Raw genomic sequence first — 62156 nt, 5'->3', positions numbered from 1 at the left:
ATTCGAATAATAAATAAATAAATAATAAATGGTGGATTTCACCCGTTCAATAAACCCCCTTGCTAGGTTTTTGTTCACGTATCGCTGCATCTCCTCCATTTCGAGGGGGGACATAGCATACATTCTCGGTCGTGGGAGTTTGGCTCCTGGCACCAGTTCGATGGAGCAGTCATTGGGTCTGTGAGGGGGTATGGCATCACATTCTTTTTCACTAAAAGCCTCCACCAGGTCCCGATATTCATTGGGGATGACTGGTTCGCGTGGAGGCGGTGAGGCGGCCATGTGCGCTCGCTCATTGGGTGGCCTAAGGTGTCCTGCAACATCCGTTGACTCAAGAGGGGGATTAGGCCCTATAAGTAGTCTCATGGTTCTCATTCCTTTCTCCCACCAGATGAATGGTTTCCATTTGTCTAACCAGGCTAACCCTAGGATCACTGTCTCAGTCATTTTTGGAGCCACCAGGAAATGAATAAATTCCCAGTGTGCACCTATTTGTAGGCGTAAGGGCTCAGTTAATTGTGTGACAAGAGTCCCTCCCATCAGGGAGCCATCAGCTTGCTCAAACCTCACCGGTTCGGAAAGCTGTTTTGCCCGTATGCCCATTCTCATTGTAAACTGCCGACTAATAATGCAGCGGGTGCATCCAGTATCAATTAGCACATTTAAGTCCATTTGTGCCCCAGACTTAGGGATGATAAGCTTGGTGGCCAGTGAAAAAGGCGGGATTTGTTGACTCACCATCGTGTCATTCTCTCCTTCATCGTCACTGTCAAAGGAGGATAGAGCAGGGGCGGGTCCAATCGGAGTCCCAGTGTCCTCCTGTGTGTGGGGTGTAATCTGGGTGACAGGTTCCTGCGTGAGCCGGTTAGATTTTTCTCTCGTTAGTCGCTGAGCAGGTTTCTTTCGCATTGCTGGTTCTGGTCTGCTCTGCCGTCGGGGGTAGGGGATTGGACAGGTGGCCGCTCGATGTCCTTCTTGTCCACACCAGAAACACTTAAAGGAAGGGCGTGTAGGTGGCCTGGGTCTCTCAGCCATTGCTGTAGTTGAGGGCTTTTGTGGGGGTAGCTCTGGTTGCTGCCGTAGTTGAGGGCTGCTGTCCGGGTAGCTCTGGTTGCTGCTCGGGTTTGCATGGGGGAGGCTTCTTATAGCGAGAGAGCTTAACGTCTAGCTTCACTGCTGTCTGGTACCACTCCTGTAGTCGATCAGGTACTTCTCTGTAAATGCAGGCCTGAGGGAGGTGATCGTCTAATCCCTCTACAAAGTATTGAAGCAGGGAGTGTTCGGACCACCCCTCTATTCGGCCTGCTAATTTGCGGAACTCTCACAGGTACTCCAGGGCAGGCCTCCCAGCTTGTTTTATTTTGTGAATTTGTCCTGCTGCTTTGAGGCCAATGGAGGGGTCCTCAAATCGTTCTCTCAGACTTATTAGAAAGAGGTGGGGATCTTCCAATTCGGGGGCTTGCTCGCTATATAAATTATTCAGCCATTCAGCTGCTTCTCCTTCTAGGTTGGATACCATAACGTCGACCAAGGCACCTGGGTCCGGATAGTGGCAGGCCCAGTGATTCAAGTGAGAGCATCCTTGGTTGAGAAAAAAAATCAGCTTCTCTGGGTCTCCATCGAAGGTTGCGCTGAAGGCTGGTGCAAACACTGGCTGTTGTGGCCCCCACTGGGGCTGTTGTTGCTGGCCCCACCCTAACTGCTGGTTCCATGGCTGCTGGGCTCTCTGCTGCTGACGTGGTGCTCCCAGTTGCTGTTGGCCCCATCCTGCCTGCTGATTCAACGATTGCTGGGCTCTCTGCTGCTGGGCAGCAGGGGCTGGTGGTGCCCACTGCTGCTGCAGGCCTCCCAATGGTGACTGGACATGCTGGGCCTCCCTCATCTGCAAGCTCACCAGGTGTAGCTCTTCTGGCTTTTGCATCACCTCAAGCTGCTGCAAGGCCTCTATTAGCTGTGGTAAGCTCAGTTGCTGCTGATCATCTATCAGTGGGGGGTGCCACCCTGCCCATTGCTGCAAAGGCCTCAATTTGGGATTCCCTCCGTCTTCAGGACTGTGACTCACCATTTCTGCTTTTGAAGTTTTTTCTCTCAGCTGGGAAATCTGCCAGATTCCTCTCTCCCCTGGCTTGCCGGCTGTCGCTTTCCCCCCCCCCAGGGAAACTGTTGCAGCCAGGGGGCTGGCCTCAGACAAACTTTCTTTCTCTATAATGAGATCTTCTCCGAATCTTTACCAGCTCCTCTCAAGCCTAGAGGCAGTGGATGGAGTTCGGGACCCCAGGTCATTTTAAAAGGAGTTCAGATCTAAGCATGATGTCATGTGTCTGATTAACGAAACACTTAAAAGGACTTTCAGGCATAATTTTTCCTAAAAGCATTTATTAAGGTTACAGAGACGTCAGTACAGCATGGTGGAATTGCTTAGATCTGGCTTCTTTTCCGTTACACATATACATTCTAAGCATTTCCCCTCCCTTATTTTGGGGTCATGGTTCACATCTTCCAATTAACTTGGAAGATGTGATTTACTTCCGGTTTCTTTTCCCCGGGCTATCCTTATTCTCCTCCCTTTTTCCCTGTTGCCTGGTTTAACTATAAAAATACCAGACAGTTCTGCATATTGTCAAAGCAAGAATATACAGTATTTGCAGCATTGACAAAGTATTTGTGCCCACCGGATAGGTGTGCAGTCTCCACGGTCAAATGTAAGTGGTGGTCATGTATTAAGTGGCATACCCAAGACCCAAAGGAGATGGAGCACATCTTGTTTGAAAAGAATAATACAACATCAGACTCCTGTGGAAGGGATAACTGTAATTTGGTGACTCTCACAGTCAAGAATGGCAGTTGGTTCCTGGAACAAAATAAATGGGAAAGACGAAATTGGATGTTTGGGATAGGAATAGATGCCGACGGCTACGATCCAATATCAGAGGTAGAAATCAAAATTATAACTGCAACCAAAAGATCAGAACAAAAATCATTATTTTGGTCATATTATGAAGAAATGGAGAAACCAAATATTCCTGAAATACCTAGATATGTAACCAATACCTTTGTTAAGTTAGCTGAAGATATTGCCTATACTTTAAACGTGTCCAACTGTTTTGTGTGTGGTGGAACAAATATAGGAGAAAAATGGCCATGGGAGGCACAAGAGTTAAATTATACCAAGGTACTAGAAATGTCTGAGAATAGTAGTTTAACCTATACGAGTGGGAAAGATGGCAATTGGACTCTCACTTCCAACCTGGTAGGACATGTATGTTACTCAAGGAACAAAACAGAATCTTGCGTAGCAGTAGGTAACCTCCTATTCACAGGGATTTGGGAAAACGGTAAATGGTGGTCTGGAACCAACGAAACCACTAATATGGATCATTATGCCCTTACTAACGTATCTGGGATGCCATATCTAAAAGACCCCACAAATACCAGTTTCCCTTGGCTAGCCCTGGATGGAATGTATTGGATTTGCGGAAGAATGGCATACGGACAACTACCTAAGAACTGGTGTGGATCTTGTGTATTGGGAATAATTCGACCAGGATTTTTCCTGTTACCATTAAAAACTAAGCAAATTCTTGGTGTTCCCATCTATGATGAAATTGGCAATGTAAGACAAAGAAGGGAACCAAATGCATACACCCAATGCGTAGGAATCACTTGGCAAGAACATGAATGGCCACCTTGCCACATTATCCTAGTTTATGGCCCGGCTACTTGGGCTGAGGATGAAATGTATGGATACCGTACCCCTATTTATATGCTCAACAGGCTCATTAGGTTACAAGCGGTGGTAGAGTTAATTACTAATGAGACTGTGCAGGGACTAACTGAATTGGCCAAAAAAAATGTGAAATCCAGGACATATATTATGCAAAATAGGTTAGCCTTGGATTATCTGTTGGCCAAAGAAGGAGGGGTATGTGGAAAATTCAACCTAACAAAATAGAAATAGATGAAAGTGGAAAAGTGCTGAAAGACATAACAGACAGAATGGTCAAACTAGCTCACGTTCCGGTACAAACCTGGAAAGGATTTAATTTGGAAGACATATTTTCAGGAAGGTGGCCAAAGTTACCAGGCCTACAAACCATCATAGTTATAGCAGTCTTGTTCATTCTAGGATGTATTTTGATTCCTTGCTTACTCCCCTGTGTTATAGCAATGATTCGAAGAATCTCAGAAAGTACAGCCCAATTAACTGCAAAACATGAAACAATGTTAGCTTTATGGGAATATAAAATGTTGCCCTCTAAAGATCCTGAATTGGAGGACAAATGATGGAAGTTTAAGCGAGAAAACTTCCAAAGGGGGGAATAATGTGGAATAATGAACAATTACTAAAATAATGATTTGTCTGCATAATTACTAGAATAATGATGTGTCAGGAATAATGCATAATCACTAGGAAAATTCTGTGTCAGTAATATGTGACTAACCTAATGCGCATTGCACATGGATACAATGTATGTNTAGCAAACCCTCCATTGTATACCCGTGAGAAACGAACCTAATGTATTACAATGTGTATTTCAATGTGTATTCCTTTGTTCCTGAGAAAAGGAAAGTATAAAACTGAAGTTTGAACCCGCCCTCAGGGTTCAGAATTGCTTGTCTCTATTGCTTCTGAACCTGCGCAATAAATCTCTCTGCTAAAACCCTCTGGAATTCGTAAAAGTCCTTTCGTTTTCCACAAGAATTTAAAAAGGATGTTGAAACTCTGGAAAGGGTGCAGAGTAGAGCAACAAAGATGAATGGAGTACTGGAGGCTAAAAGATACAAAGAACACTTGCAGGGATTGGGTATAACTAGTTTAATGAAAAGAAGGGCTGGGGTGACATGATAGCAGTGTTCCAATATTTGAGAGGCTGCCATAAAGAAGTGGGGGACGGTCAACATTCTCCAAAGTACCTGAGGGCAGAACAAGCAGCAGTTATTCTCTCAAATGGAGACGGTGCTGGCTCTTTATTTCAAGGGTGATGGGATCTCTACTTCGTACACAGCTTCAAATTTGGATTTAGACTAAGACTGTATTTTCATGCACGCTTCCGAGGAAAGAGGCGGCCTTCCTATGGTCCGAGGTAAGCAGTTTGGGACGACCGATTCTCAGGACGAAGGAATTCGCCCAACGCTCAACGCAGAACGCCGCACACGAAGATAAAACAGTCCGTTTCTCTTCGCTCGCGCAGGCCTGCGTCTCGAGGACGCCTTCCTCGCAGAGTATTAGCAGGAGTTGGGCGGCCCGCGCTGCGCCTCCCTCTCCCCATTCCCTCGGGGGCGTGGCTAGCTTTGCCTTTCGCCATGATGAACAAATGACCTCGCGGGGAATGAAATTTAAATTCTACAAAGGCGAGAGAGTTCTTTGCTTCGAGCCGGACCCGACCAAGGCGAAGGTGCTTTATGATGCCAAGGTGGGATTTCTCTGCTTACTGTGCGGCCCTTGTTTTCCCACGCGTCAACCGCTTCCTCCTAACGGAAGCCACCTCCTTCTCTGTGGCGCTTCCGGGCGTTGTTTGTGTCGTTGTTGCCACTTGCAAGGCTTCTGACAGGAGCTCGGAAAGAGGAAGCAGCTCTCTTCCATTTCCGTTTCTCCTTAAAAAAAAAAGTAGGATTTAAAATTATTAACATTGGGGTTTCTTCTATTTTGAAGCGGGCGCTGCATGCAAACGTACGGCGTCGGATAAGGGAAGAGATGGCCCTGAGTGAAAGACAGCTTCTTTCTCTCTCCATCCACGCCTAATCGTATTTGTTGCAAAAGTGCCACAAATTCTTTTAGGATGTGCATTTACAACTAGTGTGATCCTCAGGCATAAGAGTAGTAAATGGTTGGTTACAATAGGCAAACTCTGTGTGCAGGTAACAATTTGATTATTTTTTATTTTCTGATGAGTGTGAGATAAACACGTTCTTCGGTTCCTAATCAGAGGCAAACACTTGGTAATGAGGTATTTCTGTTTATAGTACAGTCCAGCTACAGTGCCAGTTTAATGCACACAGCTGAACTGCCTCTGACATTTCATGCCTGTTTGCTCAATAGTGTATACCGATATTAAAACTGCTTTCAAATATAGAATGCCAGGTTTTTATCTCTTCTGATTAATTGAAAATAGATTTTTTTATTTTTATATTTATTTTTGTGCACTGGCTTAAAATCTATTCAGTACCAATGCCATTTTTGCTGATTATGCAAGCTTTTTTAAAAAAGGAAGTGAAATTTCATTTCAGAGTATTGTGGTTTGTACTTGACTATATTTGTACAATATTCTTAAAATTTTGCTTAATCATGGTTCACCAAATAGACCACCCATGAGTTATGTGTATCACTCCATAAGATTTTGGGGATAAAATTCAAGGGCAAAATAATTGTCTTTTGTGGTGGCATTGTTATGGAATATAATATAATAGAATAGAGCTGGAAGGTACCTTGGAGGTCTTCTAGTCCAGCCCCCTGCTCAAGCAGGAGGACCTATACCATTTCAGACAAGTGACAGCCTCTTCTTAAAAACTGCAGTGATGGAGCGCCCACAATTTCTGAAGGCAAGCTGTTCCACTGGTTAATTATCCTCACTGTTAGGAAGTTTCTCCGTAATTCCAGGTTGCTTCTCTCTGGTCAGTTTCCAACCATTGTTTCTTGTCCTGCCCTCTGGTGCTTTGAAGAATAGTTTGATGCCCTCTTCTTTGTGGCAGCCCCTCAAATACTGGAATACTGCTATCATGTCCTCCCTATTTCTTCTTTTCTTTAGACTAGCCAAACACAAGTCCTCAGCCATTCTTCATATGTTTTAGTCTCCAGGCCTTTGATCATTTTAGTTGCTCTTCTCTGAACTTTTTCCAAAGTCTCAACATCTTTTTTGTAGTATGGTGACCAAAATTGGCTGCAGTATTCCAGGTGTGGTCTTACTAGGGTTTTATAAAGCGGTACTAATACATCGTATGATCTTGATTCTATGCCTCTGTTTATACAAGCCAGGATTATATTAGCTTTGTTGGCTGCTGCTGCACATTGCTGGCTCATGGTTAAGTGATCATCCACTAGGACTTCAAGGTCCCTCTCACAGTTACTCTTTTTGAGCCAGGTCTTGTCTAATCTGTACTTATACCTTTGATTTTTCCTGCCTAAATGTAAGACTTTGCTTTTCTCCACATTAAAATTCAGTTTGTTGGATAGGGCCAATTGTTCAAATTTGTCTAAATCATTTTGGATGCTGAGCTTGTCTTCTGGGGTGTTGGCTATTCCTGCCAGTTTAGTGTCATCTGCAAAATTGATAAGTTCCCCTTCAATTCCCTCATCTAAGTCATTTATGAAGATATTGAAGAGTACTGGGCCTAAGATGGAGCCTTGTAGTACCCCACTGCTTACTTCTCTCCAAGTGGATGTAGTACCATTGAGGACTACTCGCTGAGTACAGTTTGTCAGCCAGGTACACATCCATCTGGCGGTGATGTTGTCTATTCCAATTTTTTCTAGCTTACTAAGCAGGAAGTTGTCAAATGCCTTACTGAAATCTAAATATAATATGTCCACAAAAGAAGAAATAGTGGTGATATGATAGCAGTATTCCAGTATCTGAGGGGCTGCCACAAAGAAGAGGGGGTCAAATTATTCTCTAAAGCATCAGAGTGCAGGACAAGAAACAATGGTTGAAACTGATCAAAGAGAGAAGAAACCTGGAATTAAGGAGAAACTCCCTAACAGTGAGGACAATTAACCAGTGGAACAGCTTACTTTCAAAAATCATGGGCGCTCCATCACTGAAGATTTTTAAGAAGAGACTATACAGTCACTTGTCTGAGATGGTATAGGTCAGTGATGGCGAACCTTTTAGAGACCGAGTACCCAAAAACTGCCCCACCCCGCCTCACCCCACCCACCCGCAGGGCCACCCACCTCCAAGGCCCGCCGCAGATCGCCATCATGCGGCCCAGCAGCACCATGGTGGCCACACCCTCCACCCGTGCTCCACAGCATCATCTGTTTGCGATGGGGCGCAAGGGCGGAGTCTCATCCCCACTGCCCGCTGCCATGTCCTTGGCTGTGCTGCTCCAGGCGGGCCGTGCCTGGGGGCGACTCTCCTCCGGGGGGGCTGCTGGTGTGGAGGGGGCCACAGGGGGAGGCGGGGCTGGGGCGACGGCACGTGTGCCCACAGAGAGGGCTCCGAGTGCCACCTCTGGCACTCGTGCCATAGGTTCGCCACCACTGGTATAGGTTCTCCTGCTTGAACGAGGGGCTGGACTAGAAGATCTCCAAGGTCCCTTCCAGCTCTATTCTTTTCTAATTCTAAATGTGTCCCTTTTTCCATTTTTAGTACTTGTCCTTTTTGTCTTTCAGTTTGTCAGAGAGACCTTTGTGCAGCCATGCTGGTTTCTTCTTAAATTTTTTCTTTTTCTTTTTCAGTGGTATTGTGCCTGACTGGGCTTTTATGATCGCCTTTTTCAGAGTTTCCCACACTTCTTGAGTTATTTTCCCCTTTAGGATTTTCGTCCATGGAATCTTTCTTAGGTTCTCTCTGAGTTTGTTAAAGTCAACTCTTTTGAAGTTTAAGACTCTGGTTCAATTATTTTCTATTGTTTGTTTTTGCATTATATCAAATTTCAGTATGACGTGATCACTTTCACCCAAGGTTCCAGCAACTTCAACTCTCTCTATCACTTCTTTATTAGTTAGAATTAGGTCCAGTATAGCTTTACTTCTAGTTCTCTCCTCTACCTTTTGGATGATAAAGTTGTCGGCTAGGTTGGTTAAGAATCTGTTTGATCTCCCACTTGCTGCAGAGTTTGTCTCCCAGTTAATATCTGGATAGTTGAAGTCTCCCATTTCTACCGTGGTATGCTTCCTACATACGCTTGATAACTGGTTGGCAAAGAGTTCATCTATTTCTTCTGATTGGTTGGGGGGGCCTGTAATACACACCTATGGCAATTTCACTTTTTTCCTTTTATATCGACCCATATACATTCTGGAGGGATTTTATATTTGATCATGTGCATTTCTGTAGATATGTAGTGTTCTCTTACATATAGTGCAACTCCCCATCCTCTTTTTGTAGATCTATTTCTTTTGAACAATTTGTATCCATCCATCAGTACATTCCAGTCATGGGTTTCGTCCCACCAGATTTTTGTAATGCCAACTATGTTATACCCACCCTTGTGTACTATTGCTTCTAGTTCAGACATGTCAAACACAAGGCCAGGGGGCCAGATGCGGCCCGCGAAGTGGTTTCATGTGGCCCGCAAAGCCATCCTGAAAACAGGGAACAGCCCCCGCTGCCTTGGCCCTGGCCCAGGCCGGCTGGGAGCCAATGTACAATTTTGTGGTAGCCATCTATGCTGAAACACATTCAGTCTTAGCTCCACAAGACCGTCTGGAAACAGCAAGGAACCAGCCCTTGCCGCGTCGGCTCAGCCCCCTAGGTGCATGCTGGGGAGGTGTCACCCTTTGTGTGGAATGAAGAAATGCACCATCGCCTGGAAGTGGCCAGGAATCGCCTATTTCACATATCCGGCTTGATGGGCTCTGGGGGAGGGGTTTCGGCAGGCAGTGGGGCGCTCTCCTCACAGCGCCGAGAGGCTGAGCTGGACAGCGCGAATCCAAAAGAAACGCGAGGCCACCCAGCTCCCAGCCTGCCCGGTTTCGGCAGGCAGCAGGGAGCTCTCCTCATAGCGCCAAGAACTGAGCCGGGTGGCACGAATCCAATGAGAAGTGCAATGCTGCCTAGCCCCTAGCCTGCCCAGTTTCAGCAGGCAGCAAGGTGCAAAGCTGGCAAGCTTTGCACCGCCTGGCTCAACCTCTTGGCTGCCCGAGGAGAGCATCCCGCTGCCTGCTGAGACTGGGCAGGCTGGGGGCTGGGTGGCATTGCACAGGTAACGTTATTCTCATGCTGCTCATGGCATCCCCTCCCCCAGAGCCCACCAAGCCAGATATGTGAAGTACGTGAGGGCCATTTGCTGGCCACTTCCAGACGATGGTGCAGTTCTTCATTCCTCATGAAGGGTGACACCTCCCCAGCTGCATTTCTTGCCTGTTTTTCTCCCTCCCTCATCTCAAATATTTTCCTACCACTCTGTACTTAGGAAGGAAAGAAGGAAAGAAGGAAAGAAGGAGAGGGAGGGTCTGAGGGAAGTCCTGCCTTAGTCCTGCCCTGCTGCCCTTTCACCATCCCCTTGCCCCCTCCTCCTGGCCTATCCTGGGGGACTCCCATCCTATTGCTAAGGAAGCTTTGGATACAAAGCCGGTTCTCCTCCCATGGAGAGGGAATGGGCCTCCCTCTGACTTTGCCCTCGTACCCATCATGAGCAACCTGGCTAAGGAGAGCAAGCACAGCAGCAGCAGCCTTGAGGAGGCGGTAAGTGCAGCTGAGCGCCCCCTTGGGTAAGTGGGACTGGGCTTGGTGCTGCGGGTGCTCGAGGGCCAGGCTGGGCATTTGACCTCTGCTGCCCAGGGCTTCGGGCAGCCCGCACCACCAGTCCCCCCCACATGGCCTGAGAGGAACAGTGAGGCTCCTCCAGTGGACCATGCCTTGGCACTTGACCTGGTCCCACCCCCTTCTGCAGAGACCTTCAGATCTATCCCACTCCTGCCCAGGCACCCACAGGCACCCTTGACGCAAATGATGTAGAGCTGGCCATGCCCACCCAATAGGCCGCACCCACTCCATCCACACCCACCTAGTAGGCTGCACCCACCCTGGCAATACCCACCCGGCCCCCCAAGGGCAACCGCAATGTTGATGCGGCCCTCAATGAAATTGAGTTTGACACCCCTGGTCTAGTTCATCCTGTTTGTTCCCCAAGTTTTGAGCATTTGTATATAAGCATTTAAGACTTTTATGCCTGTCCATGGGTATGTTTCCTGCATCTACTGATTGTTGTTTGAGTGTTTCTTTTTTCTTATCACTCCCTATCTCAGCTGAAGGTTTGTGTTGCCAAACGTTAGCCTCGAAACCTTAATGACTTGGAGAAGATCTGCAAAGAGGAGTGGGACAAAATCCTTCCTGAGATGTGTGCAAACCTGTTGGCCAACTACAAAAAACCTCTGTGATTGCCAACAAGGGTTTTGCCACCAAGTACTCAGTCATGTTTTGCGAAGGGATCAAATACTTATTTTACTCATTAAAATGCCACTCAATTTATACCTTTTTTGAAATGCATTTTTCTGGATTTTTTTTTATTGTTATTCTGTTTCTCACTGTTAAAATAAACCTACCATTAAAATTATAGACTGATCATTCTTTGTCAGTGGCCAAATGTACAAAATCAGCAGGGGATCAAATATTTTTTCCCCTCACTATATGACTGGTTTTGTGTTCTAGAGATTCTAAAAATTGGTCAAACTTCCCCCTCAATTTTAGTTTAAAGACCTTTTGATAAATTGGGCCAGTCTTTTTCTGAGTACATTTTTCCCTGTTTTTGTGAGGCGTAACCCATTTCTTGCCTAGAGTCCTTTTTGTAGAAAATGCAGTCCATGATCCAGGAAACCAAAGTTTTCTTGGCGACACCAACCCTTTAGCCAGTGGTTTATTTCTAGAATTCTTTTTTCCCTCAATGGGGGTTGGCTTTTTGTTGGGAGTACTGATTTGACAATGGAAGTAAACATTATAGGCTTCCCACATTCCATTCCACTCTTAGTGTCTTGGAAAGTAAAAAAACCTCTACAATATGTGTCCTAGGTGTATATAGAATGCAGCACTTTAATTGTGGTTTAATGCATCATATGCACCAATAACAGTCTTTGAGGGGCTACAACAAAGCAAGATTCACTTTCATGATAAATACACTAATTACAGTCCCCACCAATCCTTTTCACAAGAAATTTTTTATTCTTATGATCTGATGCTTTAATAGATAGATAGATAGATAGATAGATAGATAGATAGATAGATAGATAGATAGATAGATAAGCATAATTTAAAAATAAAATGGTTTAACATATACCTATTTTTGTAAAATTGAGATGTTCACTTGACTGGTGATAGTTATTTGATAAAGATTTGAGCATTGTAATAGAGCTTACTTGTGCAGAAGTGCCCTGTATTCTACTGTAACTTAAACTGTGCAATTGAGTTTTGATTTTGCAAATTGGTATATATTTTAGTCACAATATAAAAAAGATGTTGAGACTCTAGAAACTAGAGTTTAGAGAAGCGCAACAAAGATGATTAGAGAAGCTAAAACATGAAAAATGCTTGCAGAAATTGGGTATGTCAATAGTTTAATGAAAAGAAGGACTAGAGGTGACATGATAGCAGTGTTCCAGTATTTGAGGGGTTGCCATAAAAAAGAGGGTTCAATCTATTCTCCAAAGCACCTGAAGGCAGGACAAAAAGCAATGAAGAGAAACTCATCAAGGAGAAAATCAACCTAGAACTAAGGAGAGGTTTCTTGACAGTTGGAACGATTAACCCGTGGAACAGCTTGCTTTCAATAGTTGTGGGTGCTCCATCACTTGAGGTTTTTAAGAAAAGATTGAATAATCATTCAATCTGCAATGCCTGAATTCCAGGAACCACTTCATATGGGCCAAATATAGCGTGCAAGGTTTCAAATAATAAAGTAGGATGATAAATAAGGGAACAAACATCCAAAATATTTCAAGAGGAAGCAGTTGATTTCTACTTTATCTTGAAGGCTGAGCTTGAAGAGGAGTAATGCTTCCCTTACTGCAGCGATCTCCAACCTTTGCGGCTTGGTGACCTGGCTGGGAGGGAGAGGGGAACCCGGACGCACAAGCAGTGGGCTGGCATGCATGTGCACACTGCTCAACTTGTGGAAGTTGTGCTGTGTGCATGCATGCCAGCCCGTCGCTCGCGCAAATTGAGCTGCGCATGCAAATATGCTGGCCCACTGCTTGAGCAGACCAGTTCTGAATAAACCACAGCCTGGTAGTGGGCCAGGGGTTGGGGACCCCTGCCTTACTGGATTTCTGTCATCTGGCTTGCTTGAGAATGAAATGAAGTAGAGATAATACGGATTTCAGAACAGGATTCAGTTTATATATGGTTAGCCAATAATATAGATGTGTTAATTGTTCATGAGAGTTTTCCAAATAAATGGTAGTGAGTTTTTAAAGCAAATTGGTATTATTTCTACTTTTTGGGGAAGAGGAGTTAATGAATTTCTTAAAGTAGGCAAGAAATCAAATTTTGAAAAGTCAGTGACAAGTACCAATTAATAATACATATTTAGAATAAACGTATAACTGAAAAACAACTGACAATTTATATTCACAGATAATTTCCTGTTGACAATATTTTTGGACCCATTTTATAGAATATGACACAGATCACAATAACACCAAATATCATGTAGTGATATCATTATGAATATATTGCTGTGGCAGGCTGTGTGATGTTATCACACCTTTGCCCACTTCAATTACCTATACCTTATTGACTTCTAAAGCAGAGGTCCTCAACCTTTGGGGCACTTGGCACTGGTTCCATGGAGAGAGGTTTTTCTGTGGACTGAGGGTACGTGGTTTTGTGTGCCACCTGCATCCTGTGGATGGGGCTTTGCTTGTTTGTGCAGACCGGTTGCTGGCATGCCGCGGCCTGGTTCTGTCCACGGACCAGGGGTTGGGGACCCCTGTTCTAAAGGAAGTAAATACCAAAATACCAAAACTCATTACAGTTATTTATTTTAATTTGTTGCATATTGAGATAGTTTATTCCAGGCAGTTTAATTTTTTTGTAATAGATGTTATTGCATCCAATTACTGCATTTAATCTCTGAAATATATTTAATCTTTTAAAATGAAGTGGTGGAATATGTTTTTAATTACTTAGCTTAGACTCCTATGTTGTAAGACAATGAAATGTAAATAATAATAATAACAATGCCTATAAAAATGTTTGTGTAAGCATGCATGTGTTTGATTTTAGATTGTTGATATTGTTATTGGAAAAGATGAGAAAGGAAGAAAGGTCCCAGAATATCTGATCCATTTTAATGGTTGGAATAGAAGGTGAGCATATATTTAAATAAAAACATAGAATATTACCAACTAGGAGAGAATTAGTAATTCAGATATAATTCATACTACTCTAGATGAAGCTTGGACTCTAATATGTTCTGATTGACTTTAAAAATGATTTGGAAGCTTCTGCTGGTACAAAGTGTTGCTAAATCATAAGTCCTTGATAGTTAATCTGCAAAGTAATCTGTATAGTACCCTGGTTGCTAGCATGTTTCTGACTTGAATTTTAAGTTATATGAAATCTTGATTCAGCAGATTTTATATGCAAATCAAATTTCCATCTCAGCATCCCCCTCTAAAATGGTGGCCTTACATAACTGGAATGAGGCAATTCTGTTAATTTTATCTTAATTTTACAAAATCCCCAGGTGGTTTGTGCCATTTGTATAGTGACATCAATGTTCAAATGATAATAATCAAGGACTACCTATATTAATGGAATCCATAATGTATCTTACCTGCTCAGTACAGAGTGCCACTTCAGATTAGTTGGGAGCTTAGGAGATATATGCACAGTAATAATTATTTTATTATTGTTTTTTTTAAACTACTTAGTTGGGACAGATGGGCAGCTGAACATCATGTACTTTGTGACACTGATGAAAATCGCAGATTACAGCGCAAATTGGCAAGAAAAGCTGTGGCTCGCATGTAAGGATCAAATATGGTTAACAGGTTTTTTGAAATAGATTAAGTCATTTTCAAATGACTTAATTTCAGTATCAGCTGTAATGTTTTTAATTTTTAATCCTGGATATCTGGGGTAGCTATCTATATGTGCAGATGATTTTTCCTGGTTTTTTTAAATACAATATTTTTACTCTAAAATATTTGGTGCCCTTATAAAGTCACATGTTTCTGTTATAATGGCAGGAGAATCATTTCTGATTACAAATTTTATAAAATGGGGAGAATGCTTATTAGTAGCAGGTAGAAAAACAAGACAGGTTTTCCTTTTTTGCTGTTTTTATAGAAGAAGGAATTACTTGATCTCTATATCCTGCTGATTTATTTTTATTTTATTAATTCTTAAAATAATGGTTTTAGTTTGGCTTAGATAGGATGATAGAGATTATTAGACAAAAGTAAACTAGGCTCTGGTCAATGGTAAACTATAGACTGGGAAAAAGAAGATATGTTACCGTAATATGTATTGTGTATGAATTGACCGCTATATATTTGAAATCTATGTTTTTTATGTCAGAGAAAGAAACACAAATATGCCCCATTTTTGAAATGCTAAGTTTTACTTTTACTGCTTTAAAGTAGGTGAAAAATCATGTTAGCTAAATAGTAGCCTATCTTCAATTTTCTTTAGGAGAAGAAAAGGAAAGAAAGGGCGTTGCAGATTGCCAGGTGTTGATTCTGTACTGAAGCTCCTTCCTACTGAAGAGAATGAAAGGAGTAGTGAAAACTGTAAGTTGGCATATAGGGGATACTTGTGCTATCTAATAAAAAATTGTAATAATTAAATATTACTATAGTTAATAAGCAGGGAAATAATTTAAGTTCTCTTCCACAGATACTTGCAACTTAAAAGAAAAGTTGATTAAGGTAGTTGTAGTATAAAAAAGACAAATATAAACAGATATATTGAATATAGACCATGGATTTTTTTCTCCCTTTTTAATACAGTATCTACTAGGATAATTGAATTTAACCAGTACATTAAAAATACTAAAAAAAACATACTAAATATACATTCGGGGATTCTTTTTAGGTCAGTTATTTTATATATTATTGAACTAAGTGTCCTTTAAAGAAGTTTCACAAGGCTTCTGAGTTCAGGTTTTGAAAGTGAATGTATAGAGGGAATTGAAATTGCCGGAACCTTGGGTGAAAGTGATCATGTCATACTGGAATTTAATATAATGCAAACACTAGCAATAGAAAACAATCCAACAATGTCTTAAACTTCAAAAGAGCCGACTTTAACAAATTCAGAGAGAACCTAGGAAAGATCCCATGGATGAAAATCCTAAAGAGGAAAACAACCCAAGAAGCGTGGAAAACCCTAAAAAATGTGATCACAAAAAGCCCAGACCAGCACAATACCACTGAGAAAAAAAACAAATCCAAGAAGAAACCAGCATGGCTGCACAAAGATCTCTCTAACAAATTGAAAGACAATAAGGACAAATATAAAAAATGGAAAGAGGGGCACATAACCAAGGCCGATTATCAGCAGACAGCCAGAACATGCAAAAAAGAAGTCAGGAAAGCAAAGGCTCAGAACGAACAAAGATTCGCAACAGAAATCAAGGACAATAAAAAAAGTTTCTTCCAACATATTAACAACAAGAAAAAAGTCAAGGAAACTGTAGGCCCACTAAAGAGTGAAGATGGCAAGGAAATTACAGGCAACAGGGAGAAAGCAGAGCTGCTTACCTCATACTTTGTGTCAGTCTTCACACAAAAAGAAACTATAGCCCAACATACCAATCCCCCCACTGCAAACGACACACTAGAAACAAAAATTAAAATAAGCAAGAAAATGGTAAGAGAACTACTATCTGACCTTGACAAGTATAAATCACCAGGACCCGACAGATTACATCCCAGAGTTCTGAAAGAGCTGGCAGATGTTATCTCAGAACCGTTGCCCCACATCTTTCATAAATCCTAGAGCACTGGGGAAGTACCTGAGGATTGGAAAAGGACAGATGTGGTTCCCATCTTCAACAGAGGGGAAAAAACGGACCCAGGAAACTACAGACCAATCAGTTTAACATCAATACCTGGGAAGATCCCAGAAAAGATAATCAAAAAAAGACCTGTGAACAACTAGAAGCAAACAAATCATAACTAGTAGCCAGCACAAGTTTGTTAAAAACAGATCATGCCAAACCAATCTTATCTCATTCTTCGATAAAGTGACTAAACTAGTAGACCAGCAAAATGCAGTGGGCGTAGTATACTTAGATTTCAGTAAGGCATTTGATAAAATAGAGCAACCTACTCCTTGGTAAGCTAGAAAAAGGTGGAATAGACAACATCACCACCAGATGGATCTGTAGCTGGCTGACAAACCGTACTCAACTAGTAGTCCTCAATGGCACTACATCCACATGGAGAGAAGTTAGCATTGGGGTATCACAAGATTCCGTCTTAGGCCCAGTACTCTTCAATATCTTTATAAATGACTTAGATGAGGGAATTGAAGGAGAACTCATCAAATTTGCAGGTGACACTAAACTGTCAGGAGCAGTCAACACCCCAGAAGACAAACTCAGGATCCAAAAAGATCTAGACAAACTTGAACAATGGGCCCTATCCAACAAAATGAGTTTCAGTGTGGAGAAAAACAAAGTCTTACACTTAGGCAGGAAAAACCAAAAGGACAAATATACGAAGAACGGCTGCGGGACTTGGATTTGGCTAGTCTAAAGAAAAGAAGAAATAGGGGAGACATGATAGCAGTATTCCAGTATATGAGGGGCTGCCACAAGGCAGAGGGGGTCAGGTTGTTCACTAGAGCACCAGAGGGAAGGACAAGAAACAATGGTTGGAAACTGGTGAAGGAAAGAAGCAACCTGGAATTAAGGAGAAACTTCCTGACAGTGAGGATAATCAACCAGTGGAACAGCTTACCCCCAGAAATCATGGGCGCTTCATCACTGGAAATTTTTAAGAAGAGACTAGCAATGACGTGTCTGAGATGGTATAGGTTCTTCTGCTTGAGTAGGGGGCTGGACTAGAAGACCTCTAAGGTCCCTTCCAGCTCTATTCTATTCTATTTCAGGAAAAGAATCAAAGCACTAAAATATCCAGCAAAAAGTAGGCTTTCGTCAACAAATTATAGCAGATGGATAAGTTAGGTTTATTATTTTTTGTTCTTTATCTATATATCCTACTACCAATTAAGTTAGCTTACAGAAACAAGGGGATACATGTAACAAAACAAACAATAATTAACAATTTAAAAGGTAGCTCACAAGTGATTAGACCACAAGTGCTCAGTAGAATAGCCAGGTCTTAAGCTATTTATTTATTCATAAAAGTTATATGGCTGACCATCTTGTACAATATAGTCTAAGTAGCTAACAATCATCAAACCACTATATGTAAAAACTAAAAAACAGTAACCCCATCTTTCCTTTTATTCTCTGGAAAACTAGGAAGGTTCCCTTCTGAAATACTTCCCATTCATTCCCCTTTTCCTTCTGTGGACTTAGCCCTGGTGGCACAATATTTAGAATGCAGTATTGCAGACAAACTCTGCCCACAGCCAGGATCCTGATTGGCTCAAGATAGATTCAGCCTTTCATCCTTTCGAGGTCAATAAAATGAGGACTCAGATTGTTGGGAGCAATATGCTGACATTTGTAAGCTGCTCAGAGAGTGCTGTTAAGCACTATGGAGCGGTAAATAAATTTAGTAAAATAGCTATTGCTATTTTACATGCCAATTATCCATTTTATGTCTCTTGCTCCTGTCTTCCAAGATCATTCCTACATATAATTATAAATTGACATCATTTGATAGAGGGGACCTATCCTGAGGGAGGAGGTGGGCCCACAGATAACATGGCATCCCACTTTCCTGGTCATAGCCTAGGTAGTGATTCTTTGTTTTTCAAAGCCATTGCCTATGCCCTCTGCATTAAGCAGCCAAAAAAACTCTGGCCATGTCTTCCATCTGTTGCTTTGATTGGAGCTGTAATCCAGAAGAACCCCAAGTTACCTGCTTTTTAAGGTGGGGATTACTATATCCACCAGGAGCTCAAATCAAAGCCAAAATAAAGTTAGATTTCTTAACAATAGACAGAATTCTGTCTTGCAGAACTTGCTTTGGACTTTCCAGACATCAGGTCAGGATTTTCATAATATTCTAGCTTGACCTGGGATGGCAATATACGAGGGCAATTTGGAAATAAATCTCCATTTGTTTATCAATGACAGACACTCGCAGATATAGAACTTTTATTATACACATTAGAAAACTACAACATTAGACTTCCGGTTTTATGTAGCAGCTGAGGGATCACGGGGCTCTGCACCCTACGGCCGATTTCTGCCTGCCATGGGACCCTAAATGGGCCTGAAGTTGCCCCGTAGAGGCAACATAGAAGGAGGGAAGTCCCGCTGACTACAGAGAGATGGCGGTCAATCCGATCGGTTTGGAAAAGCCCTCCAGAATCCGGCAAGAGAAAGGCTAACTTAACTTTCGAGTGTAGCCCAAGCTACAAGCAACCAAGGTCCAAAAGTACTACTTCAAGTTGACTGTAAACAATGTGTTTGGAACTGGGTAAGAACAGTTATTTTCTCTCTTCTACTTGAAAATTGATTTCCTGGAAGAAAGAAAAACCAAAGAAACAAAAAGTGTCCGAAAGTGAGAAGGAGGGGGACCTTTGCCCCATCCTCCTGCAGATGGAAGCGGCAAATTAAAATTTTCAGGGGGAACAGAAATATACTGAAATGAAAAGAATATAAGACTTTATTTGGATAAGTTTGAAATTGGTGGAATCTTTTAAGATTTTCCTTTTATGTCATGAAAATAGAAGTAAACAATTGTCTATTACTGACTGGTGCTGACATCTATGGTGGATGAAAATATACAACAGCAGCTGCTCTATTACAGGGACTGGGAAAGCCAGGAAAAGATAAATTTGATTTTGGTGATCTTCAATGTCTTAATAACAGAGAACAGCTGTGACAAAAAGAAAAAAGAAAAAAAAACATTTTGGGCTATCTACAAAGTGAAAATTATAAACTCTTAAAAAAAAAAGAATTGACCTTTCTGAATTAGAAATACCCACTCAACTGTGACTCTAAACCTGTCTGCAGAGAAAGGAAAACCCTGATTTTTAGCTATCATGGAAAACCAGAGGTCTGCAGAAAGAATATACCAAGAAAAAATAAATACTTTCCAGAAGGAGATCTATGCTATGTTGCAAGTAATCCAAACAACAATAATTTCAAAGCATGAGGAGATTAAAAATAATTTTGAAAACATAAATGAACACATCTCCAATTTAACTTTACAACATAAAAATTCTCAGAAAATAAAAATAGAGAGTGAGCAGAAAAAACAGACAGCTAAATACAAGACAGAGGAGAGAAATTTCAAGATGGAATTTAACAATACAAGGAAGTATGACTTAACCCAGATGTAAAAAAATTTACAGGAAACTCTGGACATGGAAAAGACAAACTACACTTTAAGATTACAAAATAAGTTTGAGGACAAGAAAAAAGATTTGGCAAAATGGATTTTGCCAGGAGAATTATGAGAACTTGAGAGACAAAAAATAATAAATAAAATCAAGAAAGAAAGAAAAAGATTTTCAATGAATATGAAGGGGCGAAACCTTCCTATAAAAACATCTCACCCGTTTTGCCTTTTGTACCTGCAACAACATTTATAAGATTATGGGAAGATTTTTTGATTCATCAAAGTATATTGAACAGGAAAGATGTTGGGCAAAAAAAAAAAGGCTAAAGTGAGAATTAAGAAATTAGATCAGGGGTCCCCAACCCCCGGTCTGTGACCAGTACCGGGCCGCGGCATGCCAGCAACTGGTCTGCACAAGCAAGCGGGATGCAGGCAGCACACAAAACCATTCCCCCTTTGGTCCACGGAAAAACCTCCACGGAACCAGTCCCTGGTGCCCAAAAGGTTGGGGACCTTCGAATTAGATGATGGGAATTACCAAAGAGAGTATTTAAAAATTAAACATTTGTTTGAATATGGTTAAAGAAATAGAAAAATGTTGAATATAAATGAAGATTAGTTTAAGAGGGATGAACCCCTCAAGTAACATAGTATGTCTTTTTTCTTCTTTTTTTTCTGTTTGGTTTTTTGACATGAGAAATATAAAAATGTTGGGATGTTTATATAAAAGAAATGTTTTCTCTGTTTTGTCTTCTTTTTTTTCTTTTCTTATTTTTCTTTAAGATATGAGAAATGTAAAAATATGATGGCTTGTATGAGAAAAAAGACTTAAATACTTAAGTGTAACTAATTTTGAGAAAATTGTAACCAGTAAGAATGCTTTGAATATTATGGGGAAAACAAATTTAAATAAGAATTTTGTAAACAGGATTTATGACAAGGCAATCAAGATGATCAGTGAAAAGAAGCTTTATATTGATGTGGTTTTATTTGCAGAAACATGAGAAAAATGTCTATATTTGATTGTCATTTATTTAAATAAAAACTGTATTAATTAATGCTGGGAAAGATTGAGGGCAATGGAAGAAGGGGACGACAGAGAATGAGGTCGCTGGATAGAGTCACTGAAGCAGTAGGCGTGAGCTTAAATCAGAGGTGTCAAACTCAATTTCATTGAGGGCCGCATCAGCCAGGGTGGGTGCAGCCTACTGGGTCGGTGTGGATGGAATGGGTGCGGCCTACTGGGTGAGCATGGCCAGCTCTACATCGTTTGCATCAAGGGTGCCTGTGGGGGCCTGGGCAGGAGTGGGATAGATCTGAGGGTCTCTGCAGAAGGGGGTGGGACCAGATCAAGTGCCAAGGCATGCTCCACTGGAGGAGCCTCACTGTTCCTCTCAGGCCATGTGGGGGGGACTGGATGGTGGTGCGGGCTGCCCAGAGCCCTGGGCAGCAGAGGTCAAATGCCCAGCCTGGCCCTTGAGCACCCACAGCACCAAGCCCAGTCCCACTTCCCCAAGGGGGCGCTCAGCTGCACTTACCTCCTCCTCAAGGCTGCTGCTGCTGTGCTTGCTCTCCTTAGCCAGGTTGCTTATGATGGGTACGAGGGCAAAGTCAGAGGGAGGTCCATTCCCTGTCCATGGGAGGAGACCCGGCTTTGTATCCAAAGCTTCCTTAGCAATAGGATGGGAGACCCCCAGGATAGGCCAAGAGGAGGGGGCAAGGGGATAGTGAAAGGGGAGCAGGGCAGGACTAAGGCAGGACTTCCCTCAGACCCTCCTTCTCCTTCTTTCCTTCTTTCCTTCCTTCCTTCCTAAGTACAGAGTGTGGGAAAATATTTGAGATGAGGGAGGGAGAAAAACAGGCAAGAAATGCAGCTGGGGAGGTGTCACCCTTCATGAGGAATGAAGAACTGCTCCATCGTCTGGAAGTGGCCAGCAAATGGCCCTCACCTACTTCACATATCTGGCTTGGTGGGCTCTGGGGGAGGGGATGCCATGAGCAGCATGAGAATCAACATTACCTGTGCAATGCCACCCAGCCCTCAGCCTGCCCAGTCTCAGCAGGTAGCGGGGTGCTCTCCTCACAGTGCCGAGAGGTTGAGCCAGGTGGTGCAAAACTCGCCAGCTTTGTACCTTGCTGCCTGCTGAAACTGGGCAGGCTGGGGGCTAGGCAGCATTACACTTCTCATCAGATTCATGCCACCCAGCTCAGTTCTTGGCACTATGAGGAGAGCTCCCCGCTGCCTGCCGAAACTGGGCACGCTGGGAGCTGGGTGGCCTCGCGCTTCTTTTTGGATTTGCGCTGCCCGGCTCAGCCTCTCGGCACTGTGAGGAGAGCGCCCCGCTGCCTGCCAAAACCCCTCCCCCAGAGCCCATCAAGCCGGATATTTGAAGTAGGCGATTCCTGGCCACTTCCAGGCGATGGTGCATTTCTTTATTCCTCACAAAGGGTGACACCTCCCCAGCATGCACCTAGGGGGCTGGGCCGACGCAGCAAGGGCTGGTTCCTTGCTATTTTCAGACGGCCTTGTGGAGCCAAGACTGAATGCGTTTCAGCATAGATGGCCACCACAAAATTGTACATTGGCTCCCGGCCGGCCTGGGCCAGGGCCAAGGCATCGGGGGCTGTTCCCTGTTTCCAGAATGGCTTTGCGGGCCACATGAAACCACTTCGCGGGCCGCATCTGGCTCCCGGGCCTTGTGTTTGACATGTCTGGCTTAAATGGACTCCAGAAGATGGTAGAGGACAAGAAGACCTGGAGGAACGTTGTCCATGGGGTCGTGATGGGTCTGAGACAACTTTGCAACTAACCACAATTAATTTAAGGTTGGCAAAAGAGAATATTACTGGAAGAAAAGGAAATCAAGTAAAGTTATTATATGGACTATATAGAATTATAGAAATTAATTGTTATTGATTGGTTTTAAACACTAACCCAGACAACATGCTGTTTACCAAATATTAAGGTGTATGTTAAAAATCAATAAAATATATTTTTTTAAAAAAGAAAACTACAACATTACATTACTGTTCGACATAATTGCCATTCAAATTGAGGCACTTGTCATAATGTCTTACAAGGTTTGAAATTCCTTAGTAGTAGTTACTTGGCCCCAAATCTGGGCGATGGGGGGAAGGGGTTATCAAAACGTCCTAACGAACAGCTTCAAAAGTTCTTGGGTGTGTCTAGTGGTGTGCAGATAAGCATTATCGTGAACCAATACCACACCGGAAGTCAGCATGCCCGAATGCTTGTTATGGATGGCTTGTCTGAGTTTTCATAACATTTGATGGTCGAACTATGCTCCATGAACTTCACTAGCAGTACTCCTTTGGCATCTTCACATTTGGCAGGATTTTCTATGGCAGGGTTCATTTTCAATTGATCTAGCGGATGAGTCAACTGCAACACAACCTTCTTCCACTCTTCACTGCCTATTGAACTACTACACATGGTGCCATAGGACGGGCGTTGCTTTCCCCACCTATTTCTCACACATGCTCAAACGGGGATTTATTTCTGAATTGCCCTTGTATTAACATACTGATGATAACTTGTCCCAAACTAACGGATTTCTTCTGTAGTGGGTTCCTATGCATGGTAAGTCTTTGGTAAGCTAGAAAAAGGTAGAATAGACAACATCACCACCAGATGGATCTGTAGCTGGCTGGCAAACTGTACTCAACGAGTAGTCCTCAACAGCACTACATCCACATGGAGAGAAGCAAGCAGTGGGGTACCACAAGGTTCCGTCTTAGGTCCAGTACTCTTCAATATCTTCATCAATGACTTAGCTGAGGGAATTGAAGGGGAACTCATCAAATTTGCAGATGACACCAAACTGGCAGGAGTAGCCAACACCCCAGAAGACAAACTCAGGATCCAAAAAGATCTTAACAAACTTGAACAATGTGCCCTATCCAACAAAATGAGTTTCAATGTGGAGAAAAGCAAAGTCTTACATTTAGGCAGGAAAAATCAAAGGAACAAGTACAGATTGGGTGAGACCTGGCTTAAAAACAGTAACTGTGAGAGGGACCTTGGAGTCCTAATGGACAATCACTTAACCATGAGCCAGCAATGTGCAGCAGCAGCCAAAAAAGCTAATACAATCCTGGGTTGTATAAACAGAGGCATAGAATCAAGTTCACGCAAGGTATTAATATCATTTATAAAACCCTAGGAAGACAACACCTGGAATACTGCAGCCAGTTTTGATCACCATATCACAAAAATATTGAGAGTTTGGAAAAATTCAGAGAAGAGCAACTAAGATGATCAAAGGCCTGGAGACTAAAACATACGAAGACGGCTGCAAGACTTGGGTTTGGCTAGTCTAAAGAAAAGAAGAAATAGGGGAGACAGGATAGCAGTATTCCAATATTTGAGGGGCTGCCGCAAAGAAGAGGGGGTCACATTATTCACCAGAGCATCAGAGGGCAGGACAAGAAACAATGGTTGGAAACTGATAAAAGAGAGAAGCAACTTGGAATTAAGAAGAAACTTCCCGACAATGAGGACAATAAACCAGTGGAATAGCTTGCCCCCAGAAATCATGGGTGCTCCATCACTGGAGATTTAAAAAAAAAAGGCTAGACAGTCACTTGTCTGAGATGGTATAGGTTCTCCTGCTTGAGCAGGAGGCTGGACTAGAAGGCCTCCAAGGTCCTTTCCAGCTTCTATTCTATTCTATTCTATTCTATTCTATTCTATTCTATTCTATTCTATTCTATTCTATTCTATTCTATTCTATTCTACTCTATTCTATTATTTCATGTTGGAACAACTACTTTCCTCATCCATAGTAACTAAAGCTACCTGCTAAAGAAGGAGTGGAATCAAGAGAAAACAGTGTTTGTAGTGCTTAAATGCTGTAGGCTTTCTAGTAGGATAGCATAATCGATAGTATCAAATGCCAGTGAAACCAGAAGGAATGTAGTTCCTCCAGATACAGACCATTATTCACAAGGGTGCCCAGTGTTGTTTCCCTTCCAGATCAAGTCTTAAACCATATTGAAAAGATTGGACTTTGACCAGGATATTGCATGGTTGGATCAAGAGATGATCTGTTTAGAAATGATTATGTAATCATTTTTGTCAAGACTGATGGCACTATCCCTTTCTTAAATTTTTACCATCTCCCAAGTTAATCACATATTGTTCATCCACACAATTCATTGATCCAGCTTGCAGAAAGCAGAGTTCATGCTCTAGAAGAGCCCACCTGCTTCCTGCCTGCTCCACAAGCTCAAAAGAATGTCAAATAATCTTACAAGATGTAAGTGATTTGTCATACCTATCTAATGCTTCAGTCATTAAAAATGCTTCAAAATCACAGTAAAGTGCTGCCCAATATTATACTCCCATGAAACCAATTCAAATTTCGGAATATTCTACAACTTGGAAGTCTTAGACTTCCAATTCCTATTATTTATTTTGAATTAAATAGCCTAAACATTTTTGTGGTTTGTTTAAATTGTGTAATTCAGTTAGAACCTCTAGTTAATATGCTGTCTTGATTTTGAAATTTAACTTTTGTTTGTCAAATATTCTGTTAAATATAACATTGTGACAAATGTGTTAAATGTCAAAGGTAATTCATTTTTTTAAAACAGCTATAAGTAGTTCTTCTGATGATGATAGTGATGAAGGAACAGAAGAGGAGCTAAAGAGTGAAGAAAGTGACATTGATGAAAAGATAGAAATGGTATGTTTATATAAATTTTGTCAAAACAATTTAAGTGTAAAGAATGAGAATAATAATTTTAGAGTGGATAATTAAGCTATATAGATGCTGGTGAGGAAAAAAGGAAGCTGTTAAAAGTAAATTTGTTTTATAAAACAAGTCTCAATAAATCATATGATTTTATAAAACATTTTCAGGTTCAAAGTATATTGTTAAAAATATAGGTTAATATAGAGACATTATAACATTTGGGTTAAAATGTGCTAGTAAGTTGTTAAATTAGTCAGAATTACAGGTTGTCCTTGACTTACAACCAATTGATTAGTGATTGTTCCAGGTTACGATAGACTCAATATTATGAACAGTCCTCAAAATTATTGGCTCGCAGTGTTCTGTGGTCACATGACAACCAGCTGCAGTATCCTACAGTCATGGCAAAAATGCCTATTGCATAAGCTGGATTTGAACTTACGACCAATCATATGATTTGCTTAACTATGTGATTTGTTTAACAACTACAGTGATTCAGTTAAGGACTATCATAAATACAATAATTAAACCAAGTCCAGTCACTTAATTCAACTTATGACCAAACGACTTACAACCAAAATTCCAGATAATAACAAGTCTTAGTAATTTTAGTTTGAAATTACAAATATATGAACATTTTTCTCCATAAGGCAATGTTTATTATCTAATGTCAGATCAAATTTGCATTATGGAATATGTATACTTACCGTGTTTCCCCAAAAATAAGACCCAACCAGGAAATAAGCCCCAGCATGATTTTTAGCCTAGTATAAGCCCTACCCAAAAAATAAGCCCCAGTTTCGAGCCCCCATGGCTGGCCGCCCGCCAACTCTGTCCCACCATCTGCTTGCAAAGGGGCAGGCAGCTGCACTGCACATCCAGCAGCCTAGTGCCGCTGCCACAAGGTGAGGCAAGGCAGGTGATGGGTGGAGCTGCCCCACGTGTCCCATACCTGAGCACCTCAGGCCCCTGCAGCCAGGCCACCCACGCTCTACCACCTGCCTCGCTTTATGACGGCGGCACTGTCAGCAGCCCCATCCAGCACAAGCCGCCAATCCACCCACTCCCACTGTCTGGTTGCTCATGGCCACAATATGGCAGGAGGCCACTTACTGGTGTCATCACCACGAGCTGCCTGTCCCATTGCGGACACGAGCAACCAGATGGTGGGACGGAGTGGGTAGGCAGCCATGTGGGCTCTTGCTGGACGGGGCTGCTGCTGCTGGTGCCACTGTGAGGTGAGGCAGGTGGTGGGGTATGAGTGACCTGGCTGTGGGGACCCTGAGGTGCACGGGTACATGGGGCAGCTCCATTCCCCCGCCACTTGCTTTGCCTCAGCTCATAGCATGGCCTCCTGTCCCACTGCAGCCGCGTGCAATCAGACAGTGGAACAAAGTGGGCAGCCGGCTGTGCGTTGCGGCCAGCAGGAGCCCGCCTGGTGGTAGCAGTGCTCCCACTTACCAGCGCTGCACAGACTTCGCATCCCCAGAGTGTGCTGGGCAAGGGGCTAGCGAGCTGCGGCTGCTGCTGGACGCCTTTGGCCCCCACGCACTAGCCGCCTCCCGTACATGGAAAAATAAGACATCTTTCTAAAATAAGCCCTAATGGGTCTTTTGGACCAAACATAAATATAAGACCCGGTCTTATTTTCAGGGGAACATGGGTATTACAACTTTTGATTTGGGGCTTTATCCAGAACTTTGGAAAATTCTTAACCCTAATCCAGGGCTTTTCAACCAGTGGTATGGGTACCACCTGTGGTACATTGGCACCTGGCAGGTGGTATGTGACCATCCTAGAAAAGTGGTAGCGGGGGAGGGGAATGAGCTGAACCGGTGGCAGCACTGCACAAGCCTGAGCGAGAGATGGCTGGAGCTGCAGGACTGTCAGGGCTCAGCAGAAGCGCCAGGATCAGCGCCAGGCTCCAGCTGGAGCTTGGCGCTGATCCTGGTGCTTCTGCTGAGCCCTGAAGAAGCACCAATCAGCTGGAATGTTGCAGCATCTCCAGGGTCTTGTGATTTACATTCAGATGCTTGGCAACTGATTCATATTTATGATGGTCACAGTGTCCCAGGGTCATGTGAAGGGACCAAAACCTGCTGCAACCACCCAGCAGACGGGGGAATAAAAACCAAATACCCCCCATCCTCAACAGAAATGCTCACAACAATGAAAACCTTGGACAGGAGGAAGAGCGCCGCCAGCTGGGCAGGTAGGCAGGTGTCTTGCTCGGCTGTGGCTTGGGGGGCACGTTTTTCAGTGCCATTGTAACTTCGAACAGTCACTAAGCGAACTGTTGTAAGTCGAGGACTACCTGTACTTTATCACTTTTTTCCTTTTTGGGGGGGGTCATCACGTTTTTGACACCTTGCTAGGCGACTGGTGGTACTCGGATGTTGCCATATCCTAAAAGTGGTACAATGGGTGAAAAGGTTGAAAAGCCCTGCCCTAATCTATGACCCAGATCTAGACAAGAATTCTTAAAAGAAATGATCAGGTTACTGGTATCCTGTAAGGACCTGCCTCAATTAAGCCTCCCAAGAAACCGAACTCTTGAAATGGACATCTCAAAAGGAACTTTTTTTGGAAGGTGTTGAAAGCAGTAGTAGAAGGCAGGATCTGAGGGTTTCCCGTGCGAATCAGTAAGTCAAAAGAGTCAATGAAAACTCCACCCCAACTGTCCATCTGGATGGTTCAAATGGACCAATCCGCAGGTGTGAAAATGTGGTAACTAAGCGATAAGGTGCCGCTTCCAAGGCTGTTAAGTCTCTGCGCCTCTTCTTCCGTGCCCGGACATAAGACAGATGGCTGCAGGCACATTCCATTCCCACCCCGAGAAATAAACTTCAAAGAGGATAGAGCAAGGAACAAAGCAAAGGAAATACACTGTAGCAACCCCAAGCTCCCCCTCCCTGCAGAGAAATGGTAGAACTCAAAAAGAACAGGAATCCCCATGCCCATAGACAGACACGGTTCTGACATGCCGCCCCCCCTTAAAAAAATGAGAGATCCACCTGGAGAGAAATAAAATAATAACAGGGAGAGAAAATACATATGGTTTAGTCAGGTTTATCAGGATAATGAGCGTGAAATTTTTTCAACAACCTGGGAGCCCTGACGTGTTGTTTATGAACCCACTCATTCTGGGAAAATGAGAGATCTTTCCAAGCTATCGAGTATTGTGTTGATTCATAATGCTTCTAGAATCTAGGATCTCCTTGAGTTCAAAATGCTGTTCACCCTCCACCATAATAGGTGGAGGAGGAGGAACCATGGCTGGCCTTAAAGATGAGCTTAGTTCACGCTTTAATAGACTACAATGAAATACTGGATGAACCTGTCTTAATGTTTTTGGAAGTTCCAATTCTACGGTTATCAGATTGATGACCCGTTTAATAGGGAACAGCCCCACAAATTTTGGTCCTAACTTCTTTGATGGCTGTAAAGATTTTAAATACTTTGTGGACAGGTATACTTTCTCCCTGACTTTAATTGGCTTAGGTTCTACCGGCTTTTTATCTGCCCGTGGTTTGTAAGCCTCCCTAGCCTCATCTAGCACTTTTCTAACTACCGACCACGTATTTCGTAGCTGTGCAATACAATCCTTCGGGGAGGGGATGGTGGGTTGACCGGCAACTCGGGCATTGGATTGAAGCTTTGTCCTATTGCAACCTGGAATGGGGTATAATCCGTGCTGGAGTGAACAGTACTATTGTAAGCTACTTCCACAAAAGGAAACAGATCGGTTCAATTGTCTTGTTGATGATTAATAAAGCATCTTAAATATTGTTCCAATACTGAATTCGAACGTTCTGTCCTATCATTCATTTGCGGGTGATGACTAGATGACAGGCCCTGAGCAGTACCCAGGAGGTCCGAAAAGGCTCTCCAGAACTCTGAGGTAAATTGCACCCCCCTGTCCAAAATTATGCGTTGCGGAGCCCCATGCAATCGGTACATATGCTGTACAAACATTTTTGCTAGAGTCTTAGCCGTGGCAATTTTAGGGAACGGGATGAAGTGCACCTGCTTGGAGAATAGGTCTATCACCACCCAAATGACCGTGTTTCCTGCATTCTATGGTAGCTCCACAATAAAGTCCATGGAAATCTCTTGCCAATGTGCTGACGGGCTCACTACCACCTGTAATGGCCCGGTGTTTTTCCTTGCCTCCATTTTTCAGCTGCACAAATGGGGCAACTAGCCACATGGCTTTCAATGTCTTTCTTTATGGATGGCCACCATAACTGCCTCTTCACTAAGTGAAGCGTCTTCACGAACCCCAGTGTCCAGCTACCTTTGAGTCATGACAGAGTTGCATGAATTTTAGGCTTTGGGCACATATAGCTTTCCCTCCACCCATGGCAGCCAGTCATCCTTTGAGCAGAGGTTTTTATGACTCAGGAACCATTCATTCATTTCCAGAGCTTATCTGAACTCTATTCCTGCTGTGCTGTCTAGGGGTTTTGAATTTTTTGCTTGTGCCCTTGTGGTTACTGGAGCTGCTAACTGCTTAGAAGACACGAGAGAATTCACCATCTCCATTTTTGTACTATTATATTGTGCAGCCTTGATAAGGCATCGGCTAGGAAGTTCTTTCCCCCAGGCAGATATTTGATAGTGAAGTTAAATTGGTGGAAGTGTTGGGACCACCTTGCCTGTTTTGGGGACAGTTTTCTTGGGGTTTTTAAAGCTTCCAGGTTTTTGTGATCAGTCCATACCTGGAAAGGGATTTTATTTCCTTCCAGGAAATGCCTCCATGTGAGGAGGGCCCAGTTTACGGCATAGGCTTCCTTTTCCCACACTGCCCACCTCTGTTCAGTTTCTGTGAGTTTTCTCAATGTGTAGGCACAAGGTTGTAACTGGCCCTCTTGGTTTTCTTGGAACAGTAGTGTGCCTATTGCTACGTCACTACCATATGCCTGAATGACAAAAGGTTTTTCTGTGTCTGGGTGCTTTAGGACCGGCTCGGCTGAGAAAAGTCTCTTTAGTTTCTCAAACACAGCTTGACACTCCATAGTCCATTTTAGCGGCTGACTAGATTTTGGCTTGCCCTCCCCCTTTGATTTTAGTAAATTGGTAATGGGAAGCGCTATTTGTGCAAAAGAGGGAATGAACTGTCGGTAGAAGTTAGCAAACCCCAGGAAACTTTGCAACTGCCTCCTTGTGCGTGGTGGTGCCCATTCTAGCATTGCCTAGACCTTTTCTGGGTCCATCTCTACCCATTATGGGATATGCGATACGCCAAATAGTCAATTTTTTCCTTATGGAACTCACACTTTGATAGTTTCGCCTAAAGCCAGGCGGCCCGCAGTTTATTTAGAACTGCTCTGACTGGTTTGACATGCTCTTCTTTCGTTTTGATGAAAATTAAGATGTCAGCCAAATACACAAGAACCGCCTTGTAAAGGTGTTCCTGAAGGACCTCATTTATCAGTTGCATGAACACTGCTGGTGCTTCCTGCAGTCCAAACAGGAGCACCCTGAATTGGAAACACCCCAGTGGGCAGTTAAACACTGTGTTCCATTCGTCTCCTTCCTTGATCCTAACCCAGTAATATGCCTCCCGTTTGTCTTAATTTCGAGAATATCTTCCCCTTTGCTAGGTGGGCCAACATATCCTTCATTAGCGGCAAGGGATAGATATTGTTTTCGCACACCACGTTCAAAGATCTACAGTCCACACAGAGGCAAAGAGATCTGTCTTTCTTTTCGTGGAACAGCACCGGGGCCACAGTTTTTGGTCTTGCCGGCTGTATGAAACCTTGCGCTAAATTTCTGTAACTCTTCCAGCTCCTGGGGAGTCATTGAATACATTTTGGGCTTAGGCAATTTGGCTCCTGGTAGAATCTCAATGGCACAGTCAGTGGGCCAAAGGGGGGGTACTCGTCGGACCGCTCTTCGCTGAACATCTAAGCTAGATCCCAGTATTCCTTGGGTACGGTTTCTAACCCCCAATCTTTTGCAGTTGCTACCACCTCTGGAGCTCCTTTTCTCTTTGTTTTGCAGGTCTCCCCCATACAGTGGGCCTCTCTTTTGGAAACCACAACTCTTCAGTCCTCCAGTCCACCCTCGAGTTCCACTTCCTCAACCATGTCATCCCCAATATTAGGGCCCACTCCATGCCAGGGGTCACTATAAAAGTCAAAGTCTTCTGTGTGATCCCCCATTGTGAGCTGGACTGGCTGCGTAACGAGGGTGGCTGGGACCTCTCCTGAGATGGACTCATCTAACTAGCCAAATGAAATTGGCTTCTTCAGCCTCCTCACCAGAATCCCTAGACTTCCCACTAAGATTGGGCTTATTAAGCAACGGTGCAACACGAGTCCTACAGGGCCTTCAGAGTTACTTTTCTCGGCATCCCTGGACTTAACAGTTCTATTGTTCTGGTGAGGGGCGCGATGGGCCTACTTACCAGGGGTTTGTCCTCAGAGTCGCTGTCAGGAGAGTCGGGTCACTTTCCTGGAGTTCCTTCCCCCGGGATTCCGGGGAATTGGACCTCAACGACCTCAGCACTTTTCATGGCAGTCTCCCTGGGTCGCTGAGGAATCTTCCCAGGCTTGCCTCCACCAGACCGGTCAGGCTTGCATATGGGAATCTTCAAGCGGCATTCTGCAGCCCGGTATCCATTGAACATGGTGCTGCGATGGGGTTTTTTGTTGCCTCTTGTTTTCCCTCTGGGGGGGAGCATCTCCAGGTTTGTCCCAGGTGTTGCTGACTTCGGGCTTGGTCGATCGGCCAGGATACACCAGTCGTGCAGGCGATCCAGATCTCCCCATGCGATGCATGCATGGTACAGATCATCGTTCAGCCTGTCTTTGAAATGGCCCACTAAGACTTCTTCCGGCCAATTGAGGCGGCATGCCTCCATATACTCGGCCACCGGGCAATGACCTTGCCTCACCATTTTGATGTGTTCTCTGGCTTTCCGGTCAGCTAAGGGGTCCTCGAACCTCCGCTTCAGGGCAGCCATGAATTGATTGAAGTTTTGGAGCTCAGGGGCATCAGCGTTATGCAGGGTCACCATCGACCGGGCAGCTGCTCCCTCCAGGGCCATGGTTACCATCCTGACCCATCTGCTGTCGCTTGGGATATCTCGCCCGTATTACTCCATGTAACTCAGGACATCGGCTAGGAAAAATCCCATCGTATTTTAATCCCAAGAGTGGGACCTTCTGGTCGGGCTGGTGGGTCCTCCTTCGTTTTGCTCGGCGCCTGTCTCCCCCAGCTGGGGTGACCCATGCTGGAGTGGTTGATGTAGCCATTGCTTCCGTAGTTTCCAAGGCACTGGTAGAGGGACCAGTGTTTGCCAACTCACCCTCCCAGCATTCCTCCTCTACCAGTATCAGCACCACTGCAGGGGTCTTCTTCCTCCTTAAGGGTCTTGAAAGCTTCCACCATCAGGCTGATGGCTTGTTTAAGGAAGCAATCGAACCTGGTTGGTCTCTCATTGTCCTCTTTGCTGAGGTTGAGTGACCTCTTAATCTCTCGCTTCCATTCCTGTGGATGGCTGCCTTGGGGGTCACCTTTCTGGCTTTCGCTTCCCATTCTTCCTTCTTCCGCATGCTAATCGACCATCTTGGCTTTTCCCGACTTTCTCTGGTCATGGCTTCATCAGATGAGCTGGAGGAATTTGAGCTGCTGCCGCTCAGGCCAACCTTGGGGGGAGCTTCCCCGCAGAAGTTGCTTTCTCCTCTCTCACCGCCGTGGTTCGACATCCTTTGCACGGTCCCCACAGTAGGGGTTTTCCCTCCGGGTTGACCACTTTGCAGATCCTGCCCAATGTAAGCACCTGCCTCAATTAAGCCTCCCAAGAAAGCAGAACTCTTGAAACGGACATCATCTCAAAAGGAACTTTTATTGGAAGGTGTTGACAGCAGTAGTAGAAGGCAGGATCTGAGGGTTTCCCACACAAATCAATAAGTCAAAAGAGTCAATGAAAACTCCACCAACCAGCCATCCAGACGGTTCAAATTGGCCAATCCGCAGGTGTGAAAATGTGGGAATGGAGTGATAAGGCTCCGCTTCCAAGGCTGTTAAGTCTCCGCGTCTCTTCTTCCGCGCCCAAAGATAAGGCAGATGGCCAGAGGCACATTCCATTCTCACCCCGTGAAAGAAACATCAAAGAGGATAGAGCAAGGAACAATGCAAAGGAAATACACTGTAGCAACCCCAAGCTCCCCCTTTTACCAGAGAAATGTCAGAACCCGAAAAGAACAGGAATCCCTATGCCCATAGACAGACACGGTTCTGACATATCCATTCTCTAATAAAACAGAAAAATTCAGAGGCCCTCTAGATAGTTTGCATTTTATATATTGCATAGTTCATATATTGAATTGAATTGGAGTATATTACCTGCTCTTTAAAAAGGCAAGGAGATGCAGGGAGATAGGGAAGTTACATGATGACCAACAAACTTTTCTGAACAAATTGTTAGAATATTAATAAAAAAAATTACTAAAAAAATTAAACACATAGAAGAACAAGAATTGCGGAAGGAAAATTGGCTTTGATCTTGTAATGTGAATCCTGCTTCACCAACCTTCTGGAGGATTTTTATTATTATTATTATTAGGAACCTAGAGGGAGATGACCATTACATACCTTTCAACAACACTTTGATAAAGTTTCTTTTCAAAGGCATTTGAGGAAGTTTAGCAGTTATGGGGTATTTAACAAATTAGATTGCTATTATCTGTAACTAACTAGGAAAATGAGTTGTAGTAAGATCAGTAAGGATGTTGACTCATAGCTGTGAAAAAGGCAAATTCCATGCTAAGGATAGTTAGGAAAGAGACTGAAAAGAACGTAGGTTTTGTAAAAGCACTGAGATATACATCATTCCAAAGCACCAAGATATAGATCAGAATTGGACTTTTATCTTGAATAAAACTATTTTAGATGTTTCTCTTTGCCTTGATCCGTAACAGGTCCTTACTTGTGATTTCAGGATTTATCAGGCTCTGATATATGCCTCATTATACGGTTTAAAAATTCCTAATAGTTTATTATATTTAATGTAACATAAGTAAATTCAAGTTTTTGTAATGTTGATTATATTGATACAGAAAGAAGAGCAAGAGACTCATGCTAAAAGAGATATGGAAGAAAGAGCAATAAACATTGAAATTCCTGAAATCTTGAAAAAGAAACTTGAAGAGGATTGTTACTATATTAACAGGCGAAAACGGGTATGGAACATTTTATGCAAATTAAAATAATTGGATATAGTAATACTAAACACTTGTATGCAAAAATTAACATTATTTGACAGTGCAGTCACATGCACAATTTGCCATATATAAGACAGATTAAATTCAGTAGGATTTGATATCAGGTGACTATATATAAATGTACAACATATGCAAGCAAATATGGAAACTAGTGAAAAGGTGTTCTACAGTACAATTTAATAGCAATTTGTTTTACTAGACTTTGAAGGAAGTAGATTAACTTTAAGTTTAAATCTTCAGGATTCTCTGTTTTGATTGCTTTTTCTATTCCACAGGTAGTCTGAGAGTACATTAGCCTTGTGGTGGCATAGTGGTAGCATTGGTACATTAAAATTCTTGGATGTTGTCAAGGAAAAATAGATTTATTGTCATGGTTCCGACAGAGACAAATAAATCAGAACTCCGAGGCTTGCAAGTTCCTCAAAGAACATGTTTATTGATACAAAGTATCGGCAGGTCAAAAGTGAAACCAAGTCTGAATAGACACGTAACAATCCCCAATACAAAGTTAAGAAATCCCATCCCTAAAGCTATGCAAGCTACTATGTTCCCCAATGCATCTTCTTGGCAGGCTTTTCATGAAACGCCCAGCCTGCAGCCCCGGGAGCAGCCGATGACTTTGATTCCAACGGGAGAAAATCTGTTTAGTCTAGCAAAGCACCTAGTAAACCCCCTCCTTCCATGCTATGTGTCAACTGAAAATGAGTAGGGAAAATGGCTGCAGCCACGCTCATTTTCAAAGTTGACATTTATCTTATTAAATACATTAAAGTAATTTCTTATTTATCTGTATTTAATTCATTTCTTTATCAATCATATGGTATCAACAACGCATCATACTCATGGCATCATACTCATGCCTTAAATTAGGCTACTAAACTAAAAAAAAATAAGGACCTAATACTTATATGAGAGAAGTGTAAACTCAGTTTCCTTATTGAAAATAGAAAGGCAGCTTGTTTCTTAATTCTAAATGTATGAACTCACCCTTTTATTTTTATTCTTATTGCAGCTTTTCTGATCTTTGAGATTTAATGATAGAAAACCTAAAACTGGCCCTTCTGGCCTGGCCAAAGTCCATCTTAATTTAGCATTTTGTTTATGGTTTCTACAGGCAATCAGTAATGGACTTACCATTTGCCTGTAGGCAGCTCACAAACAGGAAATTCTTCTCTTGCTGTGGTTTTCCAGCAACTGATATTTGAAGCATTTCTTACTCTGGAAATAGGACTAAGAGTAATAACCATTGATATATTTGTTACCTATGAGTTTGTTCAATTTACCTTTAAAGTCTTAGCTTTAAGGAACAAAAAATTGTGGGAATGCTAGAATCGAGTCAGTTCCATGTTTATTTCAAAAAAGGCAATTCAAGGGCAACTATTGAGCGAGATAAGAAAAACTGCTCCAGCGAGACTCAGCCATAATTTCTTTTAATAATAGTAAAGTTGGAAGGGACCTTGGAGGTCATCTAGTCCAACCCCCTGCTCAGGCAGGAAACCCTATACCATTTCGGACAAATGGCTGTCCAGTCTCTTCTTAAAAGCCTCCAGTGTTGGAGCATTCACCGCTTCTGGAGGCAGGTTGTTCCACTGGTTAATTGTTCTAACTGTCAGGAAGATTCTCCTTAGTTCTAGGTTGCTTCTCTCCTTGATTAGTTTCCACCCGTTGCTTCTTGTCCTGCCTTGAGGCGCCTTGGAAAATAGCTTGACACCCTCTTCTTTGTGGCAGCCCCTGAGATATTGGAATACTGCTATCATGTCCCCCCTCGTCTTTCTCTTCATTAAACTAGACATACCCAATTCCAGCAACCGTTCCTTATATGCTTTAGCCTCCAGTCCCCTAATCATCTTTGTTGCTCTTCTCTGTAATCTTTCTAGAGTCTCAACATCTTTTTTACATCGTGGTGACCAAACCTGGATGCAGTATTCCAAGTGTGGCCTTACAAAGGCATTGTAAAGTGGTATTAACACTTCACGTGATCTTGATTCTCTCTCTCTGTTAATGCAGCCTAGCACTGTGTTGGCCTTTTTGGCAGCTGCAGCACACTGCTGGCTCATATTTAGGTGATTGTCCACTAGGACTCCGAGATCCCTCTCACAGTTACTACTATTGAGGAAGGTACCCCCTATAATATACCTGTGCATTTGGTTTTTCTTGCCTAAATGTAGAACCTTGCTTTTTTCACCATTGAATTTCATTTTGTTAAATAGCGCCCAGTGTTCAAGTCTGTCCAGATCAGTGGTTCTCAACCTGTGGGTCGGGACCCCATTTGGGGTCGATCGACCATTTCACGGGGGTCGCCAAGCAAGGCTGTCCGCCATTTTTTTTGTCCATTTTTTTTGTCCGCCATTTTTTTCCCCTTTTCCGGCGGGTGCCTTACCTCCCTTGGGCTGGGTCAACTGGTGGTCGGCCTGCTCCATCTCTGCCGCTTGCCAGCTACGCCTCGGCCGGCGCAGGGGGTGGAACCATCATGCACGGCACTCCCGGGCAGGGAAAGTCCTCGACTTACGACCGGTTGGGTAGTCCTCGACTTACGACCGGTTTAGTCCTCGACTTACGACCAGTTTAGTCCTCGACTTACGACCGGTTGGGATCGCGGCATTAAAAAGGTTGAGAACCACTGGTCCAGATCCTTCTGTATCTTAAGCCTGTCTTCTGGAGTGTTGGCTATTCCTGCCAGCTTGGTGTCGTCTGCAAATTTGATGAGTTCCCCATCTATCCCCTCATCCAAATCGTTGATATAGATACTGAAGAGCACTGGGCCCAGAATAGAGCCCTGGGGCACCCCACTACACACTTCCCTCCATGTAAATGCGGTTCCATTGAGGACCACACGCTGAGTACGGCCGGTCAGCCAGCTACGGATCCATCTGGTGGTGGTGCTTTCTATCCCACATTTTTCTATCTTGTCAAGTAGTAGGTTGTGATCTACTTTATCAAATGCCTTACTGAAGTCCAAGTAAATTATGTCCACAGCATACCTCTGATCCACTAATTTTGTCACTTGGTCAAAGAATGCAATAAGATTTGTCTGGCATGATCTATTTTTGACAAACCCATGTTGGCTTTTAGTAATGACTTTGTTTGCCTCGTTGATTCGTTGTTTGATTATCTTTTCCAGGATCTTCCCAGGTATTGAGGTCAGGCTGATAGGTCTGTAATTTCCTGGGTCCATTTTTTTCCCTTTTTTGTAGATGGGAACTACATCAGCTCTTTTCCAGTCCTCTGGTAGTTCCCCTGTGCTCCAGGATCTTTGAAAAATATAGTTCAGTGGTTCTGAGATCACATNCATTTTCTTGCCTATCTTAACTTGTGTTTCTATTCTGTTTTTTATGGCACTATTTTCGATAGGTTGGTCTGTTTTTTCCCTTTGTGTAAAGACAGATGCAAAAAACGAGTTAAATAGTTCTGCTTTCTCCCTGTTGCTTGTCACCTTCTTGCCACTTTCACCCACTAATGGACCAATCATTTCCTTCACTTTTTTCTTGATTTTTACATGTTGAAAGAAGCTTTTTTTGTTATCTTTGACTTTGGTCGCAAGCCTTAGTTCATTTTGAGCCTTGGCTTTCCTCACTTCATCTTTGGAGGCTCGGGCTATTTGCTGATATTCTGCCTTAGTTATGTGCCCCTCTTTCCACTTTCTATACTTGTCCTTTTTATCTTTCAATTTGTCAGAGAGTTTTTTATGCAGCCATGCTGGTTTCTTTTGAGAGCTGTTATTTTTCCTCTTTGTTGGTATTGTGCTAGACTGGGCTTTTATTATCTCATTTTTCAAAATTTCCCAAGCTTCTTGAGTTGTTTTCCCCTTGAGGATTGTCATCCATGGAATCCTTCCCAAGCCCTCTCTAAGTTTATTGAAATTAGCTCTCTTGAAGTCCAAGACTCTAATTTGACTGTGTTCTATTGCTTGTGCTTCCATAATGTTGAATTCCAATATTGCATGATCACTTCCTCTCAGGGTTTCTATGGCTTCAACACCTTCTATCATTTCATCTCTGTTAGTGAGAATTAGATCCAAAATGGCTAATCCTCTAGTTCCCTTCTCTACATTTTGGGAGACAAAGTTGTCTGCTAGCTTTGTCAGGAACCTATTTGATCTTCCACTTGGTGCAGAGTTTGTCTCCCAGTTGATGTCAGGGTAGTTAAAGTCCCCCATTACTATTGTGATGTGCTTCCTACATACTTTAGTTAGCTGACTAGCAAAAAGTTCATCTATTTCCTCTGTTTGGCTGGGTGGCCTGTAGTGTACACCTATGGCAATGTCATTTTCCCCCCTTTTATATTGACCCAAATGCATTCAAGACAATTTTTATCATTGTTGTTCTCTATTTCTGTAGAGATGTAGTTATTTCTTTTTTTATTGAAAAGTTTTATAAAAGTTACAATATAAACCCCAAAACCAACCAACCCTAACCCCCCTCTCCCTCCCCCGCTTCCCAGAGCTGAATACAGGGTTACAAATATAATAATCATAATCTAACTAACATTAACCAACTATATAAATAACCAAGTCCATAATGTGCTTTAACTCCCCTTTAACATAAAAATTTCACTATAATAAACTATTAATACTAATAATACTCTAAAATTTACCCATAAGCTAAATGGAACTTTTTAGTCCCATATTTATTCTGAATATAATCTATCCATCTTCTCCAAACCGAAATGTATCTTTCTTGTGAGTGATCCTTCAAATAGGCAGAAATCCTAGCCATTTCTGCTAAATTTGACACTTTAAGCGTCCATTCTTCTATAGTAGGCAAGCAATCCTTCTTCCAATATTGCCCTACTAATAACCTTGCAGCTGTTATCAAATTCAACATCAAATTAGTTTCTTTAGTATCACAATCTGTAATAATACCCAACAAAAATAATTGTGGAGTGAACTTTATCTTTCTCTTGAAAATCTTTTGAATGTTCCACCAAATCTTAATCCAAAAAGCTTTTATATTTCTACAAATCCACCAAATATGTAGTTATTTCTTATATAGAGAGCAACTCCACCTCCTCTTTTATTTGGTCTGTTTCTTTTAAATAATTTAAATCACTCTAGCTGTGTGTTCCATGTGTGGGTTTCATCCCACCATGTTTCCGTAATGGCAATAATATCATATCTGCCCTCATTAACCTGAATTTCTAGTTCACCCTGTTTGCTGTTCATACTCTGTGCATTGGTGTATAGACATTTGAGTCCTTTATGACCGGCCCTGTGTTTACTTTCTACATAACCTGTGTGGTGCCTAAGTTCCCCTATTGTCTTACCACGTAATTGGTTAGTGCACTTTATGTGGCACTCACTATTAGAGGCTTGATTTTGCTTGACAGCAAGGTTGGTATTCTTACATGCACTGATAGCCCTATAATTTTTAGATTGCCGGGGACAGGGTTGTTCTGTATCTATTAACTCACTGTCCCCGCTGTTTAATTTAAATTTTCCTCCAGAAAATCTGTGAATTTATAGCCGAGTAACTCAGTCCCTTTCTTTGATGGATGCAAACCATCTCTTTTGTACATCTTTTCATTGGACCAGCTCCAGACATTGTGACTAATATATCCAAAGCCTTCCCCTTTACACCACTCCTTTAGCCACATATTGAATTGTGCTATGCACTGACCTTTTCCATCTTGCTCCTTGTACACTGGTAAAACCTCTGAGAAAGTAAGCCTACAGTCTATTCTGCTAAGTTCCTTCCCCAAGCTCTGGAAATCGTTCTGCACAGAGAGTACAGATCGTTAGTGCCAAGATGTACGATAGCCTCCACATCACAGTCCTTGCTGCCATTCTTGATTATTTTAGAAATACGCTTCTTGTCCCTACTAGCAGTAGCACCTGGAAGACACCTGATCTCTTTCAAAGCCTCTGTGTCCTTTCCTAAATTTACATCCCTTATAATTGAATCACCTACCAGAAGGTAGCTTTTCTTTTTGGATGCCTTTTCTTCCATTCAATTGTGTCCAATTCTCAGAGACTGCTTGGACAAGTATATGAAGCTTCAAAATTGCTATTATTGTTTTCAGAATTCTGTATTTATTCCACCCTGGCTTTAAGTATAACCTATTGACATCTCTGTTGTTCTTGATTCCTTGGTTTTGCCAGCTACATGGATCTTAACAAGGAATGAGAAAAATAAAACTAGTGGGGTGGAAAATATGCTGTACTCCTATGATACTTATTTGTTCTTGTTAGTCCAGGTTGTAGCCTAGTGAGTGGAGTCACAAGAGAGTGGAGAATAGGTTTGACTGCAAGGTGTGTGAGGGGGTGTCCAACTTTTTTTTAAAAAAAAATCCATTTTGCCTGTATAAGTACCATGCTTATTTGAAATATGAACAGAAAATGTGTAAAATATTTTTTTTTTAATTTAGCTTGTGAAACTGCCATGTCAGACAAATATAATAACCATCTTGGAATCATACGTAAAGCATTTTGCCATTAATGCAGCTTTTTCAGCCAATGAGAGATCCCGACACCATCAAATGACTTCACATTCCAACCTGAATGTTCATTATATCCCACCAGAAAAAAAGTAAGCAAACACTATTTGATTTTGTGTCTACGTTAGAGTTTAAAATGAAAGGTTTAACTTCAAGTTCAACTAATTAAATATTAGCAAGCTAAATAAATTTATTTATTTCTAAATAAATATTTATTTATAAATAAATTTATTTCCTATAGTTTTGCATTCACTTCACTTTATATAATGGAACAATAATGGTGTTCTTTTAAATAAGTCATATAGCCACTTAATAAGGCAAATATATCCATATTTTAACTTTTCTCCAGCTACACCATTTGCCTAATTCTCAACATTCTCATAACACTGTAGTACAACTTTCTTTTCATCAACTTTTTATTGACATAACATGAATTTCTTATGTTCCCCTCTTTAACATATCACTATCATTCTTATACAGATCTCTAAAATACTCTTCATTGGAGGTAGTAGTCTTTGACTTATGACTCTAATGGATTCTACAATTATGATTATAAGTCATGTAATCGTAAAGTGGGTCATCCATGTGACTGACCCAATTTTACAACATTCTTTGCAGCAATCATTAAGTGAATCCATGATCATTAAGCAAATATGCAGTTAGTAAGTGAACCCATTATTCCCTATGGGGCGTTGTTGTTTTTTTGCCAAAATCAGGATGTAGTGGCCAATTTTTGACAAATATGTCATAAATTGCATTCACATGGCTGCAAGATGCTGCAAACGGGTATAAATGCAGGTCAGTTGCTGAGCACCCAAAATGTGGTTAAATGACTTGGGGAGTAGGTCAGCCATTACAACTTCAGAATTGGGTCATAAGTACCTTATGGCAGAAGTCCCCAACCTTTTGGGCACCAGGGACCGGTTCCGTGGAGAGAGTTTTTTCCACAGACTGGTGGGGACGTGGTTTCATGTACTGTCTGCATCCCACAGATGGGGCTTTGCTTGTTTGTGCAGACTGGTTTCTGGCATGCTGCGGCCTAGTTGGGGACCCCTGCCTTATGGGGCAGTTCATCACAACTTCAAAAGGTTGCTAAGCAACTGGATGGAAGTCAAGGAGTACATGTATTCCTTCTTTTCAGTTCTAGCCCAAATTATTCCATCACTTTTGAGTTCCATCCTGGGGAAGGTTCCTTTCTTAGCCTCTTTCATCCAAAAAAGCAGGTTATATAGTACTCAGATAAACTAACACATAGATTGTGGGGAGCAACTTCCAATTCTTTAATGTAGAGAAAACACATAGAAAATAAATTATCACTCCTCTGTAGCTATCTAGGCATTATTTTTGGCTTGTTTCTAATTGAGTGGTTCTGACCCCAACTAGATGCTTGAGCTAATAGTAATAGTAATACCAAAAACAGTATGAGACAGTATAAGAGTAGGAAGGGCAGCATGCAAGTTTGATAAATAAATAATACTGATTGTTATGACTTAGTTCTTCAAAATAAATCAAATATTAACATAAACTTTGTTATATAAAGTACTTATTTCTTTTGTAATCTTATTTTTCTAGTGTTGAATTATGTAAAGAAATGGTGGATGGCCTAAGAATAACCTTTGATTTCACTCTTCCTCTTATTCTACTGTATCCTTATGAGCAAGCACAGTTTAAAAAGGTGACATCCTCCAAATTTTTTCTACCAATCAAAGAGAGTGTAGCAAATTCTAACAGGTGGGTTTGTGTTTTTCTTTTTGCATTCCTTTCGAGAAATAGAATGGTTTTAATGACATTATTTTAAAAAACCTATAGTCATAAAACTATATTTTTTACTGGCAACCAGTAAGCTGAAAGAAGACTTTTCAATAATGATGAAAGTTACATAGTTACTATTTAAAGTGTTCTTTATTGGCCTTGTGTATTGGCCCATAATAACCACTCAACATCCTAGTTCACCATATTTTTTTTATTTGATCAGAAATCAAGAAGAGCTTTCTCCAAGCCCACCTCTTCTGAATCCATCAACTCCACAATCCACAGATAGTCAGCCTGCAACAGGAGAACCTGCAACACCAAAACGCAGAAAAACTGAACCTGAAATTTTGCAGTCTCTAAGGCGTTCCACACGTCACACGTCCAACTGTGATAGGCTGTCAGAAAGCAGTGCTTCCCCACAGCCAAAAAGGCGGAATACTGAGGCTCCTGCTTCAATGCCAAAATTGTTTTTGCATCTTGAAAAAAGTGAGTTCTATGTTAGGATAAATAACTGATTATGTAAAAAGAAACAATGATGTAAAAAATATTTTCAGTTCATGAGTTGTCTTTTAACAAGCTCATGATAAATTTGAGTGCTAATAATGAACATTTTTCAAAGGCATTGCATATGTACTTTAAGCTTTTATAATAAAGCCTATATTACCAATGTCACTATTTTAATAGATTTTGAAAGCTTGTGCTTCAGGGTGGGTCATACTTAGTATGCTATAGCCAATCCATATTGGATTTGTCATGGGGATGTCTCCTGATTTGATTGCTGTTGTAATAACAGCAGACAATTGCAGTTGATAAAAAGCATGCTTGCAGTATGATAACATGCATTTCAAGTGTCTTCACTTGAATATGGTGATGCTTCTAGCAACAAATAATGGCATTTGAGGAGGATGACTCAGAAATATAAGCAGATCAATATTTTACCAAGCATTTTGAATGACTAGATATTAGACACTTTTCTTAACTTTTAGCAATAGGCAGATGACTTTGAACATCAGTTCTGGTCTAACTGTTTTATAGAAGCAGTTGAAACAACTTGCTTTATGCTAATAACTTTGCAGAATCCATGATCGCTTTGTTTTTTTAGCAAAATAATTTGTCTGATTTAGCTACTAGCAATGTTTTGACTTAGATATAAAGCCAGTTAGGTGACTTGAGCTAGTCACTTCTCTCAGCCCTAGAAATGAAATGGCAAACCACTTCTGAAAATCTTGCCAAGAAAACTGCAGGGACTAGTCCAGGCAGTTGCCAGGAATCCAAAACTGATTCAAAGATACACACACTCAGAGCAAATAATTATTAGCTCCTTGATATTAGTGTGTGACGGATTGTAATCCTGGAGGATTAAACATATTATATATATATGCAGGTCTTGGCGTATTCGGGTCTTTTCCCATGTAAGATTGAGAGTATCTTGGCGACGTTTCGACGAGGTCCCACTCATCATCTTCAGGCTGGGGTCTTCGGCTTCGTGCCTGTGCGAGCAAAGTGTGATCGAAGCTGCCGTCTCTCTATAAATACTGATGGGGTGGGTGGAGTGCTGGCTTAGTTGCTGTAGGTGGATTGGTTGGCTGTGTGGGAGCCATTGTTTGTGGATTGTTTGACTGTTTCGTAACATCCTGAGTAATTGAGGTGCTGGCTGTGTGCCCATTAGTCTTTTGTGTTATAACGACCTGGGTAATGGGTTGTGTGATTACATTCTGAGATCTAGTGTAGTGATATCCTGAGTTTTGTGTTGCAACATCCTGGATGGTTGGCTGTGTTGTAACATCCTGAGCTTTAGCGTTGTAAGCTCCTGAGTTCTGTGATGTGATGTCCAGAGCAGAAGGCTGTGATGTAGCATACCGGGCTTTGGTTTGGCTCTGAATTTGCGGTCTAGCTCTGTGTTCATGGCGTGTGTCCGTTTGCTTTGTGTGGGGGTCGGAGGGAGGTGCAGCAGCTGGTGATGTCATCATGGTTTGGCTTCTGGATGGTGGTTGCATTTTGTCTGAGGGATGGGTTTGGGTTTGGGTTTGGGTCTGGTGAGGGTGAATGGTGGTGGCGTACTGTGTTGTTCTGGGTCCGGTGTCAGTTTTCGTGGCTAGGACCCATTTGTTGATTAGGGCTAGTTTCCAGATATCTGGTAGGCGGGAGGTATCGTCACGTTTATTCATGTTGTGAGGGTGTTTTTCTATTTCGATGGCTTCCATAATTATTCTCTTGTTGTGGTGTTCAGTTTTGGAGATTAGTTTGGTTCCTTCAAAATCAATTTCATGTCCTGTAGCTTTAAGGTGCTGGAAGAGGGAGGAAGTTTTTTCTTCTTTTCTGACTGCGTTCTTGTGTTCTGTGATGCGGGCATTTATTCTCCTATTAGTTTGTCCAATGTATGTGGCTGGGCAGATTTTGCATGGTATTTCATAGACTCCTTGGTTTTCTAGCTGGATCCTGTCTTTGGGTTTCTTAAGATGTTGGCTAATTTTTGGTTGGTGCCGAAGGCTGCCTTGATATTGTGTTTGTGGAGAATTTTGCTGATTTTATCTGTGGTGCCTTTGATGTAGGGGAGGAGGGCGATGTCGTTGTATTGTTCTATGTCTCGGTTCTTGGGGGGGGTGTTTCCCTTTGGATTAGGTTGGTAATTGTATTTCTTTGGAATCCGTTGGAGATTAATACGTTTGTGAGAGTGTGTAATTCAGTTTTCAGGTGATCTTTGTCGGCTAGGCTATACTACAAGAGAATAATTATGGAAGCCGTCGAAATATAAAAACACCCCCACAACATGAATAAACGTGACGATTCCTCCCGCCTACCAGATATCTAGCCCTAATCAACAAACGGGTCCTAGCCACGAAAACTGACACCGGACCCAGAACAACACAGTACGCCACCACCATTCACCATACACCATTCACCCTCACCAGACCCAAACCCAAACCCAAACCCATCCCTCAGACAAAATGCAACTACCATCCAGAAGCCAAACCACGACTACATCACCAGCTGCTGCACCTCCCTCCGATCCCCACACAAAGCAAATGGACACACGCCATGAACACAGAGCTAGACTGCAAACTCGGAGCCAAACCAAAGCCCGGTATGCTACATCACAGCCTTCTGCTCTGGACATCACATCACAGAACTCAGGAGCTTACAACGCTAAAGCTCAGGATGTTACAACACAGCCAACCACCCAGGATGTTGCAACACAAAACTCAGGATATCACTACACTAGATCTCAGAATGTAATCACACAACCCATTACCCAGGTCGTTATAACACAAAAGACTAATGGTCACACAGCCAGCACCTCAACTACTCAGGATGTTATGAAACAGCCAAACAATCCACAAACAATGGCTCCCACACAGCCAACCAATCCACCTACAGCAACTAAGCCAGCACTCCACCCACCCCCACCAGTATTTATAGAGAGACGGCAGCTCCGATCACACTTTGCTCGCACAGGCACGAAGCCGAAGACCCCAGCCTGAAGATGATGAGTGGGACCTGGTCGAAACGTCACCAAGATACTCTCAATCTTACACGGGAAAAGACCCGAAGACGCCAAGACCAGCATTAATCAAAGATACTAATGTGGTATCACATGCATTGATACTTACGGAAATTTTATAAAAAATAAGATTGCCTATGTCAGTGGAGAGAGCCTATTTGGGGCAGTGGTTAAAGCACAAGGCTAGAAACCAGGAGACTGAGTTATAGTTCTACCTTGGGCACAAAGCCAGCTAAGTGATCTTGAGCCAGACATACTTTCAGCTAGGAAAAAGGCAAAGGCAAACCAGTTCTGAAAATCTTGCCAAGAAAACTGCGAGGAGGAATCCAAGCAGTTTCCAGGAGTCATAAACTATTTTAAAGCACCCACCCACAAAAAGATCAAAGGAATTTCTTAATAGCTGTAGGAAATTTCTCATGACTGAATAAGAGTTCTTGTCCTTATATATCCATGCATAAAATGATGTCCTACTCTTTTCTTGAAGAAACGCCTGTCCACAGTGGGTCATCATCTCCTATTACACTGACCCCTAGCAAAGAGGGTAGTGCAGTATTTGCTGGATTTGAAGGCAGAAGAAATAATGAATTGAATGAGGTAAGCTTTTTTGTTTAAGACTTGATTCAAGACTGTGAATCAAGATGCTTTTGAACTAGGAACCTATATTTCTCCAGGTATTATTGAAATGCAGCTTGCATAATTTTAACTTACTACTTAATATGTACTAACCTCTTCCTTTCTAAGTATGTTGAATTACAAAATTTATATCTTATAGTTGTTTAACTAATTATGTACATAATTCTGTAAATTTCATTTTTAAATAAATACAAACATTTTATTTAATAAATAAACTTTTAAAAACAGTTTTGGAAATGGTTCTGATGTAGAAAGAAGAAAGTTGTACAAATTAGAAAGTTTTCTATTTTATATATTTTAAACTACTAAGATAAAGATTTTGACAATATTTAGTAGAATCCTGACATGATTTTAAATTAGATGTAGATCAAGACAAAGTTTATTCTAATTTTATTTTTAGGTGTTGTCATGGAAACTCATGCCAGAAAGCTATCCTCCAGGCGATCAGCCACCACCACCTTCTTACATTTATGGATCTCAACATTTGCTGCGCATGTTTGGTAATATATATGAACTTCTACAATGGTTTTTGTTATAATTTTAATTTATGCATTATATTTATTGGAGATTTTTAATTGGAAATTAATTCTGCATTCGTAATAGAATTTAGTTCACTCAGATACAAATATGCAACAGTACTTGTAAATAATCTGATCTATTCAGAGATATAAATCTCCCTTAAGAGGATTTTTTTAAAAAAAGAATCAGAACTATATTTCAATCTAACTTCCTTTCAATTTTTATAACAATTTCTATAAAACATGGGTGATCTCAGGCCACTTATTAACTCTCAACCCAAAATACTTTAAGACCTGATTTGGAGGGGGGGATAATTGCATGAATGCTTGAAATAAAGATGGAATGTGAAAAGGTGGAAGTAACAAATAAGGGGAAGTATCAATGGCAAATTGCTTTCAATTGAAAGAAAAACTATCAAATGGGAAAGGGTTGACATTTTTTCCCTTTTTGTTTTTACAGTAAAGCTTCCAGAGATACTTGGGAAGATGAGCTTTTCTGACAAAAATCTAAAAGCTTTAGTAAAGCATTTTGAGTTCTTCCTAAGGTAACCTATGGATAACAGCAAATTTAGAAGCTAAATATTCAAGAGCAGCTAGTAACTTGCAGAACAAACATTTTAGTTATAGGAGAGTTATTTGTTAGATAGCTAATTCATTGTATAGGAGAAAAGTAGAAGATTTTAATCAGGAAGTTTTAGCTTCTGTAAAAATACTTTCCTTGTAATATAGGTATTCCTCATTTAGCATGGCACGTGGTTATTAAGTGAAATAGTGCTTAAGGGAAAACTCACATGATGGAAACTGTGCTACAGTTTTACTCCAGTTGTCCTTTGCTTTACAATGTCATAAAAATTTGATCCCAAAGAGTCAAGTGAACCCAAATGGCAGGGAAAGTTTCCAGAACTAGATTCATGAGGAAGCTGAATAAAAGGATAAAATCTTATAGCTCTTTTCCCATTTCCTTACCTTTTGGAATGCTCACTTGGTAGTAGAATAATTATCAAGAAGAGAATTAATGTTTGCATTTACATTCATTGGAGAGGAAGAGATTACAAGAGAGTAAGCAGGCACACAGTGGGGAATATATATCTAGAGCACGAATGTCAAACTCGCCGCGTCACATGACGTGTTGCGACGTATCGTGACTTTTTTTACATTGCCGGAGCTGGTGTGGGCACAGGCTTCGCATGATGCAACCGGCCCATGGCCCGGCAGTTTGACACTCCTGATCTAGAGGAATATGTTAGCCCAAAGCTGTTTAGTTGGTAAACAAAAGCTTTCCGCATGAAACCGATTAAGGCCTGATAATTTTAGACAGTAATATGTCAGCCCTCCTAGGTAAACCAGACAGGAAACAACTAGATGAGCTAACTCCACTTTATTTTATTATAAGAGTACATTAACAGAATCCTGCAAGATTCAAAGTACAAATCGCCCTCCCCCCGCCACACACACACGTACTATTTATAGCCTGGTCAATTAGAGTGGGTCCTTCCTAAGTTTCTTTGCCTGACCATTAAGCTTCTCCCCTTGTCATTCTGTAGGTAGCCTTCCTGTCCTCCCTCAAGGTCATTCTCACATTACAAATTAGCACTTTTTTAGCAGCATGTTGTGCTGCAGAGAAAAGCAGCTCAGGAAGAGATAGCTTGTTTAGGCAATTTCTCCACTGCAAGCAGAGAAAAAGAAAAAAAAAGGGTCAGGCACAAGATAACACAAATTAACTGATTGTAATGATGAACACACATGATTGAAAGAGAGCCTGTAAAGGTAAATATGGGCATTGGTCACAAAATTACTTTTTTATCGCTGTTATAACTGTGAATAGTTGCTAATCAAGGTAGTCGCTAAACAAAGACTACTTGTGTATAAGAGATTGACAGAAATTATGTGCCAGATATATGATTATAGAGACATTTCAGTGTATGTAGAGCTTGCACACACAGTAGCTTAGAAAGTTAATTGTTTTTCCTGTATTTCTTAAAAGAAGGTGTTCACATGAAAAGAATATGGTTTTGTTCATAATACAATAATAACCTCCTGCAGGTTCATTGCTAATGTATATTTAGGATCTATTTTATTTTATTTTTTTTTCAAATTTTTTTTTTATTATTTTCAACATAAAAAAAAAAAGAACACATCACAAGTACATCACAATTGAAAACCCCCCCCACCCCCCACCCGGACTTCCCAAACCTAATCCCAGGATACTATTCATCTAAAAGTAACCTTATATTAATATCCCTAACTCCACAAAATATAATTCTACATAAGTAGGTGAAATATATATATATGTATAAAAAGAGAAATTTTTTTATCTAAAAACCTAACCTATATTCCACCATTCTATGCTTATTTTGAATATAAACGATCCATCTTCTCCATATTGATAAAAATTGTTCATTTGAGTGATCCTTCAAATAAGCCGAAATCTTTGCCATTTCAGCAAGATGCGAAACCTTCACTCTCCAGTCCTCTATTGTAGGTAAAGCTTTACTCTTCCAGTTTNTATAAAACATCTTATAAAAATTCTCACGTAAATTTTGTGCCTGCGTGAATTTCACATTTCTCACCCATATCAACTCCCAGGTATCCATAGATATTATTTCTCCTATATTTTGAGCCCATTTAATCATACAATCTTTAACTAGCTCAGTTTCTGAATCCAATTCTAATAAAACATTATATATCCTTCTAATATGTCCTTTGGCATCATCCCTTACTTGTTTCAAAAAATTCCCATTTTCCATAAAAGAAGCAGTTTTTTTATCAATTCGCCATCTCTCTTGAATTTGTCTATACACAAGCCAAGAAAAGTCTGGATACTTCCGTCTCAAAACATCTATTGATTTGAGGCACCATTCAGGATCTATTTTTTCATATGGAACAATATACCTGTAATTCAAAATTAATATATCTTAATTCTGCAGCACCGAATCAGTCCTTCTGAGAAATGCCATATGATCATGATGTCTGATTTTATCAGTTTTCTAATTAAAATATTTAGGAATATTATTTGTAGGAAAAAATATTAAGTAATATAACTTGCAGTAATAGCCTGTGACCACTAATCTGTACTAACGCATAGATAATATAGTTCCAGTCTGGATTACTACAGCAAAAAGCTCTTACTGTATTAGATTAGGAATTTTATTTTAAAGTTCATGTGCTGAAAAAAGCATTTAATCATCAAATATAAAATTATAATACTATTTAATTATTTTAGTTTCAAATGAATTACAGAGATTAGAAAAACATCTGTAAAATCTGTTCAAATAATGATCCTACATTTTAACAAAAGCATTTCCAGAAGTATTTCAGTGGATTACTTGCAACTGTTCAAAGTTCAAAAGTAAGTCCCGTTGGATATAATGGGAACCACACCCAATTAACCATTTATAAGATTAATGGCATGGGGTTCTTTGTACATGGTTAATTTATAGCAGTTTTTCAGAAGCATTTTAAGATAATGCTTGGATAATTTAACAGAAAAAATAATCATACATATTTTACTTCTATAGGTTCCTAGCTGAGTATCATGATGATTTCTTTCCAGAGTCAGCTTATGTAGCAGCCTGCGAGGCCTATTATACCACCAAAAATCCACGTGCTATCTACTGAAACTGTGGATGCAGTCAGCTGTACAAACTGGGCATGCTCCATGTCTCCTATTTTATTGCATTACTTCAAGATCAAGAAAAATTGGAAGATATAATTATAATATCACAAATGCTTGCGACAGTGTTGTTCTTTTGACATAAAGAAAATTTCATTTCAGAGCTATGCTGATGTTGCATTCTAGCACTTGCACTTCGCTACCAGATAAATGAAGCTCTGCATTGACTGTTAATGCATAGAACTGCATACAAATAAAGTAAGAAAAGGGAAGAGATGCATTAAAAACAGACTTGAGAAGAACTAATTCATCCTGTGTTCCATGTTATTATAGCCTTGCTTCAGATTGACCTCTCATCATTTCTGTTTAAAAAGTAAAGGCAGTTGCATTGTACAGGTTGTTCATATTTGGGATTTTTTTTCTATAGAATCTAAGAAACCACTTCTATGTTAGCATTCTTTCTGTCTCAAGTGGTTATGAGGGATGAACTTGAGGATACCTTCAAGGAAGCACTGTTAATTCTCTGTAGGTCCATTTCATAGTGACCAAATAGCTTTGATTGGAATTAATTAATTGCTTTAGGAGGTTAGGGCTTTTTGTATTTAAGAAGAGGATATACTTCATAATTTTTGGAAGAAAGAATGATGTGATAGTTATTTGGCAAAATTTTGGATCTGGAAATACTTGAGTTTTGTTTTGTTTTAATTCTTTAGTTCTTGCTGGTAAATTAACTAGAATTTATTTCTGGAAGTAACAGAAGAATCAGAATATTCTGTTCATGTTAACAAAGGCTAACTGATTTCTAAACTGGAAGAAGTTGGTAAATATGGAAGAGTCATGCTACCATTCAGTTAGTCCGATCTTACTGCAGCACATCTTAAAAAGTCCCATTAATTTCACTAGGACTATTATGGTCAACTCATGATACATTACAAATATAATGTGCTTGCATGAGGCAAGCTAACTAGAACGGGTCTCCAACCCCCGGGCCACAGCATACTGCCAGGCTGCGGCCTGTTCAAAACTGGGCCGTGGGAGAGATGGGCAAGCGTGTGCACGCATGAAGCTTCACTTGTGTGAGCGGAGGACACAAGCTCATGCGAAGCTCCATTCACAGTAATGGAGCTTCGCGCAGAAGCATAAGTGCTCCCCATTGGGCTGTGCCGCCAAGCTGGAAAGGTTGAGATTGTTGAGCTAGAATACTTCATATTGTACTCTGCCAATCAGATAATTGAGCCTGATGAAGCAATCCTATTAAGTAATGACATCCTAACTGTCTTATTTTAGAAATTCAGCGCATAAGTTCAAGTAGCTAATAGTTAAGAACAGGAATAATGTGATGATGTGGACTATAACTGCAACCCCACCTAGCAGAGCCAAATGTTGAAAAATCTAGGCACAGAAATTGTAGAAAAAACATTTTGTTGATACTAGTCTCCAACACTCAGGTCATGCTTTGTAATGCCTGCCATTCAGCTTCCAAATTCTTGCTGTTACATAGAAAACATTTTTTTAAAAGCATGCTAATGTAAATGGGTGCAATTATCTTGGTGCCCTTAAATAATATTTAAATAGACACCTATTAAAAATTGTGACCAGCTCTAATTTGTAAGCTGTTATTTTGGTGCTAAATTCAGTATAAATATGTTGATAGATTGTATGCATTACTTTTTTGACGTTAAGTCCTAAATCTTAAAACGTTGAATTGCAGCCTTGTAGTGAGTGAAACATTTATTAAGCTTAGTGTAAAATACTGTTTTAAAGATATAATTAAATATTAATGTTGTATGAATGTAGAATAATAAATAACATTTTTGTCATTCTGTTTTCAGCATGTTTGAATGCTAACTACTGTATTTTATTGCATCCAAATAATGCATAGTGTCAGGCACAAATAACCAGGAGCATTCACTGAGTTCAAAACACAGTAGAGTTTGTTGTTGATACCTATACACAAGAATCAAGTTAGCTAACAGTCAAAGCTAAATTGGCACTAGATAAGAGTCAGTGGTATTCATGGGGTGGGGGCAGTGGTGGGATTCAGCCACTTTGCACCAGTTTGGCAAAACCGGTAGCTATTTTTTTGTTGCCCAGGCCCAGAATGGACTTCTGGAAGCGGCATCCACACAGAGAACCGGTTGTTCACATATTTGAATCCCACCACTGGGTGGGGGGGCTGAACTTGGATCTCTTGTGACAAAACAGTGATTCCAAACTGATGAAACATTTAACTCCGCCTTCCAGCTCAGACTACTTTTCTCCTACACATAGTAATATAAAACCAGCCTATAATAGCTAAATTGACCCAATCCCTTATGGCTGCTTTAGATGGGATGGGGAAGCACTTTTATGTACAGGAACACAAAAAACTTTATGTGAGTCCAGCATTTGAAAATATTTCATTCCATCTTGCTTATTTGATGTTCAATATATTCATTTTTCCTAGCTGTGTTCTCACTTTCATATGTCCACAGTACGCACTGGTAAGTAAATTCTCCCACAAAGATATACTACATATTTATTGAGGTCAGATTTATCATAGGCAGAAATGGCTGACTTCTCTTCTGATTAAGCTGTTAAAGTTATATTAAGTCATATAGTCATTCAAGCATTTAAACATCACAAAATAAATATGAATATACTGAAGCTTTATAATGATACTTCATTGTTCAGCCTTAATAAAAGAATGGTTCTACTTGACATCTTGAGCTAGGTTTTTTTAGAAACTTCTAAATAAATATAATGATATGAGATACAAAAGTGTAAAACTAAGGTAAGTACACTTTCTCGGATACTATTTTGGCATAAAAGTGTTGCATTCCATTTCAAGGCCAAAATGTTTAGGTATTTTATTCTGCAAGATAACCATCACTAGTATAAATAAATGAAGCCTCTGTTTTAGTATACATGGCTATGGAAGTTGAAAATACTTTTGATTATACTTCAGTAATATTCAGCTGTCATGTAATTATGTTCTCATCCTTTTAGAAATAATCCACTTACCCTGGATGGAAAATCACAGGGTAGCTAAGAATTATGACAATTGTAGTCAAACCTATCTGACATCTACACTAGCTATCTAGAATGTGTGCCTCCACATATATATATATATGTCCTGCATGTTAATAACAATAAAATTTGGGCAAGAGAAATGCATAAGGTATATCTAAGGCGGGGGTTATAATTAGGATACTGTAGGCCGTAGATTAGCAAGAGAAAAGATTTCAATAAACATGAATAAGATCAGTCTGTTCCACATGTTAGGTTTTTTGGAGCATTTATTTAGAATGTGTAAATAGAAAAATGTTCAGTAATAATAATAAATCTTTATTGATTAGCCCTTGGGCCATATCAGAGTGCAAAATTCCAGCAACAAATTATTACTAAAGTTTGATAAAAGCAATTTAAAATGAAATTTGATAAAATACAGTCTAAAATGAAATTAAAATAGAGTACAATAATTTAAAATATAGATAAAATATGATAAAATTATATCTTGGAGTCACCCTTGCAATCTACCCCAATCAGTCCCACATATGCAGATCTCAACTGAACCATTTTGTTTAAATACGGTGCTGCGTTAAATGTTATTTTCAAGTTCTGGCCGCACATAAGGTAAGTTGTTTTGATATGGGGATCCCAATGAGTCATTCGTTTGATATAAAGACCAAGGTACCTGTCTCTCACTCTCTTGTACAGGCAACAATCAAATAGTATGTGAGCCAGGTCTTCTACCTCTGCTGCTCCGCAAATGCAGAGACGCTCATTGTAACGTATAGAATGGAATCTCCCATATCTGACCATTGTGTCAAGCTGTTCGAATCTCGCTCGCGTAAATATCTCCCTAAGGTGTTTTGGGAGTTGTAACTTCAAATAGCTGTCTACTTGAAAAGTACGTTTGTATTTACTCAGCCATTTCAAGTTACCCACCTTACTAAGGATCACTATGTCATTTTGTGCTTCTACAGTATATCCTTAATTCTTTGGGCAGCTCTTTTTTTGAATTGTTCTCCTGTTACACAAGAGACAGGAAGACCACAGCTTCTTACAAAATTTGTTAGTTTGGTGATCCAGGAGATTTGTGATTGTAATTTTATTTGCTCTAGTAGACATAACTTGGGGAGTCTATCAGTCTCCATTTCATTGACTTTGCACCAGTAGTTATAAGCTCTAATTCTGGATAGAGCATGAATTGTATGAATTCCCAATTCAGCTCTAACTGCTGCAGCAGATGTTCTTGGATCTACACCCAGAATACATCTCAAATGCTGGGACTGTGTTCTAAGACTGTGGTTGAGTAAAGACCCCAAACTTCTGCTCCATACAAGAGCATAGTGGTAACCTTAACTTTATATACCTTAATTAATGGGGCTAAGGACCCTGGGTAACTATGGTTCTTTAGTTTAAGCAGTAGATTCAGGCGGGCTTTTGCTCTAAATGTACTTCGTTGATGATGGCAAACCCAAGATCCAGTCTTGGAAAAAGTTACGCCCAGATATATAAAGGTGTTAACCTGTTCAATTGATTCAAGTTAAACTTTTACATTTTAAAATACACATTTCCTGTTATCAGTGTGTTCCAATTATAACTGCATGATTTATATGCCTTTAAGAGTCTTGAATATATTGGATATGATCCAGATGATTGATAAGAATTTGTCATAGACAAATTGACTGTTTCCCTCTCCAGTTGTTCTTGTGGCATTCAAAAGTAAATGTATATAATTGTAAAATGTGTGAATTGTTATCTTGCTCCCTGTACAGAAAATAGATCTTAAGGAAATTGATGCTATTTGGGGAAGAGGACTCCTGGGAATATTGAAACGAAGCAAAATAGGCAAAATAATATCTTAGTAGCTATGATAATTTGAGGGGGCAATATGTTTCAGGCTTGTTTGCTCAATGGCTAACAGAATTAAAGGAGAGCATCTCCCTCAGCACTTAACACTATGGTTCACTGCAATAGCTGCCAGATAAGATAAATACAATGCAGAAAATAAATCAATTTACTATACCATTTAAAGGAATTGGATCATTGTCTCAGCCCTAGTATAAAGGCAATCAGAAACTATTTTTTAAAAAAGTTCATGTAAGCATAACTCAAAAACAAAAGCAGAAAATAGCTTATAGAAAGCTTCTTGTACTGTCTCCAAAGTCAAAATTAAAATTGACCATGACAAAACAATACATGAATAACAGCTTTACAATGCTTCCCTATGAAACTGGCTATTTATTTTATTCAAAAGCATGTAGATTTGCTATTGGTCACCACAACTGAAAAATAATCCCGTATAGCATAGTGAACATGTTTAAAACAGTTTTTTTTCACAGCAGATGGGGAATGTAATGCATACAGCTATATAAACAATCTTTTCCAGGATGATCTTAACTATACAATAACAGACTAGTAGATGTTTTTTGTAACTTGTTCGTGTGGTGCTGCAAAGTCCCAGATCTTCAAGAATTGGATGCAGAACTTTACAGTCATTAATGGTGTGAATCTTGGTAGGCTCTTCTGGTGGATAGATAGATATTTTAATCACAGCTGTTACAACGCTGAAGCATGAGTTCATTTTTATAATAATGGATTATGTGGGGCAGCAAAGAGTAGATGATTGTTAGAAGAAAAGTACTTTGTTTTATTCAAGACCTGTCACTTGGAAGAACCTACTCTGACTAGCTGATTTTTGTGGAAGGCTTTTCAGTAACTGCTGCATGAGCTCTTCTAAAGATTTCAGTTTGTTAGCTGGTACAACTCGTGATACCTCTTATAAAAAAGATGTTTGGAATTCCTGTTGGATTATTTATCCACTCCTAACTTCACCTCCTTTGGTCTAAAGTTTTTTGGAGATTAACTGAAGTTTCAGTGATCTGGTCTGGCCTCAATTAACAGCAATGATCCAAACTCCTAAGGGGACTGTTGTCAATAAGAGCCAACCTCAGTTAATCACTTATTTTTGTGTCTTTTATGAGCAACAAAGTCCCCTGCTCAAAGAGTGTGATTTGTGACAATTAAAAATGATATTTTTCTAACATACTGTATATTTGAAGGTTACTTCACAGATTTAAGCAATTGGTATATGACTTTCTCCTATAAATCAGGAACTTGGGTTTTTTAGCTGTGATGGCATCCTACTGGCATAATTCCAGTATCAACAATAACTATAATTGCTTAAGCATAAAAGCCATTCACATATCTGAACATTTACGATCATGTGATGTTGAATTGTAATATCTGTTACATCTAGCTAGCATATTCTATAATCTGAGACAATGGAAATGGCAATATAATCATTTGTTTCTGTAAGGTGACCAACTGTCCTCCTTTAGGGAGGACAGTCCTCCTTTTGTAAGTTCTGTCCTCCCTCGAAAAGTGTCCTCCTTCATGTCCTCCTTTTCGATATTTGAAGATTAATCTGCAGGGCTTTTTTTTCTCATAGAACACTCAGAACGGCATTCTGGCACCTTTTTTATGGTTTTTTTTAAAACTTTTGCATGAGCTGTGCTACTGTCTCCCTATTGGCTTTCGAAAGCCAATAGGAAATGCTGCTGAGCGCACCAAAACACCCGGCCGGCAAACTTTGCACATGCAAGTTGTCTGCAGTGAAGGCGAATTGGCAGGAACTTTGCACCCCTCCCTGCTACCCAACTACACCATCTCCTAGTTAGTCCCGAAAATACCTGGAGGAGACTAATTTCCATTTAGGGATGGAAAAATCAAAAAAGAGGAAATGCCATTTCAACGATAAATTGAATAAGGAATTTCCATTCATCACATCAAAGAAGGATAACATTGTTTTCTGCAATATTTGCAGCGGAGAATTTTGTATTGCAGTTGGGGGGGAGAGCAGCTATTACGAAACAGCTGATAATACAAACACAAATTTTGGTGGGCGAAGACGCAAAGGGGTGAATAATGTGTATGTAAAATTACAAGATTTACTCCAAAAGAAAATAATAGGAATAGGTTGTAATTCACATATTTTGTCAAATGCAATCAACACGGCGTCATGTGCCATGCCAATTGATGTAGAAGTAATAATAACTACCATTTATTTGTATTTTAGTCGTTTTACCGTTCGTGTGGCTACTTTAAAACAATTTTGTGAAGAAGCGAATGTTCAATACAAAAAACTTTTAGGATATTCAAAAGTTAGATGGCTTGCTCTAACACCTGCTATAGAGCGTGTTCTACAATTATTAGTTTTTCAATAATGAAATATCTGAGATATTAATGTATTTTGTACATAATCAAGCATCTATTTTTCACAAAACTATTCAAAAGATTGAAGGTGAACACATTTCAGCTACAGAGAAGGCAGAGAAGCAAAAGGAGAAAGGGTGTGCAGCTGAAAGCAGGTGAGTAAAAAAATGCTTGGGGGAGTCGAGGGCTCAGGGGAAGTGCCAGGATCAGTGCCCCTTTCCACCTGATCAGCGCTTCTCTGGGGCCGTGAAGGCTCAGGGGAAGCACCAAGATCAGCACCCCTTTCCACCTGATCGACGCTTCTCTGGGGCCGTGAGGGCTTAGGGGAAGGGCCAGGATCAGCTCCCCTTTCCACCTGATTGGCGCTTTTCCCAGCACTGATCCTGGTGCTTCTCCGGGGCCGTGAAGGCTCAGGGGAAGGGCCAGGATCAGCGCCCCTTTCCACCTGATTGGCGCTTCTCCGGGGCTGTGAGGGCTCAGGAAGCGCCAGGATCAGCGCCCCTTTCCACCTGATCGGCGCTTCTCCGGGGCTGTGAGGGCTCAGAGGAAGCACCAGGATCAGCACCCCTTTCCACTGATCGGCGCTTCTTGGCCGTGAGGGCTCAGGGGAAGGGCCAGGATCAGGGCCCCTTTCCACCTGATCGGCGCTTCTCCGGGGCTGTGAGGGCTCAGGGGAAGGGCCAGGATCAGTGTCCCTTTCCACCTGATCGGCGCTTCTCTGGGGCCGTGAGGGCTCAGGGGAAGCGCCAGGATCAGTGCCCCTTTCCACCTGATTGGCGCTTCTCCGGGGCTGTGAGGGCTCAGAGGAAGCGCTAGGATCTGCACCCCTTTCCACCTGATCAGCCCTTCTCTGGGGCTGTGAAGGCTCAGGGGAAGCACCAGGATCAGCACCCCTTTCCACTGATCGGCGCTTCTTGGCCGTGAGGGCTCAGGGGAAGGGCCAGGATCAGGGCCCCTTTCCACCTGATCGGCGCTTCTCCGGGGCTGTGAGGGCTCAGGGGAAGGGCCAGGATCAGTGTCCCTTTCCACCTGATCGGCGCTTCTCTGGGGCCGTGAGGGCTCAGGGGAAGCGCCAGGATCAGTGCCCCTTTCCACCTGATTGGCGCTTCTCCGGGGCTGTGAGGGCTCAGGGGAAGGGCCAGGATCAGTGTCCCTTTCCACCTGATTGGCGCTTCTCTGGGGCCATGAGGGCTCGGGAAACGCCGGGATCAGCGCCCCTTTCCACCTGATCGGCGCTTCTCTGGGGCCGTGAGGGCTTGGGAAACGCCGGGATCAGCGCCCCTTTCCACCTGATCGGCGCTTCTTCCGGCACTGATCCTGGTGCTTCTGCTGAGTCCCAAAGAAGCACCAATCTCCTGGAAAGCAGCATCGATCCTGGCGCATCTGCTGAGCCCTGAAGAAGCACCTATCACCTGGAAAGCAGCATTGATCCCGGCCTGCGCACTCACACACACACAAACACATGCGATCAGTTACAGCTGAAGGCATTTCAGCCTTCAACTATGGCTCCCAGCCTCTGGCGCCTCGTTGGCTCAGGCCAGCCATCCATCAGAATCTACGTCCCGTGATTGGCTAACTCCCTCAACGCATCCCTTCCTTGCAGAAAGGGTTTGGCTCTTCATGTGGGCTTGCCCCCTTGCAGGGGTCCTGATTGGCCCTGCGCCCAGGTGCCCCACCCCCTGAGAGAAGCGTGGCCAGGAAGTCCCTTTTCCGGTCTGGCCCCATCCGAAGTGCACATGGCCGGGGAACCGCATGGGCAGCCCCGGTATCCCCCTGGGAGCGGCCTGCTGAAGCCTCCGCTGAGCGGGCCAGCCCTCCCGCAAGCCGCGGGAGGGCTGGCACTACCGTAGGCCCCTACAATCCCCAGCCAGCGCTACTGTAGGCCCCGCTGGCCGGGAAGGCGTGCCAGAGTCCCGGCTGCCGGTAAGATGATCGACCCACTCCTCTCCCATTGCCTGCTCTGCCTGGCTTGAGCCTGACTGGAGCAGCATTGGTACTTCCAAAGGTGGCCACTTCAAAGTAACATGGGCAGCCCTCGGCCGCTCCCCTCCCCTCCGCGCCTCCAAATCGATCCCCAATCGGAGAGAGGGAGGGAGGGAGGAAGAGAAGGAGAGAAAGAGAAGGAGAAAGAAAGAGGGAGAAAGAGGGAGAGAGAAATAGGGAGAGAGAAAGGGAGATAGGGAGGGAGAGGGAGGGAGAAAGAGAGAGAGAAAGAGAGAGAGAAAGAGAGGAAGAGAGAGGGAGAGAAATAGAGAGAGGGAGAGAGAGGGAGAGAAAGGGAGAGAGAGAAAGGGAGAAAGAGAGGGAGAGAGAGGGAGAGGGAGGGAGAAAGAGGGAGAGAGAGAAAGAGGGAGAGAGGGGGAGAGAGAAAGAAAGAGGGAGAGAGAGAAATAGAGAGAGGGAGAGAAAGATGCAGAGAGGGAGGGAGAGAGAGGGAGAGAGAAAGGGAGGGAGAGGGAGGGAGAGAGGGAGAGAGAGAGAAAGAAAGAGGGAGAGAGAGATTAAATTAGTAACATGGTTATTAAGTGAATCTGGTGCCCCCCCAGTAACTTTGCTTGTCAGAAGGTTGCAAAAGGTGATCACATGACCCTGGAACAATGTGACCATCATAAATATTAATCAGTTGCCAAGCATCGAAATGTAAATCACATGACCCTGGGGATGCTGCAACGGTCATAAGTGTGAAAAATGGTCATAAGTCACTTTTTTTCAGTGCCGTTGAACTTTGAACTAAGCAAACTGTTGTAAGTCAAGGACTACCTGTACTTTATCACTTTTTTCCATTTTTTTTGGGTCATCAGGTTTTTGACCCCTCACTAGGTAACTGGTGATACTCGAATGTTGCCATATTCTAAAAGTGGTACAATCGGTGAAAAGGTTGAAAAGTCTTGTACTATACTGTACACAATTTTTTTCAGGGTTGCTGTCCCAGCATAATAAAAAGCCACTGGTTGTTAATTCCATTTTTAGGCATTAAATAATAGAAACACTCTTACTTTTAAAACCATCATGGACACCAGCTTGGCACAGAAAAAAAGCCAGAGTTAGATTTAAAAATGTGATTTAAACTCTCACTTATTGGGTCAAAAAGGCTTTAGAGATTCAGACTGATTTGACAATTAACTGAGTATGTGAAATTAGTAAGATGATAATTTGTGTAATGATATGTTTGTCTTAGACATGATAACTATTTTGGTTGAGATTTAAATTTTATTTAACGGGCTGAAATGTTTCTTTATTTTTTATTCTGTTTATATAGAAAATTACTTTGTAATAGAAGAAGAACTAGAGAGATTTATGATAAGAGAAGAAAGGGTATTAACCAATGATCTATTAAATTAAGAAATGGAATATATGTGAAAATACTAGAATGTTATCGTTGGAATACTATGTATGTTGTAGAAGGGATACCCGAAGTCTTATTAATAGGTTTATTTAAGATGAATTGGAATATGTTA

At 41.6% G+C, this 62156-nt stretch overlaps 1 protein-coding gene across 1 annotated transcript; it reads left to right on the top strand.

The window, feature by feature from the left end:
* The first annotated feature begins 5278 nt into the window (after nt 1–5278).
* MSL3 (MSL complex subunit 3) lies at nt 5279–51914 on the top strand. The gene is made up of 13 exons (XM_015819337.1): nt 5279–5414; nt 13884–13966; nt 14534–14629; nt 15297–15394; nt 25709–25800; nt 34881–35003; nt 41409–41569; nt 43050–43208; nt 43453–43715; nt 47216–47325; nt 47765–47864; nt 48343–48427; nt 51401–51914. Exons 1-13 carry the CDS (start codon nt 5316–5318, stop codon nt 51498–51500), a joined length of 1569 nt encoding a protein of 522 aa, XP_015674823.1. The 5' UTR covers nt 5279–5315; the 3' UTR covers nt 51501–51914.
* The last annotated feature ends 10242 nt before the right edge of the window (nt 51915–62156 follow it).

Source organism: Protobothrops mucrosquamatus, unplaced genomic scaffold (assembly GCF_001527695.2).
Source record: "Protobothrops mucrosquamatus isolate PMUCROS unplaced genomic scaffold, P.Mucros_1.0 scaffold900, whole genome shotgun sequence".
NCBI classification, from domain to species: domain Eukaryota; kingdom Metazoa; phylum Chordata; class Lepidosauria; order Squamata; family Viperidae; genus Protobothrops; species Protobothrops mucrosquamatus.
Note: the sequence above shows the minus strand (reverse complement) of the source record. Positions and strands in the feature narration are given on the sequence as shown.

Coding starts and splice junctions, on each gene's coding strand:
- MSL3 (XM_015819337.1), top strand. CDS start 5,316: ATGACCTCGCGGGGAATGAAATTTAAATTCTACAAAGGCGAGAGAGTT. Junction 43,209..43,452: donor AGTGTAGCAAATTCTAACAG/GTGGGTTTGTGT, acceptor TTATTTGATCAG/AAATCAAGAAGAGCTTTCTC. Junction 47,326..47,764: donor GAAATAATGAATTGAATGAG/GTAAGCTTTTTT, acceptor TTTTATTTTTAG/GTGTTGTCATGGAAACTCAT.